Source organism: Thamnophis elegans, chromosome 16 (genome assembly GCF_009769535.1).
Source record: "Thamnophis elegans isolate rThaEle1 chromosome 16, rThaEle1.pri, whole genome shotgun sequence".
In the NCBI taxonomy this organism is placed as follows: Eukaryota; Metazoa; Chordata; class Lepidosauria; order Squamata; family Colubridae; genus Thamnophis; species Thamnophis elegans.
The window spans coordinates 33947293-34017474 of NC_045556.1; the positions used below are offsets into that span (position 1 = coordinate 33947293).

The 70182-nt window shown below is 46.2% G+C and overlaps 4 protein-coding genes across 8 annotated transcripts in view; 2 read left to right on the forward strand and 2 right to left on the reverse strand.

Annotated features, from left to right (window-relative positions):
• The window catches only part of AK8 (adenylate kinase 8), a 34741-nt gene extending 32050 nt beyond the window's left edge, over positions 1-2691 (reverse strand). The window contains 3 exon segments of the mRNA XM_032233226.1: positions 1348-1432; positions 2609-2664; positions 2667-2691. Of these exon segments, the coding sequence (XP_032089117.1) occupies positions 1348-1432; positions 2609-2664; positions 2667-2691 (166 nt within the window).
• Positions 2692-4909: 2218 nt separating this feature from the next.
• SPACA9 (sperm acrosome associated 9) lies at positions 4910-11262 on the forward strand. The gene is given in 8 exon segments (XM_032232427.1): positions 4910-5053; positions 9852-9975; positions 9978-10056; positions 10864-10906; positions 10908-10919; positions 10921-11140; positions 11143-11192; positions 11194-11262. Coding segments are annotated over 8 exon segments (741 nt in total).
• A 6098-nt stretch (positions 11263-17360) lies between these two features.
• On the reverse strand, positions 17361-58938 carry TSC1 (TSC complex subunit 1). Of its 5 annotated transcripts, none has more exons than XM_032232705.1 (23): positions 58803-58938; positions 52386-52453; positions 51690-51883; positions 50976-51079; positions 49752-49904; positions 47629-47773; positions 45537-45691; positions 44656-44729; positions 44331-44509; positions 41232-41347; positions 39774-39894; positions 37879-37934; positions 36565-36631; positions 35036-35140; positions 33103-33676; positions 31796-31839; positions 29688-29854; positions 27835-28017; positions 26446-26556; positions 25089-25211; positions 23455-23642; positions 22356-22514; positions 17361-21028 (listed from the first exon to the last, which is right to left on the reverse strand). In XM_032232705.1, exons 3-23 carry the CDS (start codon positions 51793-51795, stop codon positions 20485-20487), a joined length of 3474 nt encoding a protein of 1157 aa, XP_032088596.1. In that variant the 5' UTR covers positions 51796-51883; positions 52386-52453; positions 58803-58938; the 3' UTR covers positions 17361-20484. The 5 variants fall into 5 exon arrangements, with proteins under 5 accessions (XP_032088596.1, XP_032088593.1, XP_032088594.1 ...); XM_032232702.1 differs by lacking the exon at positions 58803-58938 and adding an exon at positions 58570-58668; XM_032232703.1 differs by lacking the exon at positions 58803-58938 and adding an exon at positions 58610-58667.
• Positions 58939-61513: 2575 nt separating this feature from the next.
• The window catches only part of GFI1B (growth factor independent 1B transcriptional repressor), a 39026-nt gene continuing 30357 nt past the window's right edge, over positions 61514-70182 (forward strand). The window contains exons 1-3 of the mRNA XM_032233227.1: positions 61514-61731; positions 67283-67442; positions 68846-68995. Of these exons, the coding sequence (XP_032089118.1) occupies positions 67325-67442; positions 68846-68995 (268 nt within the window). The 5' untranslated portion in view covers positions 61514-61731; positions 67283-67324. The remainder of the gene's footprint in view (positions 61732-67282; positions 67443-68845; positions 68996-70182) is intronic.

The following is a 70182-nucleotide window of genomic DNA, read 5'->3' on the forward strand; positions in this document are numbered from 1 at the left end:
CTTGAAATCTTCTCTGGGATGAAAACTTGACTTGCGAGCAGAAATCATGAAAATTCATAGCTTTGCTGACTTTAATAAGGGAAAGGGGAGGGGGGTTTACCCTCCTTCTTCCAAAACAACCAGCCTCTCCTTCAAGTTCAAGAAAAAGAAAATGCTATTAAATCAGACTTACAGAAAAATCCGCCTTCTGCTATTCTTCCTTGCTTATTGGCTCTTAATTTTTATTTGATGTGGACAGAGTTTGAACCTTTGCTTATTTAAGAATGGTGTTCTAAATCATTATCCTGGCTGGGGAATTCTGGGAGTTGAAGTCCAAGCATCTTGGAAGTGTGCTGGCTGGGGAATTCTGCGAGTTGTAGTCTACACATTTTAAAGTTGCCAAGTGTGAACTCTTCTAAACCTTATTTTATTTTATTTCGTTTGTCAAATGTACGATATAAAAGGTGTAAACATGGACATGAACACAGGAAATGGGTACAGATAAACGGGGACCATAGGACAGGGATGGGAGGCACGCTGGCGCGCTTATGCACGCCCACTTTACGGACCTCTTAGGAATGGGGTGAGGTCCACGGTGGACAATTTAAGGTTGAACCCGTGGGGGTTTGAGGCTGCAACAACGGAGTCAGGTAGACCATTCCAGGCGTTGCCCACTCTGTTGCCGAAGTCGTATTTTCTACAATCGAGTTTGGAGCGCTTTACCTTGAGTTTCTACCTATTGTTTGCCCGTGTATTATTGTGGTTGAAGCTGAAGTAGTCATTGACAGGTAGGATGTTGTAGCGAATAATTTTGTGTACTACGCTTAGGTCAGATCATAGGCAGCGTAGTTCCAGGTTGTCCAAGCCCCAAATTTTGAGGCTGGTGATGTAAGGGATTCTATTGTGAGCAGAGGAGTGGAGGACTCTTCTCGTGAAATATCTCTGGACTCGCTCAATTGTATTAATGTCCTATAATACAGTGTGGATTTCAGGCAGATGAGCTGTATTCGAGAATTGGTCTAGCAAAGGTTTTATATGCCCTAGTTTGCATGACAATGTTACTGGAGAAAAAGCTTCACAAAATTCGGTTAAAAACACTTTGGCAATGCTGTTACAGTGAGTTCTGGCACTTAGATCATTTGAGATGAGGTCCTTGACAGAGTGAGGTCTTCTTCAAGGTTTTCTTCGCAATTCCTTCGCAACCTGGAGACTTACAGATGTTTGGGAAAGAGACAACCTCCAGGATCCCCAGGTAACAAGATCAATTCTAAAAGATGTGATCATTCACTCCAGTTTGGGACAACTGCTCTGAATTTGTTCAACCAATTATTTCAGCCGTCACAGTCACAACCATCAATTCTTACTCACTGTCACAGTTGCTATATTTTAACTTCCTTATCAAGAAGTCCAAGGGGTTCTCCGGTTGGTGGATCAGCAAATTTCCAAGCAAATCCTAGAAAGGAATCAATGGGACTAAGTGATAAGGAAGCAATTTCTGGTCCCTATTCAAAACATTTTCCCAATGCCACTTGGGAAATGCTTGACTATTTAATAAATTAAATGTTTACACTACTCGGAAACTTGCTTTCTTGCAGCCAGTTCTGCTTGTGTTACTGGCTTAGGGGGGGGAAAAACTTCCTGGTTTATTTACAAAAAAAGCTAACAATGAAAAATAATTCAGAAGCTTAGGGCATTTAGTAGATCTGCAATCAGAAAAGGATTGTATCTAACAACAATTACCAAAAACGGTAACAAAAGAGAAGTTTGTGATGTTTTTAACTCACTCTTTAAATTTAATTTTCTCACACCAATGTTGCTTCCAGAGTTGTAAACATTTTGAAAAACTATCTTAAAATTTGGTTTTCTTATTGGATTTCTATCTAAAGTTACCGGGATGTAACTTGCGCATGATGCTGTTACTCAGTGTTGTGATTTTAGTTCTAACACCAATTTAGGCATGAAAGCTGGTTAGCGACATTGGGCCAATCCCCTGGAGATCCTGGGTTCCAATCCCGCCTTGGGCAAGAAAGCCGGTTGGGTGAATTTGAGCCTGTCGCTTTATCCCAGCTCAGCCCACCTCACAGGGTGGTTTTTGTGAGGAAAGTAAGAGCAGGAAGGAGCATCAGGCGGATTTGGTACTTGAATTATTAATTCATCCAAGGGTCAAGTCTACCTAATATACTTCCTGCTCTTTATAATTAAAAGTAATAACGGCAGGATAAAATAAAAAGAATAAATAAAACAGATCTAGGAACAAACTTCTTAGCCACGCCTAAAGCATTTTGCAATCATGCTTGTGCATCTTCTTACTCTTAGGATTATCTCTATATGGATAAAAGTGTGTGTGTGTGTGTGTGTGTGTGTGGTGTGTGTGTGTGTAAGACACCCCTAACACCTTTGGCGTGTGTATGTCTGTTGTGTCTTAAAGTGGCTTCTACTGTACTGCCGCCATTTTCTACCGTACAGCACAGTGGAATTGCCATGGTAACGGCTTCACAGTACTCCACAAGGGGGCTCCCCATGGTAAAGGGAAAAATCCAACGTTAGAAATTAGGTTTGGTCCGGACATTCCCGCCCCCCCCCCTTATAAATACATATCCGGACAAACCCGAGCCGGGCTTCCCCTCACCTGCATCATTTCGAAAAGACGGTGCTTCTCCGCGTAGAGCCCCATCTGCGGGGGATGTACAGAGGCCTTTTGGTCGCGTCCATGGCGCCCGTAGCAACCGCGCGTCGCTATGCTCACAGAAGGAGACGCGCTTGTCTCGCGTCATCACCTAGCGACAGAGCTTCCACCGCCGCTGGCTAGCTAGCCACAAAAGACCTGGGGTTTGAAGGCACGGGGTGCGGCCGCTAGAGGGCAGCCGAGAGGCCAAAAAAAAGCGCTTTTGGAAGCGTTGACTTGTAGGACTTTTTTTTTTGCGTGCACGGGGTTTCTCCCCCCCAGGTTGTGTGAACGCACTCGCGTGTCAGCCTGCACGAGGGGCTTCTATTGCAGCTCTTCTCCCTCCCACTCAGACCTTTTTGGGGGAAAAAGGGGGGAGCAGCAACCGATTGCTGCTCCCCCGTCCCACATTAAAACCTTTTGCCAAGGGGCAGAAGCAACCGACTACATACCTCGGGGGACCCCCCCCCACACACACACACATACACGTAAGCGAGGCAAAGGGAACGTCCGGAGATATCCGGCCAGCAAAAAGATACCCCATCTGCCAACTTTTTCCGGCTTTGAGCTCCAAAGCTGGTTGGCGGATAGACTGCTCTTGTCTTGGGAGGCTCTGCGGAGGGTTGTTTTTTTTTTTGCAAGAAACCCCATTCCCGGGATTTCCCCGGCTCGTCCCCACGTGTAAAGGGTGTGGGAAGGGAGGGGGGAAGGAATGTGGCGGCTGTGAGCAAGGCCCCCGCCCCTCGGTTGCCCGGGAGACGCGTGTAACAATTGCTGGGCTCGCCTCGGGCTTGCAAAGGTGCGGGCGGGGGAGAGAGAAGAAGCCGCTGGATCCATCATCCGGCAGCAGCACAGTCCCTGCCTTGGGACATGCAGAAGAATCGGGGAAAAGAATAAAGGTGAGCCGAGTCGCGCCTAGCAGGCAGGACTCTTAGGAATAGAATAGAACAGAACAGAATAACCTTTCTGGGCCAAGAGTGATTGGATGTCCAAAGGAAATTCACTTTGGTGCAGATTCTGTCAGTGTACATAAACCCTTTGCTTTATTCTGTGACAATCACTAAGTGTTGCATCTTACGGTTCTTGATGAATGTATTCTATTTTATTTTCCTTTATGTCCACTGAGAGCAAATTCCTTGTGTGTCCAATCACACTTGGCCAAGAAATAATTCTATTCCTATTCCTATTCCTATTCTAATCTTCTCTACTCTATTCTATTCTATTCTTACTCTACTCCAGTGTTTTTCAACCTTTTTTGTGCAAAGGTACACTTTTTCATGAAAAAAATCACGAGGCACACCACCATTAGAAAATGTTAAAAAAAATTAACTCTGTGCCTATATTGACTATATAAAGTAATTCTCCCACGGCACACCTTACACTATGTCACGGCACACTAGTGTGCCACGGCACAGTGGTTGAAAAACACTGCTCTACTCTACTCTGCTCTATTCTATTCCTTATTCTATTTTATTCTACTCTACTCTATTCTATTCTTTATTCTACTCTATTCTATTCCTTGTTCTAATTTATTCTACTCTATTCCTTATTCTACTCTACTCTATTCTACTCTACTCTATTCTATTCCTTATTCTACTTTATTCTATTTTATTCTACTCTATTCCTTATTCTACTCTACTCTATTCCTTATTCTTTTAATCTATTCCTTATTCTACTCTATATTCTATTCTACTCTATTCTATTCCTTATTCTACTCTATTCTATTCCTTATTCTATTTTATTCTATATTCCTTATTCTACTCTACTCTATTCCTTATTCTATTTTATTCTACTACTCTATTCCTTATTCTATTTATTTACTCTATTCCTTAACTCTATTCTACTCTACTCTATTCTATTCCTTATTCTACTCTATTCTATTCCTTATTCTATTTTATTCTACTCTATTCTTTAATCTACTCTATTCCTTATTCTATTCTACTCTACTCTACTCTATTCTATTCTAAATCGTTTAACAACTGGCAAAAAAAAAAAGGTTGAGGCAGTTAAAATAAGGCACTAAACTAAAAAACCGTTTCGCTTAGCAACAGAAATACTGTCCCCATTGTGGCCGTAAACCAAGGACTGGTACCCATAAGCTTACTTGCTTATTTATTTATTTTGCTTGTTTGTTTGTTCGCCACCTGTCTTGTATCCCAACGATTCTGGGTGGCTTACAACCTTAAAAACATTGAGAAATGGTTTTTTTAAAAAAAAAAACATAAAAAAACCTGCTTCTCTTCTCCTTCCAGGAGGGGGAGAAAAATGAATGAAATCAAGGAAAGCCTTCGGAGCATTGAACAGACGTATAAAATCTTCCAACAGCAGCAATTCACTTTCATCGCTGCCCTGGAACACGTCCGAGAGAACGCCCACGATAAAATTAAACCCGTGTCCAGCATCGGGCAGGTAAGGGGGTCCCCATGGGTGGAGCCCAAGGTGGTGGTGGCGGGGACTGTGGAAGGCGAGATGGGGAGAGGAGCAAGGTTTTGGACTCAACCCGTTGTGGCCCGCCGAGAGCCAGCAGAGTTGGCAGCAGAGCCGGACAGTGGGGAGGTTGGGAGGAACATGGGCCAGTCCTGGGGGCTGAGGAAAGCTCAGACGAGGCCTCTGCGTTGGAGGCGGAGAGGGAGCTAGACAGCAATGAGGCAGAAGAACAGCTGGAGCCTGTTCCCAGTGTGCGCATGGGCAGAGCTGCCAGAAGACAAGAACTATTAAGAAAGTACGGTCGACTGGGGAGTAAAGCCACACCTTGGAGGTGATTGGCCCCTCCCAGAAGAAACAAAAGAGGAATGAATGAGGGGGGCTTTTGCAGGAAACGATTTATTCCTTCGGTTGTTTCAAGAGTGGAACGTTCTGTTTGTGACTATAAGAGACTCTGTGCCAAGTTTTGCCTTGCCCTGCCGTTTGGAAACTAGTTATCTGGCAGCTCTCCAAGAGAGATAAGGTTCGCGTGGATAAATATTCCTCTGAAAGACTGTTTGCCGAGCCTTGCGGACTGTGAAGGAAAGGAATTCACAAGTCGTGTCAATATAAGAGGTTTTGCAAGACTCTGCTTCATGCTTTTTAAGGAAGCCTGGCTCAGAACAAAAGCATCCAGGGCAGGACAAGAAATAATGGGTGGAAACCGACCTAGAAATAAGGAGAAATTTCTTGATAGTGAGAAGAATTCATCCGTGGACTAACTTGCCTCCAGAAGTTGGGGTGCTCCATGAATGGAGGTTTTTAAGAAAAGGCTGGCTAGGCATTTGTCCAGAATGGTATAAGGTCTTCTCCTTGGGAAGGGGGTTGGACTAGAGGACCTCCAAGGTCCCTTCCAACTCTGTTATTCTGTTACCTTAAACTAGGAAGACATGAAGATATCTCCAGATCTGACCATTTTTCTTTGCCGTTTGATTGTTTTGGCCTAATTTTTTAAAAAAAACTCTTTTCCTTGACCTGCTGAAAACTTTCTGTCTGTGTCTCTCTGTGTCTCTCTCGTCCCTCTCTCTATCTCTGTCTGTCTCTCTCTCTCTGTCTCTCTGTCTCTGTGTGTGTGTGTTTTTCTCTCTCTCTGTCTCTCTCTGTCTCTCTGTCTCTGTGTGTGTCTCTGTCTCTGTCTCTGTGTGTGTGTGTCTCTGTCTCTCTCTGCCTGTGTGTCTCTCTCTCTGTCTCTGCCTCTCTGCCTGTGTGTCTCTCTCTCTGTCTCTGTGTCTCTCTCTGTCTCTGTCTCTCTCTCTCTCTCTCTCTCTCTGTGTCTCTCTGTCTCTCTCTGTTTCTCTCTGTCTCTCTGTGTGTGTCTCTCTCTCTGACTCTATCTCTCTCTCTGTCTCTGTGTCTCTCTCTGTGTCTCTCTCTCTGTCTCTGTCTCTCTCTCGTGTGTGTGTGGTGTGTTCTCTGTCTCTCTGTGGTGTCTCTTGTGTCTCTCTGTCTCTCTCTCTCTATCTCTCTGTCTCTGTGTCTCTCTCTGTCTCTCTCTGGGTCTTTCTCTGTTTCTCTCTCTCTGTCTCTCTCTCTCTGTGTCTCTGTGTGTCTGTCTCTCTCTTTCTCTGTCCGTCGCTGTCTCTGTGTCTCTCTGTGTCTCTGTGGTGTGTGTCTGTCTCTCTGTCTCTCTGTCTCTCTGTGTGTGTGTCTCTCTCCTCTGTCTCTCTTTGTCCCCCTCTCTCTGTTCTCTGTCTCTCTCTGTCTGTCTGTCTGTCTCTCTGTCTGTCTCTGTGTGTGTCCTCTCTGTCTCTCCTCTCTCTCCAAAACTGAAATGGAGAACATGCAGTGTCCCTCTTGCCCCGCAACGCATTCCCACGGTGTAGCGAAAGCATTTGAAAGTGCCTATTAAAGTAATGGCTCTGTCGCTGATGGGCCAGTGATGGATGGGAGAAATGTCTGTTAAGCAGACATGATGAATGGAGGCGGATGGAATTATGTTTATTTCCCAGACTGTGGGGACTCAAGACAACTTTTAAGTCATCAGAATTGGAGGGAGGGAGGAAATGGAAGAAGAAGGAAGGAAGGGGAAAAAAAGGAGGAAGAGCAAATGAAGATGATGGAGGAGAAAAGACACTTTACACGCGTTATCTTTGAAGTAATTAATTTAAAAAGAAGAAGAAATGAAGGGATGTCTCATTGAGTCAACCTCCTCTACCTACTGTGGGTATGGGCTAGGCTATCACTCAGTCATATCTCTGTTATCAATACGTTCACCCATCCACTTCCTATCTCTCTATCATCTCTATCTTTCTACCTATCTAATCTCTCTCTCTCCGTATCACTATCACGTATCTATCATCTCTCTGATCATCTGTTATAACTCTCCATTTCATCTATCCATGTCTTCTATCTCTCCATCCATCCATCCATCTCCTGTCTATTTATCATCTATCCATCTCCTCTGTCTATCTATCATTATTCCTCTCCTCTCATCAGTCTCTATCTTCATCCATCCATCCATCCCATAGTCCTGGATCCTTGGGAAAAAGTAGCCGAGTTGAAAAAGAGACACGAAATAATAATCACGGTGGCTGAATTCATCGTGACCAAGGCTTAACTACCAGGGCACCCGTGGATTGCTGTGGGGGGTGGGGGGGGGTAGGCCCATGTCACCTTCTCCCACCTGTCTTGCAAGGAAGCCCAAACCATGGAGGTGTGTCTACCAGCACAACCACAATCCAGAGAGAGAGACAGAGAGAGAGCAAGAGAGAAAGAGAGAGACAGAGAGACAGACAGACAGAGATAGACAGAGAAAGAGACAGACAAAGAGAGAGAGAGACAGAAAGAGAGAGAAAGAGAGAGAGAGACAGAGAGAGAGAGAGAGAGAGACAGAGAGAGACAGAGACAGAGAGAGAAAGACAGAGAGAGAGACAGAAACAGAGACAGAGAGAGAGACAGAGAGAGAAAGACAGAGAGAGAGAAACAGAGAGACAGAGAGAGAAGATAGAGAGAGAGAAACAGAGAAGACAGAGATTGAGACAGAGAGAGATAGACAGAGAGAGAGAAACAGAGAAAGACAGACAGAGAAAGACAGACAGAGAGAGAAGACACACGCAGAGAGAAAGAGAGAGACAGAGAAAGACAGAGAGAAAGAGAGAAAGAGAGACAGAGAAAGACAGAGAGACAGAGAGAAAAAACATACAAAGCAGAGAGTAGAGAGAGAGAACAGAGAAATACACACAGAGAGAGAACAGAGAAAGACACAGAAAGACAGAGAGAACACAGAGAAAGACCCAGAGAACGACAGACAGAGAGAGAAACGAGAGAGAAAGACACAGAGAAAGACAGACAGAGAAACAGAGAGAGAGCGAGACAGAGAGAGAAATACACAGAGGAGAGATTTTATTTTGATCTGCTGCATTCCCCTATCAGGGCTGTGAGGCAGGAGGAAGAATTTGAAATCTGGTGGGGCCACTTAAAAGGAAGTTGTCTTCCCTCGCTCTCTCTCTCTCTTTCCTGCTGAGTTGGTCACCCCGGGATCCAATTAAGCTCGACAACGACCAGGAGCAGCTCAGGGCCAGGAGCCATCCTGCCTGCTAACAGCTGACCTGAGACCCATCCAGCAGCCAACTGAGGATTGCGCTATTCAACACAATAGCCGGACGGCCTCGGATTGGAGTTGGCAACCTCTGCACCCCATTATCTTCCCCTCAAAACTTTCTCTCCTCCTAACTTTTCAGGGAAGGAGGGAGGAAACAATGGGATAGCAGGGACCGAAAACGCTGGATAATGACTTGGGCGCCGGACGGTTTGGTGGTGTTGTTGTTTTGCACAAAAGTTGTGGGGTTTTTCCCCGCAGCTCCTCTCTCTCCGCTCCGAAGGGGTAAAGCGCGAACAGCACACTTAGTGAAGCCCCCCCCCTTAATAGAAGCGAGGTTAAGTGTGCTTTGAGTTGTATACCAGATTGTGACACTTGTGTAAACAGGGTCCGGAAATGCAAGGGGTCCTCACCTACGACCAAAATCGAGCCCGGAATTTCGGTCGCTAAGTGAAACATTTGAGCGATCTTACGACCTTTTCTGGCTGCAGACCATGAAGTGAATTAAGTGCAGTGGTTCAGTTAGTAACACGGTCGTTAAGTGAATCTGGCTAACACTCCCCCACAACACCCCCATTGGCTGACGAGTGGTGGCCAAAAAGATTTGCTTATTCCCCCCCCCACCCCTTCGTTTGGTTTTTTTTTCCGTCGCTAAACAAATGGTCGTACGTTGAGGACTTGCCTCTATCATGTAGCTTTGAACCAGGATGGTATAAGGTCTCCTGCCTTGAGCAGGGGGGCGGGGTTGGACTAGAAGACCTCTGAGGTCCCTTCCAGCCTTAGGATTCTTTGTTCTAAGAGCCGTCTTCCATGAATCGCGGTGTAGTCTCTCCTGCTCGAGCGAGGGGGTGATGGTCTAAGTGATCTCCGAGGCCCTGTCCAGCTCTGTTATTCCATCTTTCCGTCTTTCCTTTCGAGTGGGCCACCTACAGGTAGGTCCTTGACTTACGACCACAAACTGAGCCAGGAATTTATGTGCGGAGTGAGAAATGTGCTAAGGGGGGTTTTGACCCGTTCTGTGACTTTTTCTCGCCGGCGTTTGTTAAGCAAATCGTTGCAGGTTGGGAAGTTGGTCACCGGCGGTTGTTAAGCGAAACCAGGCTCTCCCCACCACCACCAATTGACTTTGCTGGTGGTGGCCCCGCGTGAGACTGTCGAGGACTGGCCTGCATTCTCCCCCGTCCTCCGCTCTGCTCATCCCAACAGGTGCAAACGTACATGGACCACTATTGCAACAACACGACTGACAAGCGTATCCTGCTGATGTTTCTGAACATCTGCTGTGAGCTGCACCAGCTTTGCCAACGGCTGGAGTGCCTGCATCCTGGAAACGCACCACCAACGCCATCTTGGAGAAATGCAAGACCTACGTCAGCCACAGCAATGATCTCAGTGGCCTCCGGGCTAGTAAGTTTCTAGTCCAGTGTGAGTCAAAGCTTTTCGTCACCGTGTGCCGGGACGGGAGGGGCGTGTGCGTGCCGGAAAACGGAAGAGCAGGTGGCCGGCATGCATGCACTTGCCGGAAACCATTTTTTTTTCTTCTCTATAATTTTCTCTTCCTCCCAAGTTCCTCCTCCTTCTCTTCCTCCTTTCCTTCTCCCTGTAATTCCTTCTCTATTTCTCATCCTCCCAATTCCTTCTCTTCCTCCTTTCCCTCTTCTCCCTATAATGCCTCCTCCGTATTTTTCCTTCTCTATAATTTCTCGTCTGCCTAATAACTTCTCCTTCTCTTCCTCCTTTTCTTCTCCCTATAATCCCTTCTCCATATTTTTTTCCTTCTCTATTTTCATCCTCCCAATTCCTTCTCCTCCTCTTCCCTCCTCCTCTTCTCCTTCTCCCTATATTTTCCCCCTTCTTCTCCGTATTGTTCCTTCTCTATAATTTCTCGCCTCACCAATTTCTTCTCTTCCTCTTCCCACTTTCCCCCTTCTCCCTATCGTCCCCTTCTCCTCATATTTTTTCCTTCTCTATTTTTCACCCTCCCAATTCCTTCTCCTCCTCTTCCCCTCCATGTAATTCCCCCTTCTTCTCCATATTTGTTCCTTCTCTATAATTTCTCGTCCTTCCAATTCTTCTCCCTCCTCTTCCTCCTTTCCCCCTTCTCTCTATCATCCCTTCTCCTCTGTATAATTCTTTTTCCTTCTCCTTTCTATATAATTTCCTCCTCCTCCTCCTCTTCCTCCTCCTCCTCCCTCCACCTCCTCCTCCTCCTCTTCAGATATCCTCACGACGTGGTGAACCATCTCAGCTGCGACGAAGCCCCGGAACCATTACGGGGGGCGTGGTCAGCCTCATCCCCATCGTCCTGGACTGCATGAAGGAGTGGGTGGCTCACACGGAGAAGCTTCCCCGGAACATGCTGCAGAGCGTGAGTGCCCGCAAAGCTGCCATCCTCCAGCAGATAAACTTGCCAACTCGGACCAAGAAGGGCTTTGACCTCTCAGGGCGGCCTACATTTGTCACCGAAGCTTGCCAGACTAAGCTTAGCTTGCTGGATAGGCTCAGAAGCGGGAGAATAGGCGGGCGGCTAAAATAAAACAGATGGGCGGGCCTAGGGCGAGCCATTCGAAAATTCCTCGACGGTCCCTGGAAACCGCCTGGTAAAAATGCTTTTTGAAACCCCCCCACCAAACCCAGCCAGATATAGGAGGGGGCAGGAGAACGGCACGACCCATACACTCACACGGTGTCTAGAAATTAAAATTAGTCTCCCTGGAACTGCTTCAGCGATGGCCTTTTCTGAGAACGGTGCAGAAAAGGGAGACCATGCTCGGTTGTTCTCAATCTAGCCATGGGCCTTCACAGGGAAGATCATTTTCCGCTCGTTGCCCCTGTGCCCCGGTTGTAGATCCAGGTAGATTCAGATCCCAAGATGACCTACCAAAACCCTACTCCGATTTGCAATATTTTTTTTTCCTGGTGTAAAACCTCCCCAAGTCAGGAGTCCAAGCACGGAATCGCCACTTCAGCTTTGAATGTTGAGATTGCGTTGGCCAACGGTTGGGGTCAACGGAGGCTTCTGACTTAGGTTGGGCAGTTAGGAAGACCCGTTCCCATGGATGGCTCTGTTTCGGGGTGGGATCATCAACCAGGTTTTCACCCGCCTGTGAAAAAAACCTGTTGGTTTTTTTATGTGGCCCGATTCGGTTCAGATTCTCGGTTGACTTGATGGAATCCCACCGAGTCAACCACAGTTCCTCGAGGGCCACATCAAGTCAACTTTGTTGACTGCTGAAGCCTGTCCATACCTGGCCAAAATTGATCAGGCCGCCTTCGATCATGCAATCCGGTTGGATCATTTGGTTCCAAGGGGAGCTAGATCAAATTCTATATTCTGGTTAAATCTCCCACCTTATTCCTGGTTAAAACCATGAGCAGCCCTAGAGATCCAGAGGCCAACCTCCGTTGGCTTTCCAAACCTAATACCAGAGCAGTAGTACTTTAAATCAAGACTTTTGGCTATCAGGGGGGGAAAAAAAAACACCTGCAGATTGCAAGATCCAACCTGAGTCGGTCACCGGGATATTTGATCTCCCAATTCTGCTTTTTTGGGTCTGATTGTGGTTTTTTTTTTTTTTTTTTTCTTTGTTTTCTCTTCTCCCACCTTCTTACAGGCTACCTAAACTACCTCTGCCCATTTTTTTTGCTTCCAACCCGAAGACGCTTCTGAATAAAGCCATTTCCCATGCATTTAATGCTCTTTGCTAAAATGTTCACCAACGTGGCTTCGGGGCCAGTAGATAAATCACTGTAGGGATACACACACACACAGCCCCCAATTTTGCCTTGGTTGTGAGAGGCTAAAACCACGAACTAACCACATGTGGGTGGGCTTATTGGAGTGACGGTGTGGTTTGGTCAGCCGAAAGCTTGGAGCAGTTTGGAAAAAAAAACTGCTTTTCCTTATAAAGGTAATCCTTGACTTACAACCGGAATGAAAATCCTTCTTGTTCAGCCAGTAAGGATGGGTGCATTTTCTAATCTTTCTCCCCAAAATGTTAGCATTGCTCCCTCCGAGCATTCGGGATGGCTTTTATTAATTTCCGGCATCTTCTAAATCAGAAAACGCCGGTAGTCCTTTGACTTTTAACGACCACAATCAAGCCTGTAATTTCTGCTGCTAAAGCAGACGGTTGTGACATTGTGCCCCATTTTACGACCCCTCTGGCCATGGGAGGTTGCAAAAGGGGGGAGGGAGGGGAGAACGGGTAACCCGAGGACAACACAACCGTCATAAGTCTGAATTTTCATGTTTGATGCTGCAAACATGTGGCGAAGACCAGTTGTTAGTGTTTTTGTTTTTCAGTGTCCTCGCAACGGCCATTAAAAATGGTTTGTAACTCGAGAACTACCTGTATGGTAAAGGTTTTTAAAATACTCTTTTTAAAAAAAAATATGTTTCCCTTTTCTACTGAGACCTTAAAAAGCCGAACCGCGCCGATGATGGTCGAGGTTTTTTTCTCTCTCTCTTAAGTCTGGAAAATAAAATGAATAATTGAGCTCTTTCAACCCCACCTCCTCCAGGCTCCTGCAGCGTAAAATGTTTATTATTTATGGTGGTGTTTATAGAACTACCCCGGCTATCCGGCACAGCACAAGAAAGCAAGGATGGCAATTATTTTTCTCTTTTTGTATCTTGCTGGCTTTCTCTTCTCCTCCGTAATGCATATTTAATCAGTTTGATCCAGGTGAGAAAGCCGCTTTGAATATTAAACTAGTGTGGAGACTTTTTCCCCCCTTTTTCCCCCCCAAAAAAAGAAGGTATGCCAAGATTTCTTCAGCTGCCTGTAAACAATTCCTACACTTTTTAGGCGAGAAAGCCCAGGTATTAAATGGGATTTTTTTTTAAACCGTCCCCGTTTTTTGCAAACCAAGAGATGATTGGCATCAAGTTTTAATCTTTCAAAAGGTTTTTTGAGAGACGTGGTGACTCAGCGGCAAAGGCGCTGAGCTTGTCGATCAGAAAGGCGGGCTGTTTGGCAGTTCGAATCCCTAGTGCCACATAATGGAGGGAGCTCCCGGGACTTGTCCCAGCTCCTGCCAACCGAAAAGTTCAAAAGCATGTTAAAAAATGCAAGTAGAAAAATAGGTACCACCTTTGGTGGGAAGGGAACAGCTTTCTGTGCGCCTTCGCTGTTGAGTCATGCCGGCCACATGACCACGGAGACGTCTTCGGACAGCGCTGGCTCTCTGGCTTTGAAATGGGGATGAGCACCGCCCACTAGAGTCAGGAACGACTAGCACACATGTGCGAGGGGAACCTTTAGCTTTACCTAAAGGCCAGTTTTAAGGGGGCAAGTTTCACCTTCTTAACAAAGTGAAATTAGAGGCTTGTAGAAACAGTTTCAAATTATTATTTTCCGCCAGAAAAAACAAACACAGACCGAATCTGTTAAAAAGTTGTTTTTTTTTAAGGAAAAAGGAGTTCCGGGAGTGTTTGATCAAGAGGCAAAGTTTGAGGGATGGAAAACTGGGTCAAAGTGAATCCCCCACGCATACACTTTTAATCATAAAAATGTTTCTGTGTGTGTGTGTGTTTCAGCATAACTCTGGAACGCCTGGAGAAATTTCAACCAAACTTGGTACACAGATGACTTACTCTCTGGAGAAAAATGCTGTGGGGGTAAAACATCCCTAACTCCCCTAGGGGAGGGGTGTTCTGTTAAAATACAGCCTGTTGTGCCTGTAAATGGCTTCTACTGTACTGCCTGTAAATGGCTTCTACTGTGCAGCGCAGTGGAGTTGCTGTGGTAATGGTTTCACAGTACTCCACAAGGGGGGAAATCCAACATTAGAAATTACGTTTGGTCCGGACATTTCCCCCCTATAAATAAATAAATCAATACCAGGGGAACGCTGGGTTATCAACTAGTCTTTCGTAAAAGCCCAGCTCAAGTTTGAAAATTCTGATTTAGCATCCCATTCCTGTGTTGTGAGTCAGGCCCGAAAAATGGGTTTTTTCAGCCCTTGGAATCTCTAGATCCTACCGGAGGCACATGTTACGGAGAAAGAATGGATCCAGGATTATTTGTTGATCTTTCTTTCAGAATCACACTTCTTCCTGCTTCTGGTCAGCCAAAAAAAAACCATTGCTGGGCTACTTTTCCTTTTAGCAGTGGTCTTTGACTTACAACCCCACTGGGGGTCAGAGCTTCCATTGCTGAGCAAAACTCGTGACCAATTTCATGAGGTATTTTTTTTGGGGGGGGAGGGGCGGGAGGAGGATTGCCACGGATGTTAAGTGAATCTCCTGGTTGTTTTAATTAATCCACCTTGCCCCATTCCCTTTGCTTGTTCGAAGCTGGGAAGGTCACAAAACGAAGACCCCGGCCCACCGCAAATGGTCACAAATACACGAAGCTTGCCACGTATCCAAATTGGGATCACGGGGTTGTGGGAATGGGATGCAAACAGTTGTGTGAATAACGTCACGTTTCCCAGCGCTACAGTAATTGAAGATGGACAGCCATAAATGGAGGATGGCCTCTAATGCAGAAGTGTCATTCTGAACTGGATTAAGCAGAAGCACAACAGACCGAAGGGGCCTTGGAGGTCTTCTAGTCCAACCCCCTGATCAGGCAGGAAACCCTACACCACTTCAGACAAATGGCTATCCGGCATCTTCTTAAAAACTTCCAGTGTTGGAACATTCACAACTTCTGGAGGCAAGTTGTTCCACTGATTTGTTCTGTCAGTTTCTCCTCAGTTCTAGGTTGAATCTCTCCTTGATTAGTTTCCACCCATTGCTTCTTGTCCTGCCCTCAGGTGCCTTGGAGGATAGCTTGACTCCCTCTTCTTTGGGGCAGCCCCTCAAACACTGGAACGCTTTCATTACATCACCCATAGTCCTCCTTTTCATCAAACTGGACATAAGCCAGTTCCTGCAACTGTTCTTTATAAGTTTTAGTCTTTCAGACACCAATTGCGAAATTACATTTCTCTGGAGCCGCATGTGGCTCTTTCGGCCTTCTGCTGCGGCTCCCTGTCACTGGTCGGCTCCACAATTGATAGAGCTTTCCTTTAGGACAGGTAGAGGAAAAAGGACGCCGTGCTAGGTGGAGACTCTATGCTGGGGGGGAACCGGACTTCTGGTTGTCTCCAGAATTGAATGGGGGGAGGGGCTTCCGGTTAGGACCTTTGTGGCTCTTTGAGTGTTTAAGGCTCCAACCCCTGCTCGAGATACCCACCCGGAACAAGTTTCTCCCAGGGAAATTTGAAGCCGCGGAAAAAATATTTCTTTTCCCTCTCTCCATTCGGTGTATAACCCCAGGCCTGCTGAAGTTTTGGGTTTTGTGACTGTTTTGTGATGGATCTTGTGAACCAGAACACAGAACGAAGAATCCTAAGGCTGTGGAAGGGACCTCAGAGGTCTTCTAGTCCAGGCCCCCCCTCAAGGCAGCAGACCTTATACCATTCTGCTCCAAAGGGTTTGATTCTCTTATTATTATTTTTGGAAGTCCTTTTCCTAAGAGTCTTTTCCCACTGACAGTCTGGAACGACTAGCCCAGTGATGGCGAACCTTTTCGGCACCGAGTGCCCAAACCAAAACATCCGTGCATGCGCGTGCCAGAATGCCGAAAACCCAAAGACCAGCTTGCCACTGCACACATGCCTGTTTTTGGGGCCTTTTTCAGGCCAGTTTTCAGCTGTTTTCAGAGCCAAAAACAGCCTGAAAAACGGCCCCAAAAACGGTAGGAAAATGCCCCAAAAGACAACCTGAAAATGGCCCCAAATCTGGCCTGAAAATGGCGCCAAAATGGTTGGGAAACTGCCCCAAAAACAGTAGGAAAACCGCCCCCAAAACAGCCTGAAACAGCCCCAAAACGGTTGGAAAATGGCCCAAAAAATGGTAGGAATACAGCCCCAAAACTGGCCTGAAAATGTCCCAAAAACGGTTGGAAAAACAGTTGGAAAACAGCCCCAAAACTGGCCTGAAAACGTCCCAAAAACGGTTGGAAAACAGCCAAAAAATGGTAGGAAAATGTCCCAAAAACGGTTGGAAAACAGCCCCAAACTGGCCTGAAAACGTCCCAAAAACAATCGGAAAACAGCCAAAAAATGGTAGGGAAATGTCCCAAAATGGTTGGAAAAACTGTTGGAAAACAGCCCCAAAACTGGCCTGAAAACATCCCAAAAACAGTTGGAAAACGGTAGGAAAACAGCCCAAAAAATGGTAGGAAAACAGCCCCAAAACTGGCCTGAAAAGTCCCAAAAACAGTTGGAAAACGGCCCCCCCAAAAACGGTAGGAAGACAACACAAAAAATGGCCTGAAAATGCCCCAAAAATGGTTGGAAAATCCCCCCCCCCCCCAAAAAAAAAAACAGTCAGAAAACTGCCCAGAAAACAGCCTGCTTTTTTGGCAGGTTTTTGCACCGTTTTCACCCGATGGCTTCCAAGTAGTAGATTTATTCTGAAGGGGAGGAGGGGGGAGGAAAAGAAAGACCTCTCGACCCCCAAGGTGAATGAAAAACAATATATATATTTTTAATTTGTTCACAGTTAAACACAAGCAACTGCCTTGATGTATTAGAACATTCTAGTCAGCCAAACACCCTCGGTTCAGTTTTGCTTGTGAAATGTCTTTTCGTTTCGTTCTTTCTTTTTCTTTTTTTTCGATTGTACCATTTCGTAGCATCACTTCATCATCGCTGTGGCATTGTTTTTTTAACCCTCTCCTCCCTTTTTAAGAAGAACAAAAAAGTCATTTTTTTTTTAAAAAAAATCATGCTTACAAAGAGAGGGAAGGCAGGAAAATGTTTGCTTTTTATACACAGCTTGGTTTTTTTTTTCTTTTTTCTTCTCTCTCTTTTTTTAAAGATTTAAGTAAAAGCGATCAGAGATTTTTTTTTCTTGAAGAAAAGGAGAGGGGGGGGGGAAAGGCAAGGATTATTTTCAGCTTCGCTAACGGGAACCTTTCTTCCCCCTCCCTTCCCAAAATGGCAAGAAAGAGAGAGGGAAAAAAATACCTCTCCCACCCCCCAAAAAACCCAAATACTTCCATTATGTACGCTACATCCATGATTCAAAGGAGGAGGAGGAGGAGAAGGATTTGTGCCATCTTTGTTGTAGCCTGGCTGGGAACAATCCCACCCAAATTCATCGCGGATTTGCCATTTGCGCAAAACCAACCAAACCAAGGAATTGGTCCTACCCACGAAGGGGGGGGGGGAGAAAAGATGGGATTATTTTGATCCCTTTCCAATCGAGATTGGGACGGTCGGCATGGGGGAAGAAAAAAAAAAAACAGAGCAAGCTTCCTTCCTGAAGATATTTCCAAATCCGGATAGCTAAACAGAGAAATAAGGTTGGGTGCCCTTGAGGGGGTGGTGGGGTGGTGGAAAGAGCCCTCTCCCCCAAAGGGATAAGGAAGTTAAAAAGTCAGCCTCTATCAGTGACTTGGATGGGATCTGAAAATCCATCGATGCCCCAGAGTGAGAGGGTGTAAATCAGGGGTCTCCAACTTCCAGAATTCCTCAGCATGGCTGGCTGGGGAATTTGGGGAGTTGAAATCTACAAGCCTTCAGGTGGGAAAGGACCCTGCCAAAATGTTCACAAAAGAGGGGGGCTATTCCAGTTCGAACACCCGCAGAATAAAGAGGTTGGGGGAAGCGATTTGGTTGGGCTGGGAAAAGGTTGGGGATCAGCTCTGCAGAACCCAAAGGACTGCAGTTGATATGCCAAGGACCGGCTTTAAATCCATTTGAAGGGAGTAGAAGAGGGGGAATAAACTCATTCTCTTCCTTCGGGGCAGGGGTCTCCAAACCTGGCCGTTTTTTAAAAGCTTGTGGACCTCTTCAACTTCCAGAATGGCTGGCTGGGGAGTTGGAAAGTCCAGAAGTCTTAATAGTGGCCAAATTTGAAGGAGCCCTGCTGTAGGGAATGGGGAGGGCTTCAACCACAGACATCAGCATTCCCCCCCCCCAAACAGCAACCGCTTATAACCCTCCGAGCTCATACTTGGGACAAGACTACAGCCCCCATCAGCCACATGCCTTCAGCCCATCCATACATCAGATAGAAACAAGGCAAGTTCACCATTTTCCCCTGACACTCAGCCAAACATCGCCCTCATTCCACCCCATTGCACGCTTGCCGTGATTTTCCCCCCCCCCTCCGTTCAAAAAAGCAGCGATTTAAACTCGCCGTCTGCTTAGGGTCCAGAGAGAGAAAAGAAAAGGTTTGGTTTAAGAAATGTACGAAGGACCACTGGAGGAAAAGCGAGGTGTGGCGATTTTGGGGGAGCGGGGAGTGGGGGAACCTTAGCAGCTTTCTCGGACGAAACAGAGCTCCCCCAGGGCTGGTTTTGTGCCCGAAAAGGGGTAGAAAATATTCAGAAGCGGAAGGGGCGGAGAAGATGCCCTTGTGTGGTTTTTAAGAATCAAGGTGTTCCCTCCCGCCAAAGTGAAGGACGTCCTCGTGAAAGAGACACAACGCAAACGGGGAAAGGGGGGGACGACATTTAAGCCTTCGAAGCGCCATCTGTCTCCAAGAACCACAAGGCTGGCTTGCCAAGGATCTCCTTCTGAAGGTTTTGAGGATGGGGGCGGTGGGGGAAATGGTCACAGGTCTCATCCATGCGCACACCCAGTCCCCAACGGAAGGTTCAAATCCGGAGAAAACCAGAAGGGCTTCAGACCGACGGGTTTTGGCGTTCCAGCCTTGGCTGGTGGCCAGCCAGAGATGGTAAGCCTCTTGTAAGAAACTGGGTTATATATAAAAAAGGAAGGAGAAACCTCATTTTGGGTGCAGGTGGAACACAAAACCAGCGAAGGAGATGCTTCTCGCTTTGAGGGGACGCGGGGAAAGGGGAGCACAGGACAGGCGGTGGGGAGAGAGCTGATTCCCCCCCCCTTGTGGTTTCCGCCATAAATTTCCACCTGCTGCTGTTATAAAACACTCAACCATCATGGGAAGGATGCCTCCTCCTTCCTTTTTCACTTAACAAAACTCAAGTCGGGGGGTCATTACCAGCTTATCCGACTAGAGAGAAACACGCACACAGCTAAAGAGAATAAAAGTATCGAAAGAAATAATGCTTTGAGATTTGTGTGGGGACTCTGGCGGGGCGGCTTCCCCCCACCCCCAAAAAATTCCTATCCACGGGGGGAGATAAGCCGATTTTTGGGGAGGGAGGGGGAGGTGGTTGTTTTAAAAGGGAAGGCGATTGGAATCCTAAAGGTAGGATTTGAAATATCGGAGCAAAGTCCAGCGTGCTCACGAGGATATCGGAGGGTTCTTTTATTTTATTTAAAAAAAAGAAAATTACTTTGGGAGGAGAACTGTCACCTGCGAAAGGGGGTGGGGGGGGGCAAGATGGCTACCAACCCTGATTGAGGACTGGGGGGGGTGGGGAGTGGGGGGGGCACAGTCCTTCAGAGCAAGCACGCAAACATTCCCCTACCCCCTTTCCCGATCCGCCAGCTAACCTATTGCACAAAAATTCGTTCGGTGGGAGGCAAAAGGGAGTCGAACACCTTCAGCCATCACCACCCCAAGTGAAGGAAGAAGTAGGGGGGGGGGGGGGAAGAAGGGAGAAAACGCATCAAAAGAGGGCAGAGAGCTCCTTTCCAGATCTGGCATCCGCCCGGATATTCGCTCAGCCAAGTTCCAACCCGCCCCGAACGAAACAAAACCAGGTCCCGTTCCCGTGATGGGAATTCCACGGGCCTAGAACGAAAACGGGAAAGCTTTGGAGTTAAAACCACATGTGCCCCTGCGTGCCTCTCCCTCTCCCGGAGGCTGAGATTATGAGAAAAGTTAACACTGATTTTCCTTTTTCTTTTTCCCGTCCCCCGCCGCTCTCTCTCTCTCTCTCTCTCTCTCTCTCTCTCTCCCGGTTTAGCTGTGACCGTGATGGGATTCGTTGTAGTCCATTATATGCAGCGATTCGATGCTGCTTTCTTGATTTCGGGGAGAGGGCGTGGTTTCTGCGGGACCCGGAGAAGGGGGTAGGGAGCCCCCTCCGGTTTCTAGGCCGGGGGGCCCTTTGCACAATTCAGTCTTCAGCGTGCCGCACAGGCTCTGAATGGCCGCCTGGTCATTGTCGCACTGGCTCTCGCTCTTGTTGCGGAAGAGTTCGCGCGCTTTCATGCCCAGGAAGCTCTCCGAACTCGGGAAGGAACCCACAGTCAGTCGGCTGCGGCTGGAAGGCGGCTCCTGGCGTGCAGAGGCCTCCCAGCAGCTGTTGAATTGTCCGCCTCGTTCGCCGACGGTCTTTTCCGGACTGGATCCACTGCTGTTGCCTTTACTGCTGCTGCTGCTGCTGCTGCTGCTGGTGCTATTGTGAGCCTGGGAGCCGGCAAAACTGGTCTCTCCGTTTCTGTCCAGCATTTCATCGCCACATCCAGCAACCGGGTGACACAGACCTTCATTGACCGAGGGCCTGTGGGGAAGGAGAAGCAGTGGGGTGAGGAGGGCGCAGTGGTTAGAATGCAGTATTGCAGGATAAACTCTGCCCTCTGCAAGAGTTCGATCCTGACCGGCTCCAGGTTGACTCAGCCTCCCATCCTTCCGAGGTGGGTAAAACGAGGACCCAGATTGTTTGGGGGGGGGGGGGGGGGCAAGAGGCTGACTCTGTAAACCGCTTAGAGAGGGCTGTAAAAGTACTGTGAAGCGGCCTATAAGTGCTATTGCCCTCCCTCCCTCCCTTTTCTCTCTCCATTCCTTCTTTCCTTCCGCCCTCCCTCCCTCAGCCTTCCAATCCTTCCGAGGTGGGTAAAATGAGGACCCAGATTGTTTGGGGGGCAAGAAGCTGACTCTGTAAACTGCTTAGAGAGGTGAAGTGGTATATAAGTGCTATTACTTTTCCTTCCTTCTTTCCTCCCTCCCTGCCTTCTTTTTCTCCCTCCCTCCCTTCTTTCCTTCCTCCCTCCCTCAGCCTTCCATCCTTCCGAGGTGGGTAAAATAAGGACCCAGATTGTTGGGGGCAAGAGGCTGACTGTGTAAGCCGCTTAGAGAGGGCTGTAAAAGCACTGTGAAGCTGTATATAAGTGCTATTGCTCTTCCTTCCTTCCTCCTTCCTTTTTTCCCTCCCTCCCTCAGCCTTCCGTCCTTCCGAGGTGGGTAAAATAAGGACCCAGATTGTTGGGGGCAAGAGGCTGACTGTGTAAGCTGCTTAGAGAGGGCTGTAAAAGCACTGTGAAGCTGTATATAAGTGCTATTGCTCTTCCTTCCTTCCTCCTTTTCTCCCACCCTCCCTTATTTCCTTCCTCCCATCTTTCTTTCTTCCCTTCCTTCATCCCTTCCTCAGCCTTCCATCCTTCCGAACTGTGGTGGTGCAGTGGTTAGAGTGTAGTATTCCAGGCAAACTGCCCACAGAGCCAGCAACAGCAATAAACACTTATATACCGCTTCACAGTCCTTTTACAGCCTCCTCTAAGCGATTTTCAGCCTTTCACCCCCATCAATCGGGCTCCTCATTTGACCCACCTCGGAAGGGCGGAAGGCTGAGTCAACCATGAGCCTGGTGAGATTCGATCTGCCAAACTGGAGGCAGCCGGCAGGCAGCTGAAGTAGCCTGCAGTACTGCACTCTGACCATTGCGCCCCCGTGGCAGTTCGATCCTGACCAGGCTCAATATTGACTCAGCCTTCCATCCTTCCACGGTCGGTCAAACGAGGACCTAGATTGTCGAGGGGAAGAGGCTGACGTCTATAAATTGCCTGTAAATTTGGTCTAGCGAATTTTGTCCCGTTTTAACAAAAGCTTACCTTTCTTCGGCCATTTCTGCCGTTTCCATTTTGTCCTCCTGTTTCTTCTGCAACCGGTCGCTATCCAGGCAACTGTACAGGCGTAATATCTCCAGTTCAAAAGTCCGCGTGATTTGTTTCTGCACTCTGTGCTGGTGCTCGACCGCCTGCAACTGGTCCCTGCAACGGACAAGACGACGCCGTGAACCGAACCGAAGGGGGTGGAACACTTTACCTGAATAGACGCACAAGGAATTCGACACTGGTATGGAAGATCTCACACTATAGCAGGGGTGTCAAATACAAGGCACGAGGGCCACATGTGGTCGGATCTGGCCCGCAGGCCATCCTGGAAAATGTAGGGGACCGGGCCACATCACTTCTGCCGAGTCTATGTTATGGCCCACCAGTGGAACTGACAGTGAATTCGGCCAGTGAGGAGGTTGGGGAGGAAGATGGGCCAGTCCTGGAGTCTGGGGAAGGCTCTGATGAGGGCTCTCTGTCGGAGGCAGAGAGGGGGCCAGGGCCATCTGACAGTTATCAGCTGTCTTCCGAGTCAGACATCAGTGAGGCAGAAGAACAGCTGGAGCCTGTTCCCAGTGTGCGCATGCACAGAGCTGCCAGAGGAAGGGAACAGCTAAAGAACAGGGGTCGACTTGGGAGTAAGGCCACAGGGGGACGATGAATGGATCCCAAAGTCCTCCTTCTTTCTCTTCCTCCTTGCAATCCCCACTCCTTTCTAACACTGATGATGTTACCTAGTTGGGCCACAAAACGCCTGCAACCAAAACCACTAAGCACCAAGCACCCCACACTCCCTTCCTCTCCACTATCCCCATTCACCTTCTAGCACTGATGGTGTTACCTAGTTGGGTAATGAAATGGCTGCAGGAAAACCACCAAGCTCAGAGAGCACCAAGGACCCCACACTCCTCTTCCTTCCTCTCCACTATCCCCATTCACCTTCTAGCACTGATGTTACCTAGTTGGGTAATGAGACACCTTCAGGAAGAACCACCAAGCTCAGAGAGCACCAAGCGCCCCAGGCGCCTAACACTTTCTAAGCTTAGCTTAGGGCTCCCTGCAGAGCGAAGCAAAAGAGGACAACCATCAAGGCAACCTGGCTTGGGCTTTGACGTCCTCCAAGTACTTCTTCTGCTCCAGGAACAGGTGATCCTTCTTGGTCAGCTGGGATTCCAGTTCCGCAATCCGGTTCTGAGAGGCTTCCACTTGCTGACTCTGGAGGAGGAGGCAGGATTTGGCTCTCTCCAGCTCCTTCCGGAAGGCCGTCTGCATGTTCTCCACTTCCTGGAGAGGAAGAGGAGGAAAAGGAGAGAGAAACTCAGCATCGGGAGGGACCTCCCAAGGGAAGGAGAACAGTAGCTGGGTCCAAAATATAGAACAGGTTGGAAGGGACCTGGGAGGTCGTAGTCGAACTCTTTTTAAGCAGGAGGTCTTTGGGTTTCTGGCGCGCTGGAGCACACAAAGACCAACTGGCCAGTGCACATGCGTGTGTTAGAAACCCAAAGACCAGGTAGCCGGCGCATGCATGTTTCCAGTGCTCCAGCGTATGCACTCGTACGCTGGAGCACTTCGGGCACTCGGTGCCAAAAGTGTTTGCCATCACTATCCTATAGCGTTCTGGATAATTGGCTGTCCAGAAGAGGGAGGAGAAGGAGGAGGAGGAGGAGGAGGAGGAGGAGGAGGAGGAGGAGGAGGAGGAGGTGGTGGTGGTGGTGAAGAAGATGACGACAGATATGAGAAAGAGGAAGGAGGAGGAGGAGGAGGAGTAGAAGAAGGAGGAGTAGAAGAAGGAGGAGAAGAAGAAGGAGGTGAAGAAGAAGACGACAGATATGAGAAAGAGGAATGAGGAAGTGAAGGAGGAGGAGGAGGAGGAGGAGATGAAGATGAAGAAGACGAAGAAGACGAAGAAGAAGAAGAAGAAGAAGAAGAAGAAGAAGAAGAAGAAGAAGAAGCAGCAGCAGCAGCAGCAGCTCAAATGCTCAGGGAGTTTAGAATTCCAACAGGCACATAACACCACAGATTTAACAATTGCCGATAAGACAAGACCAAAAAAAAGTAGGAATAGTGGATGTGGCCTGGAGACAGCACAATGGCAGAAAAAAGAACTGGAGAAAATAGAATAGAATAACAGAGTTGGAAGGGCCTTGGGGGTCTTCTAGTCCAACCCCCTGCACAGGCAGGAAACCCTACACCACTTCAGACAAATGGTTGTCCAACATCTTTGTAAAGACTTCCAGTGTTGGAGCATTCACAACTTCTGGAGGCAAGTCATTCCACTGATTAATTGTTCCAACTGTCAGGAAATGCATCCTTAGCTCTTAGCTTCTCTCCTTGATTAGTTTCCACCCATTGCTTCTTGTCCTGCTCTCAGATGCTTTGGAGAATAGCTTGACCCCCTCTTCTCTAGGATAGCCCTTCAAATATTGGAAGACGGCTAACATGCCCCCCCCCAAGTCCTTCTTTTGCTCAGACCAGACAAACCCAATTCCTGCCACTGTTCTTCGTACATTCCAGCCTCCAGCCCTCCCTTATCCTCTTTCCCTCTCTTCTCTGCACTCTTTCTTAGAGTCTCTGCGTCTTTTTTGTGTTTTTGCCTAAGAGATGGTGAACTTCAGCTTGGCCCAAGGCACGAGAGGATGGCTGGATTTGACACCGGAGGGGAGGGGGGGGAGCAAAAGGAAAGGAAGAAAGACGTGTGGCAGCTCGGTAACCAAAGTCAAAGAAAGTAACCTTCGTGGTGTCGGCATGCTTGTTCTGAAGCTGCTCCAGGTAGAGCTCGTTCACTTCTCCGAGCACCAGCAGTTGCCTGTTCAAGAATTCCATCTGCTGTTGGACGGACTCGCTGTTGGAAAGCTGGATGGAGGAGAAAATATTGAGAGGCATCTTTCTGAAGCCGTTCCACTGATTGGTCAGGAAATTCCTCCTTAGCTCTAGGCTGCTTCTCTCTCTGATAAGCTTCCATCCGTCTCTTCTTGCCCTGCCTTCAGGTGCTTTGGAGAATAACCTGACCCCCTGTTCTGACCCAGGCTTCCCCAAAAAGCAGGAGGCAGAGCCCTGGTCCCGACAAAACCCCTTTTATTAAACGAATGTGAATTCCTCTCATTCGCATTCAGCAAAGGCCTGACAAACAGTCTTTCAAAGGAGTATTTATGACCACAGACCTCATCTAACTTGGAAAGCTGCCATGTAAATATTTTTCAAATGGGCTGGGCACAGAGTCTCCGAGATTCACGGACAGATCTTCACACTCCTGAAACGAATCTAACGAATGAATGAACGAATTTTTTCCTGTAAAAGCCCCATCCCTCTTTGCTCCTCTTTTATTTCCTATAGGAGGGGCCAATCACCTTCCACCTGTGACTTTACTCCCAAGTTGACCCTGATTTCTTAGCTGTTCTTTTAGTCTGGCAGCTCTGCGCATGCGCACACTGGGAACAGGCTCCAGCTGTTCCTCTGCCTCACTGCTGTCTAGTTCCGTAGGCACCTGATCACTGCCAGAAGGCCTCGGCCCCCTCTCTGCCTCCGACACAGATCCCTTGTCCGAGCCTTCCCCAGACTCCAGGACTGTCCCATGCTCCTCCCCAACCTCCTCACTATCCGACTCTGCTGCCACTGGCGGGCCACAACCACCTCCTGCTCTCTGGGGCAGCCACTGACACCCCTATCATGTTTCGGCGTCGCCCCACAGTCCTTCTCTTTGCATGGGTCAGGTGCAAAGAGAAAGAATGACCTTGACTTTCCAGAAAGAATGTTGTTATGGCTACCTATTGACTTAGCCAATTCCAGCAACCGTTCTTTATAGGTTTCAGCCTCCAGCCTGCCTGCTAATCATCTTTGTGGCTCTTCTTTGAGCTCTTTATAAAGTCTCGGCATCTTTTTTTATATCGTGGCAACCAAACCTGGATGTAATATTCCAAGGGTGGCCTTACCGAGGCATACAACCTGGTGCATGGATTACTATTTGTTTGCGTGTTTTCAAGGGTGTGCAGAGAATAATTAGCCACCCTCTCCCCCCCCCCCCCCCATGGGAATTACGCTGCCTTGAGCTCCTGAGCGTAAAAGCAGAAACCAGCCCGGGCTCTTTTACCTTTTGTGAAACTTGGCTCAGCAGCAGTGCTGTGTGGCACACCTTGTTGTTGGATTTTTTCAGCTCGGACCGCAAATCCCGGATGACGTTGGAGCAGTCTTCCAGTTTGGTCTAGTCAAGCCATAAAAACATCCATTCGTCCAGTTTACGCAAGGATACCAATCATAATTGAATCGTCTATAAAGCTAAAGGTTCCCCTCACACATCTGTGCTAGTCATTCCCGACTCTAGGGGGCAGTGCTCATCTCCGTTTCAAAGCTGAAGAGCCAGCGCTGTCCAAAGACGTCTCCGTGGTCATGCGGCTGGCAGGACTCAACGCCGAAGGCGCACGGAAGGCTGTTTCCTTCCCACCAAAGATGGTCCCTATTTTTCTACTTGCATTTTTTACCTGCTTTTGAACTGCTAGGTTGGCAGAGGCTGGGACAAGTCACGGGAGCTCACTCCGTTATGCGGCGCTAGGGATTCGAACCGCCGACCTTTCTGATCGACAAGCTCAGCGTCTTAGCCACTGAGCCACCATGTCTATATCCAGCCTTTATTATTTTTAGAATAAAGTTCAAGAAGGCAAATGCACACTCTACTCTTTCGTCCTATTTCCCCCCCATTAAAAAAAACAACCCTGTGAGGTGACTTGGGTTGAGAGCGAAGTCCCGAAGTCAACCAGGCAGCTTTCATGCCTAAGGTGGGACTAGAATTCTCAGTCTCCTGGAGATTGCCTCAGTCGGCTTTCAGGCCTAAGGCAGAACTAGAACTCACCTTTTCCTGGCAATTGGCCCAAAGACACCCACAGCTGTTTTTCCTAAGGAGGGACTTGAACTCGCGATTTCTTGCTTTCTGGCTTGGGGGCCTAAGCACTAGACCAAACTGGGATGAATCTAATGGGGTGAATCTGTTTCAGATTTGGGTTAATGTCAGGGTTCCAAATAGCATCCAAAATTAAATCAGAGTCCAAGGCAAAGTAATCCTCAAAGTTCCAATTTATGAAGAGAGCCATGTTGGCACATCTGGGAAAACCCGAATCTGAAAGCTTCCTGGTTTCTCCCACCCAGTTCAAGATCTTGACAAGCCCATCACATGGTCCAATCTCCCACTGCCATGCTGGCAGTTCCTCCCATCCAATTCCAGTCAGATGCAGAGGTGCAAAGAGAAAGGATGACCTTGGCTTTCCAGAAAGAATGTTGTTATGGCTACCTATCATCTAACTCCGTACAATTCCCTCCTCCCATTTTCCCACCATAGAAATGGCATAGCCGAATAATAGAAAGTGTGGCAGGCCAAAGATCCAAAAGAAAAGATGGCTGCAGGATTTGGGTTTTTTTGGCAGGGGATAAGGGTGGAAGGAATCCTCTGAGAAACCCACCCTGTGAAGGTCCCAGCTAGGATTCTTACCTTCAGCTCTTGGCTCTGGTTATAATACTCCTCCCGCTCGTGCTGGAGCTGTCGGATCTGACTGTGGAGCTGAGCCACCATGCCATCGCATTCTTCCTGGAAGAGGCGGTGTTTGTCCTGCTCCTTCTGGAGGCTGAGCTTCAAGGTCTGGATGTCCTTCTCCTGGAGGCGCAGTTGGTCTTTCTGTTTCAGAGGGAGAAGTTGGAAGTCAAAGGTCGTGCCCTGCCTTGGCCCACTCTTGGTCTTATTCGAAAGGAAACAATTTATTTGTCTATTTGGAGCAGAACTCTGCAAGACCCTGGTTTGTTTATCCATCAAATTTATCTATTGCCACCTCAAGATACGATGGATGGATGGATAGGATGCATGAAAAATAGTGATAGATGGATGGATGGATAGATAGGATAGATGAAAGATAGATGAAAAACAGAGATAGATAGATAGATAGATAGATAGATAGATAGATAGATAAAAAGAAAGAAAGAAAGAAAGAAAGAAAGAAAGGAAGGAAGGAAGGAAGGAAGGAAGGAAGAAAAGAAAAGAAAAGAAAGAAGATATTTTTTGGAGTATAAGATGCACCCCCCCCCCCCACAAAAGAGGGTGAAAATTTGGGTGCGTCTCATACACAGAATGTATCCCCGCCCACCCACCGGCCGCTACCCTTTGGCTTCTGCCTCCCCTGCTGCAAGGAGGCAAATTGCTGGAGGCAGAGGCAGATTTTTTTCCTCTTGTTTTCCTCCCCAAAAGCTCGGTGCTTCTTATATTTCGGAGCGTCTTATACTCCGAAAGATACAGTAGATAGATGAAAAATAGATAAAGATGGATGATAGAGAGACAGAGATGATAGATAGATAGATAGATAGATAGATAGATAGATAGATAGATAGATAGATAGATAGATACAGAGATAGATAGATACAGAGATAGATAGATAGATAGATAGATAGATAGATTCAGAGATAGATAGATAGATACAGAGATAGATAGATAGATAGATAGATAGATAGATACAGAGATAGATAGATAGATAGATAGATAGATAGATAGATAGATAGATAGATAGATTCAGAGATAGATAGATAGATACAGAGATAGATAGATATAGATAGATAGATAGATAGATAGATAGATTCAGAGATAGATAGATAGATAGATACAGAGATAGATAGATAGATAGATAGATAGATAGATAGATTCAGAGATAGATAGATAGATACAGAGATAGATAGATAGATAGATAGATACAGAGATAGATACAGAGATAGATAGATACAGAGATAGATAGATAGATAGATAGATTCAGAGATAGATAGATAGATACAGAGATAGATAGATAGATAGATAGATACAGAGATAGATAGATACAGAGATAGATAGATAGATAGATAGATAGATAGATAGATAGATAGATAGATAGATAGATAGATAGATAGAGACAGATAAAGAGATGATAGTAGTCAGACAGATTGACAGATAGACAGACAGACGGATGGATGAAAGAGATGAAAGAGACAGGATGAATGGATAAAAGACATGGATTGTTGGTGAAATGGATGGATAATTGAACAGGTAGATGAGAGGGGGGAGGAAGGGAGGGATGAATGGATAAACGACATGATGGACGGATAAAGAGAGAAAGCGGTAGAAGAAATGGATGGATGTAAGATAGAAGAGATGGATAGATGAAAGACATGGCGGATGGATAGATTACATCTAAACCTTTTCACTGCCAGGAATTGCGCAAGGGAACGGCTCAACCCCTGGGGGGGGGGGCAGCCAAGGGAGGAAAGTGCATCCAAGGCCCAGAGGTTGCACATCTGCTGGTCAGGAGGCCAGACGCCCCGCCGGCTCACCATGGCTGCGTTGTGTTCCTCCAGGGCAGCAGCTTTGATGACTTTCCTCAGCAGGCGTCTGTTCCGGAGAGCGTGCTGCTGCCTTTTGAAGCGCTCATACAACAGCTGGTTATGCAGCAGGCGCAGCTGATTCTGCAGGGTGCGAATCTCGTCGGAAGGGGGAGAACCTGCAGGGAGAAAAGATAGTGCTGAAAACACAGAGTCTCCGGGGGGGGGGGTGTACCATGCTCACTGGACACTTGTCCTTCCGGGTCAATTCTAAAATCAAGTTCTTGAACTAACGACGGACCAATTCAGGCCACATCATCTGTAGGCATCTCTTCCACACGAGGTATTTATTAATCTACGGTTCATGAATCTATGGCAGGTCGGCAACCTTCAACACTCAAAGAGCCACAAAGGTCCCAACCGGAAGCCCCCCTGTACAATTCTGAAGCCAAAAGGAAGTCCAGTCCCCCACCACCACCATAGAGTCTCCTCCTAGCATGGCGTCCTTTTTCTTCTACTTGTTCAAACCGAAAGCCCTAATCCTAATCCTATCAATTGTGTAGCTAACCGGAGACAGGGAGCCACAGCAGAGGCAGGAAAGAGCCACATGCGGCTCCAGAGCCGCAGGTGGCTGATCCCTGATCTATGGGTTCATGCCAGTGGTGAAATTCAATTTTTTATGCTACCAGTTCTGTGGGCGTGGCTTGGTGGGCATGGCAGGGGAAGGATACTGCAAAATCTCATTCCACCCTACTCCAGGGAAAGGATACTGCAAAATCTCCATTCCCTCCCCACTCCTGGGGGAAGGATACTGCAAAATCTCATTCCACCCTACTCCAGGGAAAGGATACGGCAAAATCTCCATTCCCACCCCACTCCTGGGAAAGGATACTGCAAAATCTCATTCCCACCCTACTCCAGGGGAAAGGATACTGCAAAATCTCCATTCCCACCCCATTCTGGGGCCAACCAGAGGTGATATTTGCCAGTTTTCCGAACTACTCAAAATTTCCGCTACCAGTTCTCCAGAACCTACTGAATTTCACCCCTGGTTTATGCCTAAGGTAGGACTAGAACTCCTTGTCACCCAGTTTGTTGCTAAACTGACTCAAGACCCTTCAACAGACCGATACAGCCACGTCCCCAGGGTGCAATCCCAGAATGTGCTGAGGATTTCCCAGAAAACCAAGCCCCTGGGACCAGCCAACGAAAATACAGCTTTTTTTCCCTTATATGCATAAACAGAGGGATAGAATGAAGATCACGTGAAGGGTTAATACCACTTTATAAGGCCTTGGAAAGGCCACACTTGGAATATGGCATTCAGTTTTGGTCGCCTCGATGTAGAAAAGATGGAGACTCTAGAAAGAGTGCAGAGAAGAGCAACCAAGATGATTAGGGGACTGGAGACTAAAACATATGAAGAACGGTTGCAGGAACTGGGTATATCTAGTTTAATGAAAAGAAGGACTAGGGGAGACAGCGGTGTTCCAATATCTCAGGGGGTTCCCCAAAGAAGAGGGTGTCAAGCTATTCTCCAAAGCACCTGAGGGCAGAACAAGAAGCAATGGGTGGAAACTAATCCAGGAGAGAAGCAACTTAGAAATGAAGAGGAATTTCCTGACAGTGAGAACAATTAATCAGTGGAACAGAAGTTGCCTCCAGAAGTGGTGAATGCTCCAACACTGGAAGTCTTTAAGAAGATGTTGGATAGCCATTTGTCTGAAACGGTATAGGGTTTCCTGCCTAGGCAGCGGGTTGGACTAGAAGACCTCCAAGGTCCCTTCCAACTCTGCTATTGTATTGTATTGTAAATATTGTATTGGAAGTGTATCTCAACCTTGGCCATTTTAAGAAGTGGAGGGGCTTTGACTCCCAGAATCCCCCAGCCTCTTGGTAAAGCAGGGTTTCTCAACCTTGGCCCCTTTAAGGTGTGTGGGCTTCAAACGCCCAGAATAACCCCAGCGTGTTTATCGCCTGGCCTGCCAGTAGGGTTCAAATTACAAAATTAGACATTAGGAGTTTAAGTTAGGAGGAAGCAAAGCAACCTGAAGGCACCAAAAAGGATGGGAAAAAAAACCCCAAAATTGTGGAGATCCCGAGTGGGAAAATTCACTCACCTCCAAAGTGGGTCCAATCGGCGGATCTGCTGGGCAACGATAACCTGGAAATGGAGATATATATATATATAAATATTTCAGCTGCTCTTTGAAGTCTCGCACGATTGGTGGAAGTTCACTCGAGATTTTATCTCAGGTGGGAGAGGGTAAATGGGTAATTAATAAAAGGGGTTTTTTAAGAGAAAACTTTTATAAGATATTTTATAGATGGCATTTAGATCCTAAAAAACTGGCTTCTATGTATCCAAATTTACAACCTAAATGCTGGAAATGTGATTGTGCTGATGCTACTTACTTTCATATATGGTGGACTTGCAAAAAGGTTAAAGCATTTTGGATAAAAATATGGTGGATTATGCAAAATGTTCTTATATAAAGGATAAAGTTTACCCCTCAGTTATTTTTGTTAGGTATAATAACTGATTGTACAGTTGTAGAGATTAACTTGATCTTGTATTTAATAACCGCAGCTAGATTGTTGGTGGCACAATACTGGAAGAAGGAAGATTTGCCTACTATTCAAGAATGGACATTGAAAGTAACAAACCTAGCCGAGATGGCCAAAATATCTGCATAGCTTAAGGACCACTCAAACGAGAGATATAAACTGGACTGGAAAAGATGGATTGATTATACTCAAAATAAATACAGGACTAAGAAATTTCAGATAGCTTATGTCTAAAGAAACCAGGAATGATATAAATTGTTTAGAGTTAGTCTAGCAAGGAGGAACTAAAGCTCAAATGAAAGATGAGAAGAGCCGAGGTGGCGCAGTGGTTAGGGTGCAGTACTGCAGGCCACTTCAGCTGTTATCTGCAGTTCGGCGGTTCAAATCTCACCGGCTCAAGGTTGACTCAGCCTTCCATCTTTCCGAGGTGGGTGAAATGTGGACCCAGACTGTGGGGGCGATATGCTGAAAGGGCTGAAAGCCCTATGAAGCGGTATATAAGTCTAACTGCTATTGCTATTGCTATAAGATGTTGTTAACTTTTTTTCTTTTTAAGCTTATTTTAGAATGTTTTTGTTAAAGATTTATACCTTGTATTGGTTTTGGGAAGTCCAGGGGGCGAGGTTGCGGGGGGGGGGGTTTGGGGGGGAGGGAAGTAAATATTTGTAAAAGTTTGTTTTTAAAAAATTTTCATTAAAAAAATAAAATAAAAGGGTTTTTTGTCAGGACCAGGAGTTTGCTTCGTGCTCTCGGGAAGCCTCGGTCAGAACAAGGACGCTGTAAACGGCCGTCAACGCAGATCAGCTCCTAACCCGCCTTATTATCCGGAGCGAGTCCAACGAAGACACAAGCCACTTACTTGTTGAGTTCTCTGCTGTGAACATCGGCCCCGTGTTGGAGCAGCCTGTCTAGAACCCTCAAAGGTGAAGCAGAGAGAAAGCCTTCGTCCTCCAGTCCTCCCTTGAATTTTTTCAGCAGCTCTTCCGTCTTCCGGCCGACAAACAGGTAAGCAGTTTTGGGTAACGCCACCTCAAACAGGTGCTCGTATTCGGGAAGCGGTTGGCTCCCGAGGCCAGGTCTCTGGCGAGCGGGGATTTTACAAGGGCTGGGAGTCAATATGCCCGGATCGGGGGAAGCCCACAGTTCCTGGATTCTCCCAGGAATCTCTTCGGCATCCCGACAAGGCCGCTCGATGGGCGTGAAGGCTTGCTTCGGAGTATCCCGCGGGCCTTCCAGCCAGGATTGGTCCAGGAAAGATGTCAAAGGATCGGCGTTCGAAAACTGCCCTGCAGCGGTTGAAACGAGCGACTGAGATTTCCGAGAGCTGGAGAGATTCTCACTGGATTGGTAGAACGGAGAATCAAAGCCTCCCCGGGGCACGACGGGCTCGGCATCTGCGGCGGTGATCTCGGAGAGTTCGTTGGAGATGGCTTCTGCAGGGAAAAAAAAGGAGGTGGGGAGGAAATGTTCCGTTTATTGAGGAGGCTTGATCCTGTCTCCTTTGGAAGGGCAGGCACAGGGCAGCTGACGTTCAAAGCAACCATGTATATTTTTATTATTATTATTTTTAATACATTTTATTTTCAACACCAATCGATGTAAACAAAACAGAAACATAAGATTAAAACAACAAAGGAACCAAAGGTTACATCATATAGCAGTTCCATATCGGTATGTATATACAATTGATCGTTCGCCTCCTATACATTCCTGTTCTGACCCCCCTTCTCCGTCCAGGAATGAAAGCCAAAAGCCATGTAACTAAAAAGGATTCTTTTAATCAGTCCAAGCTCTTGTTGGCTGCAAGCCCAAATAAACAAAGATAATAGCTCTGGCAAAAGTCCTATAACTCACAAAACACTGCAAGCCACTTATCCAAGTTAGCTTCTCTCGATGTGTGAACGCAAACAAGAACAATCACTAGAACAGGAACGTTGACTTCTGCAACCAGGGCGTGGCACCAGCAGTCTCTTTATACTCAGGAGAGGATCCCAATGAGCAACAGCTGCTCGCAATCATCTCCTGTAAGTACTCAGTTGTTCCTTCCCGCAAGTAACCCTTCGATGGAGTGCATCCTGCAACAACTCCCAAGTGTTTCCCTGAACACTGATCCAATGCTCTGCTGCCACCTGGTGGCCAATGGCTCCTGCCGGGCCACAACACATTCCTATCTTACATTTGTGGTGTCCTTATTCTATACTTATTTATTTGTACTATTCCATATTTATTTATGTATAATTGTTTATATCGGACCATCATGTTACCTATATTGTACTTTGTGTTCTAACTAACTCTTAACTACTTTTCCTTAATTTATCTTAACTGTATCTTATCTTATCTCTCTTTCCTGATACTTCTATTACATCACAGTTTTAGGTTTCCTTATTTCTTATTTAAGAGCCGAGGTGGCGCAGTGGTTAAATGCAGCACTGCAGGCTACTTCAGCTGACTGCAGTTCTGCAGTTCGGCTGTTCAAATCTCACCGGCTCAGGGTTGACTCAGCCTTCCATCCTTCCGAGGTGGGTAAAATGAGGACCTGGATTGTTGTTGGGGGCAATATGCTGACTCTGTAAACCGCTTAGAGAGGGCTGAAAGCCCTATGAAGTGGTATATAAGTCTAACTGCTATTGCTATTGCTATTTCTGTCCTCTAACTATTTGTTCCAGGTTAAATAATATTTTGATTCCTCCTTTCCTTGTATTTCTTTCGTCAGTTTGTCCGTCTCCGCACATTCTAAAAAATTTCTTATCACCTCCTCTTCCTTTGGTACTGAAGCAACCCCATATATTCACCTTCCTCTCGGTCTTTCTCTCCGCTGTCTTCACAAGAGGCCTCGAGGTCACCCAGGATGTTGGGCAGGTCGCTTAAAGTTACAGAATTTTTACTGCCTTGGGAGTCTGAATAATCGAGGTCAAAAAAGAAAGAAAGAAAGAAAGAAAGAAAGAAAGAAAGAAAGAAAGAGGAAAGAAAGAAAGAAAATGAGAAAACATAAGAAGAAATTCAACATTCCCTTACTAATACAAATACCTTCCATCAGCCCTTTTCCCCTGGCCAAAATTTTGCTGACTTTCTCCAACTGCTATCAAAAGTAGGTAAATTGCACTACAGGCAGTTCTCGACTTTATGACCATAATGAAGCCTCCCCCTCATAAGTCGAGGAGTATCTGTATGAAAGACCCTGACAAGCTCGAACAAGGAAGCTAAAGAGTTCTGCATATCAAAACACAACAATGGAAGGAGGGAAAGGAGAGAGGAGAGGAGAGGAAAGGAGAGGAAAAGAAGAAAGGGTAAAGGACAGGAAGGGAGGGACGGAGAAGTAAGAGAGAGGGAAGGAAGAGGGGAGTAGGGGGGAGGAAGGGAAAGAAAAAAAGAGAAAGGAGAGGAGGAAAGAAGAAAGTAGAAAAGAGAGGGAAGGAGAGGGAATAAGAAAGGGAAAAGGAGAGGAAGGAAGGAAGGAAGGAAGGAAGGAAGGAAGAAAGGAGAAGTAAGAATAGGAGAGAGGGTAGGAAGGGAAGGAAGAGGAATAGGGGAGAGGAAGGGGAAGAAGAAAAGAGAAGAGGAAAGAAGTAGAGAAGAAGGGAGGGTAGGAGAAAGAGAGAGGGAAGTAGGGTTGTTGTAATACATAATAGATGTATGGGATAGCAGGAAAGCAATCTCAAATGTATTATTGTATCTTTAGGGGAAAGAATGGAATTATAAATGTTAAAGGACAATGTATAGCACTAATAATATCTATGAGAAATGTATATTTGTGAAATGCTATTTATGAGTAAGAAACATAAAAAAAACTTTTCAAAAAGAAAAAGAAAGAGAAAACTCAAGAGTTCTGTTTTGTTTCCTTCCTCGGGGAACCCAACACTGAAAGGCAAGAAGTAAGTAGTGCTCAACTTACGACCGCAATCGAGGTCAAAAACCCCATTGCTAAATGAAGCATTGGTTAAGTAAGTCCCCCCCCCCCAATTTTACAACCTTTCTTGCCACGCTTGTAAAGCGAATCACTGCAGTTCTCGTTAGGAACATGGCTGTTAAGTGAATCCGACTCCCCCCACCCTTGCCAGAAAGTCGCAAAAGGGGATCGCGTGATCCCTCCCCCCGGGACGCTACAACCGTCATGAATATGAGTTGGCTACCAAGCATTCTGAATTTGGCTCATGTCACCCTGCGGAAGCTGGAAAGGTCGTAAGTGTGAAAAACAGTTGTAAGTCACATTTTACCAATGCCTTTGTAACTTTGGAGAGTCACTAAAGACGTTTACTGTGTAAATTGGGTCAATAATAATGAAAATATGAGGAAAGGGCCATAATTTAGCACAGAAACTCACCCAAAGTTCTGTTGATGATATTTTGCTGTCGGGACAGAAAAGGCCTTGAAGGATCTGTTTTTTCCTCCTGGGTGTTGGGAGAAAAAAAAAGAGGATTTAAATTCAATTGCAGAGGCAGGTACTTTAAACTGCAGCTTTCCAAGAGGTGGATTTCAACTCCCAGAAGCCTCCAGCCTGCATGGCTACTGCAAAGAATTCTGGGATTGAAATCTGCCCCACCTGGAGGATAGGTCCTTGCAGGAAAAGGCTGCAGGTGGGAAGAATGAAAATGTTTATTTTCCTCTACAGGTAAGCCTCGACTTTACGACCACAACCGAGCCCAGGATTTCCGTTGCTAAGTGAAACATCCGTTAGGTGAATTTCGGCCCAATTCCAGGACCTTGCTTGCCACAGTTGTTAAGTGAATCGCTGCAGCCGTTAAGCGGCACGGTTGTTAAGTGAATCTGGCTGGCCCACTGACTTGGCTTGCCAGAAGGTTGCTAAAGGAGACCCTGGGGACTGCAAACCATTGTAAATATGAAGCAGTTGCCAAGTGTCTGAATTTAGTGCTGCGGTGGTTGTAAGTGTGAAAAAGGGTCAGGTCACTCTGTTCGGTGCCGTTGTAACTTTGAACAGTCACGAAATGAATGGTTATTAAGTTGAGGAGATCCTCTCCTCTCCCCTTCTCTCCCTCAGGCTGGCCCCACAGAGGCCTCTCCTATCTTATCCCCTTCTCTCCCTCAATCTAACTCCTTAGCATCAGAGCATTTTTCAGGTGGAGAGAGGGAGTAGAATGTCTGAACTCCCAGTCCGCAGGCTGGATGAGTCACGCGCTGGCCACGCCCACACCCAAGTGGCAGTTGGAACAGAGTTCTTTTCAGGTGGGGAGGGGGAGTAGAACGTCTAGCTCCTTAGCATCAGAGCGTGTTAATAATACTATAAAAAATACTAATGATCTGATGGTCATTTCAAAAAATCCTTTTTTAGCGAGCACCTTTAAGCCAAGAGGAACATATGTGCCAAATTTCAAGTTTGTGGGCTTTACGGTTCTGGAGATTTCGTGATGATGCATGAGTGGTATTTCACTTATATATATATATATATATATATATAGATATTTGGGGGGGTGTGTGTGTCAAATACACCCCACAGAATGGCACAAATCAACCTGGGTTTCTTATCCTAAAAGCAAAGCGGGAAGCAAAATTGGCAACAGCCCATTTCGTATCACCAAGAATTGTCCAGTTAACCCAAACCAACCCCGCTCACTCCACACATTCGTCTACCCGCAGGTCAAAGACAGAGTGAGCCCCTGTTAGAAACGGTAACCTTTACCTTCTTCGAAGGTGCAGCAGCGGTCGTCGCAGGAACTGAACCCGGAGCCAAATCGTCTGAAATTCAGAACAGAAGAACGATTGGCTGCCATGGCTGGGACCTTCCTTTCCCAGCTGCTCAACGGTAAATTTCCAACAAAGTTTAGCAAACTTTTAACAAAGGAAGAAGCAACACGCCACACTTTGGCTTCGCGGGTCTCTGATTACTACTATTTTTTCTTAAAAACGACGGAGCCGACGGTCAGCAAAGCGATGTGCCACATTCTGAGAAAAGCATTTTATTTTGCAAAGGAGATCTTGACACCAAAAAGTCTCTCCGGGGAATAAGAGAATGTGTGGGAAGCCTCTACACTCGCCGGTTAAACCCGCAGGCGTCAACAGGGGGTCTTTTGTGAATGCACCCATCACACCACACGTTGTGACGTTTTGAACGGCATCCATCCCCATCTCCCCCCCGTTCTTTAAAACGGTCCTCAACTTATGACCATTGAGACCAACATTTCTGTTGCTGAGACATCTGTTCAGCCAGCTTTGCCCCATTTTATGACCTGGCTGACCATAGTGGTTTAAGTGAATCACTTTTAAGTTAGCAACAGAGTCGTTAAGTGAATTCTTGACTTTGCTTGTCGGAAGGTCGCGAAAGGGGTGAGCCCTGGGGGGGGGGGGTCACGCTGCAACCGTCATAAATGTTAGCCGGGTTGCCAAATGTCTGATTTCATGACCCTGGGGAATGCTGCAATGATTGTTAAATATGAAAAACGATTGCAAGTCACTTTTTTCACTGCAGTGGTAACTTCGAATGGCCACTAAATGAAATGTTGTAAGTTGGGCACTGTACTCAGCTTCAGCTTCTTAAGCCCCCTTCCCTGCCTCACACACACACACACACAGAATAAATATCCCGGTATCGAGGTGGCGCAGTGGTTAGAGTGCAGTATTGCAGGCTACTTCAGCTGACTGCTAGCTGCAGTTCAGCAGTTCGAGTCTCCCCAGGCTCAAGGTTGACTCAGCCATCCATCCTTCCGAGGTGGGTCAAATGAGGACCCAGATTGTTGTGGGGCAAGAGGCTGGCTCTGTAAACCGCTTAGAGAGAGCTGTAAAAGCACTGTGAAGCGGTATATAAGTCTAAGGGCTACTGCTATTGTTATTGTTCTTCCTTCCCCACCTTAATTCCTTCTTTCTTACTTTCTTTCTTTCTTTCTCTCTCTCTCTGTCTCTCCCTCCCTCCCTCCCTTACTTACTTTCCTTCCTTCCATCCCATCCATGGTATGTGATTAGAATGTGCCGAAGTGGCCCAGTGGCTAGAGTGCAGTACTGCAGGCTACTTCAGCTGACTGCTAGCTGCAGTTCACCAGTTCAAATCTCACCAGGCCTTCCGTCCTTCCGAGGTGGGTAAAATGAGGACCCACATTGTTGGGGGCAAGAGGCTGACTCTGTAAACCATTTAGACAGGGCTGCAAAGCACTGTGAAGCGGTATAGAATTCTAAGTGCTATTGCTTCCTTCCTTCTCTCCCTCCCTTTTCTCCTCCCTCCCTCTTTCCTTCCTTCCTTTCTTCCCACGGTAGGGCAGTGATTAGAATGTAGCACTGCAGGCTACTTCAGCTGACTGCTAGCTGCAGTTTGGCAGATCAAATCTCCCTGGCTCAAGGTGGTCTCAGCCTTTCGCCCTTCCGAGATGGGTAAAATGAGGACCCGGATTGTTTGGGGGAGGGGCAAGAGGCTGACTCTGTAAACCACTTAGAGAGGGCTGGAAAGCACTGTGAAGCGGCATATAAGTCTTAAGTGCTATTGCATACCAGAAAGGTAACAGGGTGGCTGAACAGAGGCCCTCGCAAACCCCAAGATTTCACGCCTGGGGGGAAAGGGCAGAAATTGGGGGAAGCAATACGTCATACCGGCTATGCTGAAGAACTTGTTGGGAGGCTGGGAAGAAGTCTGCAAAGACTCCAGAGCAAGGCCAGGAGAGGTTGGAGGGGTGGTCATGCCACAAACAGCAGAGGGGCTCCAGAAAGGCGCCTGAAAAATAAATTGAGTGTTACGCCAGAGGATGAGGGGGGGGTGGGGTGAAATGGCTTTGAGTAGCAATCTGAGCTTCCCCCCTCCCCACATGCTCCTTCGCCCAAGGTCCACCATGGGGGGAGAGAGAATAATCCAGCTGTGGAAATCCATCCATGTTACTAATCCGCCTACAAGTTCTGTAATCCGGTGGAAATCCCAACGCTGGAGGACCACCCATGTTATTATGATGGCCATAATAACAGTTGTGTCCGACTCTCTATGATTCTATTAATTCACTTACAAAAACTGCGACAACATGGAAATTCAACCATGGGCATCCACACTGGTTATTTAACAGAATAACGAGGTTGGAAAGGGACCTTGGAGATCTTCTAGTCCAACCCTAGACCCCTTCAGACAAAGGGCTGGCCAGGCTCTTCTTAGAATAGAAGAGAAAAGAAGAGAAGAGTTGGAAGGGACCTTGGAGGTCTTCTAGTCCAACCCTAGACCACTTCACACAAAGAGCTGGCCAGGCTCTTCTTAGAATAGAAGAGTTGGAAGGGACCTTGGAGGTCTTCTAGTCCAACCCCCTACCTAGGCAGGAAACCTTATACCACTTCAGACCAATGGAGATCCAGCATCTTCTTAAAGACTTCCAGTGTTGGGGCATTCACAACTTCTGGAGGCAAGTTGTTCCACTGATTCATTGTTCTCACTGTCAGGAAATTCCTCCTTAGTTCTAAGTTGCTTCTCTCCTTGATTAGTTTCCACCCATTGCTTCTTGTTCTGCCCTCGGGTGCTTTGGAGAATAGTTTTGACTCCCTCTTCTTTGTGGCAACCCCTGAGATATTGGAAGACTGTTATCATGTCTCCCCTAGTCCTTTTTTCCTTAAACTAGACATACCCAGTTCCGGCAACCGTTCTTCATATGTTTTAGCCTCCAGTCCCCTAATCCTCTCTGTTGCTCTTCTCTGCACTCTTTCTAGAGTCTCAGCATCCTTTTTACATCATGGCGACCAAAACTGAATGCAAGTATTCCAAGAGTGGCCTTCCCAAGGCCTTATAAAGTGGCATTAACCCTTCATGTGATCTTAATTCTATCCCTCTGTTGATGCAGCCTAGAACTGTGTTGGCTTTTTTGGCAGCTGCCACAGACCAAAAAAGCCAACCCAGTTCTAGGCTGCCTAAACAGAGGGGTGAATTCTTGAAACTGGCACGCAAGGAAGGCAGAGGAGGTTAAAGTTGTCCGAAGAACCCACTTTGCAAACTGGGTCCCGCAAATAACCTGCGAGGGACCCGCCCCAACGGAAAGATTTCAACTTTGACCTCCGAGACTACAAATCCCACCCCGTTACCTGCTGAGGCTCAGTGGACAAGCTCGAGGACTGGGGGTTCAGGAGGTGAGGTAGGTGCCCTGGAATCTGAGCAAGGACTAGCTGAGAGGAAGAGTAAGGGGTGGACGTCACGGCTCCTGCAGTGGAAAAGACAGAAAAGCAAAGGCAGGATATGTTAGGTTCATCCAGTTTCCCCCCCATCCACTTTGCTGGTCAGAAGCCCCCAAGGAGGATTGTAAATTAGGGTCTGGTTGCAAATCATTTCTCCCAGCATCCTTGAGGGAGTAGTTGGCCTAATGCAAGAAATATTCAACAGAAGAGAATTGTGGGAGCTCAGGATTGAAAGAAGGGGTCCTTGGTGCTCTCTGAGCTTGGTGGTTTTCTTGCAAACGTTTCGTGACCCAACTAGTAATATCATCTGTGTTAAAAGGGAGTCAGGGGGTTGTGGAGAGGAGGAGGAGGAAGAGGAAGAGGAAGAGGAGGAGGAGGAAGAGGAGAAAAAGGAGGAGGAGGTGGAGGACTGTGGGCTCCTTGGTGCTCTCTGAGCTTGGTGGTTTCCTTGCAAACATTTCATGACCCAACTAGGTAACATCATCAGTGTTAAAAGGGAGTTGGGGGTTTGTGGAAAGGAGGAGGAGGAGGAAGAGGAGGAAGAGGAGAAAAAGGAGGAGGAGGGGGAGGACTGTGGGCTCCTTGGTGCTCTCTGGGCTTGGCTGTTTCCTTGCAAACGTTTCATGACCCAACTAGGTAACATCATCAGTGTTAAAAGGGAGTCGGGGGTTTGTGGAAAGGAGGAGGAGGAGGAAGAGGAGGAAGAGGAGAAAAAGGAGGAGGAGGGGGAGGACTGTGGGCTCCTTGGTGCTCTCTGAGCTTGGTGGTTTCCTTGCAAACATTTCATGACCCAACTAGGTAACATCATCAGTGTTAAAAGGGAGTTGGGGGTTTGTGGAAAGGAGGAGGAGGAGGAAGAGGAGAAAAAGGAGGAGGAGGGGGAGGCTCCTTGGTGCTCTCTGGGCTTGGCTGTTTCCTTGCAAACGTTTCATGACCCAACTAGGTAACATCATCAGTGTTAAAAGGGAGTCGGGGGTTTGTGGAAAGGAGGAGGAGGAAGAGGAGAAAAAGGAGGAGCAGGGGGAGGACTGTGGGCTCCTTGGTGCTCTCTGAGCTTGGTGATTTTCTTGCAAACGTTTCATGACCCAACTAGGTAACATCATCAGTGTTAAAAGGGAGTCGGGGGTTTGTGGAAAGGAGGAGGAGGAGGAAGAGGAGGAGAAAAAGGAGGAGGAGGAGGGGGAGGACTGTGGGCTCCTTGGTGCTCTCTGAGCTTGGTGGTTTTCTTGCAAACGTTTTGTGACCCAACTAGGTAACATCATCAGTGTTAAAAGGGAGTCGGGGGTTTGTGGAAAGGAGGAGGAGGAGGAAGAGGAGGAGGAAGAGGAGAAAAAGGAGTGGGGGAAGGACTGTGGGCTCCTTGGTGCTCTCTGAGCTTGGTAGTTTCCTTGCAGACATTTCGTGACCCAGCTAGGGAACATTGTCAGTGTTGACGAGCATGGGGTTTGTTCCCTTCGGTGGTACAGATAAGTGGAGATTTGCACCAGAGAAGACATCAAGCAGAAAACAACCCCCCAAGCGAGGAACTACAAAGAAGAAAATCACACACCCTCATCTAACAGGAAGCAAACCTCACACTCGCTGGCACTGATGATGTTATCTAGTTGGGTTAATGAAACATCGGCCAGAAAACAACCAAGCTCAGAGAGCACCAAGGACCCCAAGTCTTCCTCTTTTCTTCCCTTCCACTCTCTCCACCCCACTCCCTTCTAGCACTGATGATGTTACCTAGTTGGATCATGAAATGTCTGAAAGAAAACCACCAAGCTCAGAGAGCACCAAGGACCCCACAGTCGTCCTCCTCCTCCTCCTCTTCTCTTCCTCCTCCCCCCCATCTTCTCCTCCCTTCTCCTTCTCCATTCCACAAATCCCACTCCCTTCTAGAATTGATGTTACCTAGTTGTGTAATGAAACACCTGTAAGAAACCACTAGCACCCACCATCCTACTACCACCATGTTTCCTCGAAAATAAGACAGGGTCTTATTTTCTTTCGAATCCCAAAATAAGCGCTTGGACTTATTTTCAGGGAAGTCTTATTATTTTTGAGGTGCAGGAGGCAACGATTGTGGTCACCTCATGGCTGCTGCTGCTGTGTTGCAATATTTTTGGAGTAGGGCTTATTTTAGCCCACGCGCTCAAAATCCTGATTGGGCTTATTATCCAGGGAGGGTCTTATTTTCGGGAAACATGGTATCACTTGGTTGTTTTGCTGTCTTCACTGGCGGGAGAGATCCTGGGCTGGTGCACCATGGCATTTCTTTCTTTTTCCCATGCTTATTTAATTCTCGGCAGCAACCAAAGTTTTTGTTTGTACTATGTTCTACACTGTTATCTCCACCAAAAAAATGTTAATTAAATAAATACAAAAACGAAATCCAGTATTTAATACTACACATACTTACAGTGGCAAGGATTGCCTTTGCCCAGAAATGGAAAAACAACTTAATCCCAAATGAAGATGAAATAATAAGAAAGATTATGGACTGTGCCGAAATGGATAAACTAACTAAAGAAATCCAGGGAAAGGAAGAATCAGAATTCTACCAGATATGGGATAAATGGTATAGGTGGATGGAGGAAAGAAACAAAAATCAATGAAAGAATATAACAACACTCAAAAATAATAGTTATGAGTAAAATAAGAGGGTTAGGAATGGTGAAATCCAGATGAAATACAATAGAAGGGGAAATAATATAAGGTGAGCGGTATCGATTGATGATTGCTATAATAAAGAACAGGAAGTTCCTGTTCGCACTGTATTGTATAAATGTGGTGTACGTCTAATTTTTGTGTGTGTGTGTATTTTACATGTTTGTTAATAAAAATCTTTATAAAAAATAAATAAAATAAAAAAGGATCCAATGGGAGTACTAAAAATTGATAAAATAAAATAAAACCGGGAGGCACTACTGCAAACACGCTCCAGCTGCACCAGCTGCAGCTCCAGGGTATTACTACAGCAAAATTGTAGCAGTTCATACACTTGGGAGGATGAAAGGATCTTACCCAGACTAGTGTGGGGGATCAGGTAAGGACTGGCATCAGGGTCGGTGGGGCGCAGCGATACGTGCGTGGAGGCTTGGAGGGCGGCTGGGCAGTAGCCGTCTTCACAGGAAGCTTCCGCTGGATCCAGGGAGATTTTGGCACATTCAATCACCACGTCGTGCGTTTCTAGCCTCTTCCACCTATTGGGAGGCACAAGCACTTTTTGGTTTTTCCCCTGCTCTTGCAACTTCCCCGATTTTGAAGGGAAAACGTTCCCGTCATCCCGACGATAAGGACGTCGATTCTCCCAACCTTCCATCCCGAGGGAGAGGGGGAGCGTACGTACCTCCGAGGGTCCAGCTCGTGATCCTTGGAACCGGTCACCAGCTCCGGATGGATACGGACATGGCCCATCATTGGCTGAAAGGACAGCAAAGAGGCCTCGTAATAGGGACAAAGGCAAGTGCACAGCTAAGCACCACCAGGCAAGGAGATGTCAGGCCTGCAGCCATCTTTTCTTTTGGATCTTTGGCCTGCCATACTTTCTATTATTCTGCTATGCATTTTCTATGGTGGGAAAATGGGATTGTACGGAGTTAGATGGTATGTAGCCATAACAACATTCCTTTCTAGAAAGCCAAGGTCATCCTTTGTCTCTGCACCTGACCAGAATTGGATGGCTGGAACTGCCAGCACGGCAGTGGGAGATTGGACCATGTGGTGGGCTTGTCAAAATCTTGAACTTTCTACTGGGTGAGGGAAACCGGGAAGCTTTCAGATTCGGGTTTTCCCAGATGTGCCAACGTGGCTCTCTTCATAAATTTGAACTTTGAGCAATACTTTGCCTTGGACTCTGATTTAATTTTGGATGCTATTTGGAACCCTGACATTAACCCGAATCTGAAACAGATTCACCCCATTAGATTCATCCCAGTTTGGTCTAGTGCTTAGGCCCCCCAAGCCAGAAAGCTAGAAATCGCGAGTTCAAGTCCCTCCTTAGCTAGGAAAGGGTTACTTTGCCTCGGACTCTGATTTACTTTTGCATGCTATTTGGAACTCTGGCAGGAGAAGTATTTCAAATCCACAATATATTTTAACACACTGTTAGTATTAATAATACAGATAGAGTACCTAATCTTAAATTACCATCTACTGACCTGAATTTATTGGGGTTAGGGTATTTTTCCCATTTTCATTAATATATTTTTCTCATTATCTTTTGGCTACCTTGATGACCTCTTCAAAGGTCTCCAGGTTTTCCTTCATACTGTAGTGGGAGCGCAGAAAGGAGACAAAATTGCACGGGTACATTCCATAAAGGCGGTGGAAGAGGGCATACACGCTAGCGTGGAGGTGGACCAGGTAGATCTCAGCCACGTGGCCTGGGGACGAAGCCAGCATAAAAATGTATCAGCCTCTTGCACCACTCTACACATCCAATTCTCTTTTGCCATCACACTTCCCGAATGCCTAATTCTGAAAACCTCCCCTTGCTCAAACTGAAACTTTCTTTTAAAAAAGGAGGAGGAAGATATATGTTAAAATTAAAAATGTATATTGAAATGGAATTATAAATACCATCAACATAAAATGGAGCTCGCTCAGAGGCTGAAATACACCAAGTAAATGAGATGAAGAGTGAGAAGTAGAGGAGAGAGGTAAGGGAAGAAGAGAGGGATAGGAGGGAGGACGGGGGGGGGGAAGTGGAGGAGAGAAAGAAGGAGTGCAAAGGGGGGAGAGGAAGGGGAAGTAGAGAAGGGCGACAGAGGGAAGAAAGGAAGTAGGGAGGAGGAGAGAGGTAGAAGAAAGTGATGAATAAGGTACAAATACGGTGTATGGAGAGCAGAAGAGCCAATAATCATTTGATGGTAAGGCGAATTGATGTAAACATTTAACAATATAATGTGATGTTGGTTATGCAATAGTACGCATGTGGTTATTTGTTATGAAAATGAAAGAATAAAAAACTTTACAACAAAAATTGAAACCTCCATAAAGGTTCTTGATGGATTCTCCTTGAACTTCCTCCTCGTAGAGATTATGACCACAGAGAAGAGCCGAAAAGGCTAGCAACAAGGGGCATGTCTTAGCTATCTTTAATCAGACTCAGTCCAATCAGAAGACGGACTATGTCAACCCATGTATGGGTGCTGTCTCCACCTCTGCTGAGAAGATGCTACTTCAGCTTTCTCCCAGGGAGCAGAACCTCAACCAATTTGGGGCTTAAGAGAAGCTTAAGAGAGCCATATCTCAACGGATGGCTCAATATGTACATGGGGATTGTAGGAGAAAGTCTGGTGATGGGACTCAACAAGAACCCCTCGGTTAATGCAGATCAAGTTTTAAGGCAAACTGGACAGGCCAAAGAGCCTAAAAAGGAGTCCTCGACTTACGACCACAAGTGAGTCCAAAATTTCCGGTGCAAAGTGAGACAGTTGAGTTTTGCCCCGTTTTAGGATCAATTGTTAACGTGAACCTGTGCAAAAGTTACAACAGCACTGGGGGGGGGGGGGGATGACTTAGGATTGTTTTTCATACCGACCGTTGCACCCCAGGATCAAAATTCATACCTTTGACAACTGACTCATATATATGACGGTTGCAGTGTCCCCGGGGGGGGGGAGGGGTGTTCCTTGGGATCCCCTTTTGCAACCTTCTTGACAAAGTCAACTGGGAACCCGGATTTACTTAACCGTGTTACTAACAGCAGTGGCAAGAAAAGATCGCAGTGGGGCAAGGTTCACTTAACAATTGTCTCACTAAGCAACAGTAACATGGAGCTCAATGGTGTTTGTTTGTTAAGTCAAGGGTTACCTCTACTTATAATTCAGGGGTGGGCTTCAAAAATTTTAGCAACGGGTTCTCTGCCCGTTTGCTGGGTGAGTGTGGCCATGGTGGGCGTGGCCTAGTTGGCCTCCTAAAACACAGCGGAGGCTTTCCTCAAGCCTCAGGGAGGGCGAAAACGGCCTCCCCAGGCTCCAAACAAACTTCCAGTACGCCCGTTTTTCGCCCTCCCTGAGCTTCCGCCCTGCACTTACCTGCCTCCAAATCGGGTTGTGTAGGGACTCCGCAGAGGGATGGGCGGGGCCAGCCAAGACTGGGATTGAGGGGGATCTCTGAACTGCACAGAATCTTAGCTAGAGGCTCTCCCGAACCCCTACGACACACACCCCCAGCAGCCCACCCCTGCTGTGCATGCCTTACCTATGACAAGGCCCCAAGGAAGCCATTTAATAATATTCAGCCGGAGGTGGATGGTTGATGGGCCAGCATTCTATCTAAAACCAGAGGGACCACGAGAAACATCTGAACGTCTCACCTGGGTTCTTCAAGTACCAAGATGAAAGGCGGCCGAAGATGCCAAAAAAGTCGTGCAGGTGCTGCTTCCCAGACTGAGGGATCATGGGTAGCAACGTGATTAACACTAGTACCCCGGTGGTGAGGACCACGACGTCGGTGTCAGTCTGCCATAAAAGCGGGGAAAACCATATATATATATTTTAGAGTTGGGCTGTCTCTAGAGAAAACGACAGTAGCTGAATTTCCCATTTCAACCTTCTTTCAACAGCCCATTTTTGGAAAGCTTCCCCTGCACACAAAAAATGCTTCGAGGTCTGGGATTAAATAGGCAGCTGATACGTCAAGGACGAGCTGGGAAGGATGAGTTTGAAATAAGCTACTTTAAAAACGTTAACGGCGCGCATTTTGAATAGACATAGTCTCCAAGCGGAGTCTGCAACCTTGGGAAAAGTGGAGGGGGGAAAAGGGAGGACATCCAGTCACCGAGTGGAGGAATTCAACTGCAAGAGCATTGTTGGAAGAAGTGAAGATGGAGGACAGATCCTCAAAAAGGAGCAGTACCCCTTAAGATTTATATACCGCTTCACAGTGCTTTACAGCCCCCTGCAAGAGGTTTGCAGAGTCAGCCTTTCACAATCACCCCCACCCCACTCAAACAATCTGAGTCCTCAGTTTACTGACCTCAGAAGGATGAGAGGCTGTTGTGGCCCAGTAGGAGCCGTTGGAGCTGCCACCAGACTCCGACAGCGAGGGACCCTATGAGTCGGCCCTGGAGGATGTGGAGGACCCTGGACAGGGTTCCGACTCCGAGCAGGGCACAGAGAGACTGGTTGGCCACCAGGCGGTGCCTGAGCCTTGGATCAGTGGGGAGGAGACAAGGGAGAGTGATCCAGAAACCAACAGTGAATTGTTCCGGGATGCACACCGTCGAAGAGCTACTCAGCATCAAGAACAACTACGTAATTACAGGAGGTAATTATGCTCAGCTGATGGTCATTAGGCTCCTCTCCAGACTATAAAAGAGACTGCTTGTGCCACACCCTTCTTGCAGAAGTCAACGCTTGGACTAAAGAAAAACTAACTTGGCAGGCTGGATTGCTGCCAGAGTTAGTCTGAATTGTTGCCAAGGTTTGTCGGACTTGCTGCCAAGGTCCTTATCTGTTTGTTTATTTGGCTTTCAGCCACCGAGAGTCTGGTCTTGTTATTAAAGGACATTCCATTTTACGCTTGTCTCAGTTTTCATTACTGGACGGAGGAGGGGGTCAGAATAGGAGGCTAAATCAACTTTGAGCCGGTTAGGATCAAACTCCTGGCAGTCAGCAGAATTAGCATATAGTTATGATTGTAACCACAGTGCCACCATGACTATCCGTCTATCTATCTCTATTTTATCCATCCATCCTTTCCCTTTTTTCCCCCTCTCAATCATCCATCTATCCATCCATCCAAATAGCACTTAGATTTATATACTGCTTCACAGTATTTTACTGCCCCCTCTAAGCTGTTTATAGAGTGAGCCTTTTGCCCCCAACCTCATTTTATCCACCTTGGAAGAATCGAAGGCTGAATCAACCTTGAGCCAGTCAGGATTGACCTCCTGACCGGGGGTGGGGATGGGGGGCAGAATTAGCCTGCAATGCTGCATTCTAACCACTACACCAGCAGGGCTGTCTAGGAAAGCTAGCTACACAAAGAGTCAACCTGGTAATCTCTGGAGCCGCGTGTGGCTCTTTCATCCCTCTGTTGTGCCTCCCTGTCGCTGGTCGGCTCCACAATTGGTAGGATTTTCAGTTAGGACAGGTACAGGAAAAAGGATGCTGCGCTAGGAGGAGACTCTATGGTGGGGGGAACCGGACTTCCGATCGGCAGAGAAAAAAGGATGGCACACTAGGAGGAGACTCTATGGTGGGAGGAATCAGACTTCCGGTCGGCTACAGAATTGAAGGGGGGGGGGGGGGGGCGACTTCCGGTTAGGACCTTTGTGGCTCTTTTGAGTGTTTAAGGTTTCCGACCCCTGCCCGAGTTACAATTGCACACGTGGGATTCCTTTGGCATTGGAAAACAACAGAATGTTAGAACTTCCCTCTATCCCCGTTGGCCAAACATGACACATGAGATTTATTAATGGCATTAAGCCCTTACCTTGAGACACTTGAGGAGGGAAAGGAGCACAGGGGCGTGAGGGAGCTTATGTTTCCAGGAGGGCTGACATCTAATCACATGGCCAAGTAGCGAAAGAGTGGCGAGGCGGGTAGCGGGCTTGCTCATGTATTCGTTGATTTTATCGAGAAGGTGCTGGGGAAAAAGATTTTTTAAAAAAAAAAAAAGGGAAGGAATTAAAAGCATTGACCACAGAAACGGGGCGCTAGAAGATATGATCATCAGATAGAGTTGGAAGGGACCTTCTAGGTCATCTAGTCCAACTCCCCCACTCAAGCAGAAGACCCTACACAATTTCTGACAGATGGCAGCCCAGTCTCTTCTTGAAAGTCTCAAGGGATGAAGCTCCCACAACTTCCGTTCCATGGGTTGATTGTTCTCACTGTCAGAAAGTTCCTCCTTATTTCTAGGTGGAATCTCTCCTTGGTCAGTTTCCAGCCATTATTCCTTGTCTGGCCCTGAGGTGCTTTGGAAAATAGGTTGACCCTTCCTCTCTCTGGCAGCCCCTCAAACACTAGAAGACTGCTATCCTGTCTCCCCTGGTCCTTCTCTTCACTAGACTAGCCATGCCCAGTTCCTGCAACCGTTCATCGTACGTTTTAGCCTCCAGTCCCCTAATCATCCTGGTTGCTCTTCTCTGCACTCTTTCTACAGTCTCCACATCTTTTTTATAGTGTGATGACCAAAACTAGATGTAGTATTCTAGGTGGGGTCTTACTAGGGCTTTACAGAGTGATATTAGTACCTCCCTTGATATTGATTGGATCCCTCTGTTAATGCAATTTAGGATTGCGTTGGCTTTTTTGGCTGCCGCTGCACACTTCTGGCTCATATTTAGCTTGTTGTCCACTAAGACTCCAAGATCCCTCTCACAGTCCCTGCTGTGACTACGATATGATATCTCACAGTCACTCCGTTCATCCTGAATGGGGAAATGACGAATCCAGTAATAAGGTAATTTGTCTATTAGTCCTAGAGAAAATTGTTTTACGTCTCTTTAGGCTGGACTGAGTTAAAAAAAACTGAACCATCCAGTCAGAGGAGGCGTGGTCAACAATTACGTAACTCAGTCTCTAGGCTAATGGACAAAGTTAACCCATGCTTGGATTCCCCAAGCAGCGCACAGGAGAACGGCCTATTACTTGACAACTATGGTGGAAACTAGCACTCCCGCCGCCTGGAGGCAAATCATTCTTCTCCTTTTACCTTGTCGTGTGGCTCTTGAACAGCGATCAGGATGTGCAAAGCTTGTTGGGAGCTGGTCTCCAAGTAGTAGTCCACCAAGGAATTCACCAGCATGGGCCCACGATCTGTGTCGATCCGCCATCCGGACAGAACGACGACGAAACAAAACACCAATCAACTTGCACAAAATGATTTGGTTCTTTCAGCAACCGAGCAGATGTCTTGCAATACTTTTTATTTGTTAAAAAAAATAATAAGGCAGAGGACACACCCAACACAACGCCCTCTGCTGATTTTTCCCAACAACCACCCTGTGAGGTTGGTTGTGCTGAAAAGAGAATGACTGGCCCAAAGACACCCAGCCAACTTTCGCGCTTAAGGTGGGACTAGAACGCACCGTCTCCCGGTGATTGGCCAAAATCACCCCGCTGGCTTTCATAGCTAAGGCAGGACTAGACTTCACATTTTCTGTTTTGTGCTTTAGGCCAGTATTTTTCAACCTTTTTTGTGCAAAGGCACACTTTTTTCATGAAAAAAATCACGAGGCACACCACCATTAGAAAATGTTAAAAAAAATTAACTCTGTGCCTATATTGACTATATATAAAGTAATTCTCCCACGGCACACCTTACACTATGTCACGGCACACTAGTGTGCCACGGCACAGTGGTTGAAAAACACTGCTTTAGGCGACCCAGAACAAAAGGCAAGAGCGCTCCGGCTTCGAAACCCACCTGAGGCAAGGTTGTCTCTAAACACCGCCATGATGTCTTCTAGGACAGCCAGGACTGGGGAATCCAACATGGGGAGAAGTTCCCCGATATTGGTTTGCTGAGACATCCTGCTTCACGCTAGGCGCCAACGTGCATGACAGGGTGTACACGCAAGGCACAGTTGCTTCCAGTTCTACATGGGGGCTCTTGTCAAACTGGGTGAAGAGAAAAATATAGATGTCAACTTGTACGTTTATAGCCTGCCACGGCACCTTGTTGGTGAAGGTGATTTATGACACAGAGGGGAGAGGATACAGGGGTAAAATTCAAACGCAATTAAGCGGCATTCAGTTTTGGCTCCACAGAAGAACATGCCAAAATGTTGATCCTAATAAATAAATGGATTTCTTTTGAACTTTGTCTCGAGGCTTGTAAATTAATTAGGTCATCCTTTGGAAACTTCACAATAGATTTTGGAAAATGTCCCTTTGGCTCTCCCCAGTCACCCACTGAATCCTGAGTTCCAGGCAACCCATCCGATACAAGTCAGAATTGAGGCCAAAATTTCTGTTGTGTAACGTTTTTGCCCCATTTTACGATTTTTCTTGCCCTAGGTTTTTAAATGAATCACTGCGGTTGTTAAGTGAGTCTAGCTTCCCCATTGACTTTACTTGTCAATCTCAGTTGATGCATAAGGTACAGAGGTTAGAAACGTACCTGCTTGGCTGCGAAGTAGTTCCTTCCTTTCCACCTCTATACAATCTGGTTTTTTCATGATCACAGAACTGGAAAAAAAAAAAGAAAAAGGAGAAAAATAAACCCAGTGAATATGTATCTCTCAAAAGAGGAAAGGCACAAGAAACCTGTAATAAATGTCCAATGGCATGTTTTGATTTTAAAATATTGTTCAGAAGTCATTAGGAATAGAATAGAATAACAGAGTTGGAAGGGACCTTGGAGGTCTTCTAGTCCAACCCCCTGCCTAGGCAGGAAACCCTACACCACTTCAGACAAAGGGCTATCCAACATTCTCTTAAAAACATCCAGTGTTGGAACATTCACAACTTCTGGAGGCAAGTTGCTTCACTGGATAATTGTTCTCACTGTCAGGAAATTTCTCCTCAGTTCTAAGTTGTTTCTCTCCTTGATTAATTTCCACCCATTGCTTCTTGTCCTGCCCTCAGGTGCTTTGGAGAATAGCTTGACTCACTCTTCTTTGGGGCAGCCCCTCAAATACTGGAATACTGCTATCGTGTCTCCCCTAGTGCTTCCTTTCATTAAACTAGACCTATCCAGTTCCTGCAACCGTTCTTCACACGTTTTAGCCTCCAGTCCCCTAATCATCTTGGTTGCTCTTCTCTGCATTCTTTCTAGAGTCTCAAAGGCTTTTTTACATTGTGGCGACCAAAACTGAATGCCGTATTCCAAGTGTGGCCTTACCAAGGCCTTATAAAGTGGTGTCAACTCTTCACATGATCTTGATTCCATCCCTCTGTGGAAGCAGCCCAGAACTGTGTTGACTTTTCTGGCAGCTGCTGCACACGGCTGGCTCCTATTTAAATGGTTGTGCACTAGGACTCCAAGATCCCTCTCACAGTCACAACTATTGAGCAAGGTACCACACATACTGTACCTGTATTCAAGTCTTTGCTAGGACAATTCACCCACTTTGAATTCACCCACCGGTGAGAAACGCACAAAACGTGAGGTGCTACCACTATTATTGCACCTCTGAATTATACAACAACAATAGAATAGAATAATAGAGTTGGAAGGGACCTTGGAGGTCTTCTACTCCAACCCCCTGCTTAGGCAGGAAACCCTCATGACATACAAATTATGCCTGTAGGTCAAGTGTTTGTATAACAGAGACCAAGTACAGGTAGTCCTTGACTTATAACAGTTCAATAAGTGACCGCTCGAAGTGATCTATGACAGTTTCCCCCCCCCACTTACGATTGTTGCACTATCCCCAGTCAGAATTTGGCAACTGGCTCATGTTTTATGATGGTTGCAGTGTCCCCGGGGTCATGGGATCCCTTTTGCAGCCTTCTGAAAAGCCCACGGGAAGCCAGATTCACTTAACGACCATATGATTAACTGAACAGATCCACTTAACAACTGTGGCAAGGAAGGGGCAAAAACTCCAAGGACAACTATCTTGCTTAACAGTCGAAATTTGGGGCACAATTGTGGTCATAAGTCAAGGATTATCTATCATCGGAAAGGCTCAGTTAAAAAGCTTAGTATAATAGAACGCTTTCTTTATAAATAATTTTGTCATGGCCCAGTCTTATCCCAATCAGCCAATCTATATAACTAAACAGACAACTGAAAAAGAGTCATGCTGGTGTGTGTGTGTGTGTGTGTGTGTGTGTGTGTGTGTGCACATATATATATATATATATATATATATATATATATATATATATATATATATATATATCAATCACACTGCAATATTTTCAATTACAGAAAAGATCAAGCAAAGAATATAGGAAGATCAAAATTAGCCATATTCATATGCTTGAATTTCTTCTTTAGAACAAGAAAGGGAGCGCAAACAATATCTTGCAAAGTTCCAAGAACCAGCACTTTCTGTTCTAGTCTTGGGAGTCACCAACACGGCTCCCAAATCTGCCAATATGCCTACAACCATCTTCCTTGGCACGCTCTGGATTTTCTGCCCCGCCTGATTCTTGGCTTTTAACAAGCCCAGAGGCTGGCATTGCCCTAAAGCAGAGTTTCCAACTTGGCAATTTCAAATTTCAACTCCCAGAATCCTCACTCAGCTGGGACAAGTCATGGGAGCCCACTATGTTACGTGGTGCTAGGGATTTGAACCGCCGAACTGCCGACCTTTCTGATTGACAAGCTCAGCATCTTAGCTACTGAGCCACCGTGTCCCAACTAATAAATACAATTTGATTTATTTTGAATGAACATGTGAAAGGGGTTCCTAGCCTGCTTGCTTCCTTCCTTCCCTCTGTGCAATCTTCAGCTTTTAGAAGTCAGTAAAGGTTCTGAAATTGTTTGTTTGGAGAAAAGGTGGTGGTTTGCCATTTCTTTAAAAAAAAAAAAAAGCACACAACTTCTCAACAGACTGGCAGTGGGGAGAGGAATGTGTTTTCAACTCCAAATAAAAACTTCCTTTGGCTGATTACACAATTTGAGAGTATCTATTTCCAGGTCTGTTTCTTTTTTTCCTTCTCCCAATTTACAAACAGAGTTCAGAAGCAGTCACTTGCTATTCTGTTGCTAACGCAAAGTGCATTTATAAAGGTAGCTTTAAAAAACAAAAAAAAACTGCAAAAGTATCTTTCTTTGTAAAGTTTATGCACAAGGGGAAAATATTGTTCAACAAACCACATAAGGATCCAGCAGCTGAACTCACATACACAGAAAGGCTGAAAGTGGATGCCAATCTTGGTTAGGTGTGGGGGGGGGGGGGAGAGAAAGAGAACAGACCCAATTATTGCCAACTTGATCACATGGCAAACATTCTAAAAACAGATCAAGACTTTTAAAATTAGTAATATCATTGTCTATCACTTAAAAGGAGATTTTTTTCTAGGGCTGACTGGTGTTAGGATTGGGTTGGTTCAGACATAACTAAGAACTAAGGAGAAATTTCCTGATAGTTAGAACAATTAATCAGTGGAACAACTTGCCTCCAGAGGCTGTGAATGCTCCAACACTGGAAGTTTTAAAGATGTTGGATAACCATTTGTCTGAAGTGGTCTAGGCCTTCCTGCCTAGGCAGGGGGTTGGATTAGAAGACCTCCAAGGTCCCTTTCAACTCTGTTAATTCTATATTCTATAATGCAGTGGTGGGTTTCAAAAATTTTTTGAACCTACTCTGTGGGTGTGGCCTCCTTTGTGGGAGTGGCTTGCCAGCCATGTGACCTGGTGGGAGTGGCTTGCTGGGCATGTGTTTTCTTTCTTTCTTTCTCTCTCTCTTTCCTTTTGTCTCTCTGTCCCTTTTTCCTTTTTTTCTTTCATCTTTCTCTCTTTTTCTTTCTTTTTTTCTTTATTTCTTTCTTCCTTTCTTTCTCTTTCTCTCTCTGTGTGAGTCTGTCTCTCTCTCTCTGTGTGGGGGGCAGTGGTGGGTTTCAAAAAATTTTGGAACCTCTTCTGTAGGTGTGGCCTGCTTTCCGGGTCCACTGGTGGAACCTCTTCTAACCGGTTTGGTAGATTTGACAAACCGGTTCTACCAAACTGGTGCAAACTGGTAGGAGCCCACCTCTGCTATAATGTAAGACAAATGAATAACATAAAATGGAAATTGTTCCATTTCAAAAAAACAATTTTGACGGAATTAGATTTTTTTTTAAAAAAGAGTCAGTACTCTTCAGGAGCTTAGGAATTTAGAGAGCCTGGCCTTAGCCTAGAAGGGTTCTCCTCTCACATCTAAATCAGACATGCATTCAAACTGTAGATAACCAGACCATTTCATCTAGAAGCAGTAGTAGGCGCTAAAGAAAGAATTTAAATGAAAATGGTCTTTTTTTAAAAAAAAAAAAAAAAAAGAAAGCCTCCGGGATTCCTGGATCCACCAACATGATTATTTTCCAAAACAGGGTGGTTTTTTTAAAGGAAGGAAGGAAGGAAGGAAGGGGTTGATTGATATGAATCAACTGAAATTCTATCTAGGCAAAATCTTCCTTTTCAATAAGTACTAGACAAACAACATAGGGGGAGCCGGGAGAAGTCGAGTTGGAAAGGACAAGCTAGGCCACCAAATTAAAGTAATCCTGATAAGATATCCATCCATATGGCAAGGAAGGAAGGTGGAAAAACCATATCATTGGACTTTCAGTGACTTAAATATGGCTACTAATGCCTCTCCGGGTTTAGATCAAGAAAACATTTGAAGAGCCAGTTTCCAGGAGGAAAAATAGCATATAAAGGGTGGAATCAATTTATGAAGCATAGCTGGCCCTGTCTTGTTTTAGGTTTAAAGAGTTCCTCTTTAAGTCTTCACACACATCTCCCACTGCTAGTTACTGCAACAAAGATGACTGAAGCAAGGAATTAGTAGGGCCATTTGTATTTAGCTGTGGCTATCTCTTTAGATCTCTTTAGCTCACCTACTGCATTCGGCAAAACAAAACCATTTTACCCACTTATTCTGCAAAAACTGGAGGACACCCCCAGCGTGGGGACCCAGACAAGCCTGAAGCTCAGAGCTTCACAAAGACAAACCCGCAAAGCTTCGCAAAGGCAAACCCACAATACATTTTGAATGTATTGCATTTAAAAAAATATTTTATATGCAATAATACCCAGTAAACACCTGTTTTCCTCTCCTTCCTGCCCAAATTTGATTGCATACCTCCCCTCCCTCCCTTTCGAGTTAAAAGCAAAGATGTCCTAGAAATACCCTTTGGTACCCTTCAAAGGGGAATTGTTCTGTCGTTCACTGGGGGCAGGGGGGGGGAGCTGTCCTTTCCTTCCCCAGGTCCTGCATTCCTCCCAGCCTCCTCCTCCTTTGCCCCTCCTCCCCAAACCTGAGCCTTGCCCCGTCCCCATTTTCCCCTAGCTCATCCCGTCATCTATTCAGGATTTTGTCTCTTTTGCTCTTTTAAAAGATTATCTGGTACCCCCACCCCTTGCACCCGTTCAGATGCCTAAAAAAGCAGGCTTCAAGAGAAACCCCTCTCCCGACTTGGGATTTCAACACCCCATCCCGCATGATTGCTGGTTTATGAAAAGGGGTCCAATCCAGGGGTGAAATTCAGCAGGTTCTGACAAGTTCTGGAGAACCGGCAGCAGAAATTCTGAGTGGCTCCAGAGTGGGGAGGGAATGGGGATTTTGCAGTATCCTTCCCCTGCCACGCCCACCAAGCCATGCCACGCCCACCAAACTGGTAGTAAATAAAAATTGAATTTCAACACTGGTCCAATCCTTCCCCCCTAACCTCACCCACCCTGCCTCCTTGGATTACATACATTATTCAGTTCCTTTCATTAATTCTGCACATAATTAATTCTGTAACTAGTGGTCCCATATATCCATAAGGTATATAATATAAATATATATGTGTTTGTGTGTGTATGTATATCCCATCCAGCCCTGCTGTATATAACTCTATATAATGAATTCATAGTCGCTAATGAGCGAACCTATATATATATCCTAATGTATATATTATAAATGCATGTATATACCTTATACCTTGTATCTTATATATCTATCTCGCCCACCAATCCTTTTGATTAACTCTAAATATAATTCTATTAAGGTTAAAGATTCTGTACATTATAATGTATACAATATAAATGCATGCACATACCATATATATATATTTGATATATGCATACATGCATGCATACATATAGATTATATACAAACACACACAAATATATACATACATACACACACGTATTTATATTGTATACATATGTAGATGCATATACAAATACATACCCCCCACCCAGCATTTCTGCATAAAATTATATATATATATATATAAGCTGTATTGTCTAGGATCACTTTTTGTTACCTAAATAGAATTATATGCAGAATTAATGAGGGGGTCCGAATTGGGGGGGATGGAGCGGCCCAATGAAGCCATAAAACAGATATTAATTAAAAAGGACGCCCCCCCTCAAAAAAAGACCCTTTCCTTCAAGGGAGCCCCTTCCTCCACCACCACCCTGTGGAGAAGGCCCGGCCGAGCAGCATCCCCCCTCAGCCACCCCCCGCCTCAAAGCAGCGTCCCTGCCCAGGGCGGGGGTCCCTCAGCCCCATAGGGAGCAGCTCCCTCGAGCCCCCCCATATCGCAGCCGCCCCGCCCCACAGCTCCCTAGCCGAGCCGCCTTGCCTCCCCCGCCCCAGGCACTTCTTCTCGCTTTCCTCGCCGCGCGGGGGCCCTTTACCCGGCGACCGGGGCCTCACCCCTTCCTCTCCCTTCTCCTCCGCCCCTCAGGCTGTTTACCGCTGAAGCCTCTTCTCACCCACAGGGCGCCGCCATCTTGGCCCTGCCACCCTCCGGGCGCCGCTCGCGGATCCCTACGCGCCCGTCCCCCTTGCCGAGGAAAAAAAATAGTCCCGAGTCAAATGACTACCCTTTCACCCCCAACCCGCCGCGACTCTCCCTTCACACACGCCCAGGGGGTGGGTCTCCTCACCCTCCCGCGTCCGCTTCTCCCGGCGCCCCAGGAAGCGGCTTCGGAGGGCTCCCTCCGGGATGAAGGCGCGGAAGGATCAGGCCGAGGGAGAGATAGGAGGAAAAGTCTCTCGTGATGCTGAGGAGGAGGCCGAGAAGAAGTCCCGGCAGAGAGGAGGAGGAGGGGAGGAGAGGAGGAGGAGGAGGAGGAGGGTCACGTGATGCGGCGGAGAGGCTGGCGGGGTGGTAAACAAGGGGCGGGGCGGGGCCAAAGGATCCCGAGCCACGCCCCCCTGGTTGCTCGTGGCAACCGGGCCCGAGCCTTGCTGGAATGGTTTTCAAAGCGTCGGCGGGGGTTCTTTGGGGGAACTACACGCCCCATCAGCCACAGCCCCTGGCCCATGGGGAAGAATGCAAGGAAAAAGGACCCGTGCAACCGTTCTCCTTTCTCTTCCTTTGAATAAAGGACTCTTCCATGTCCCTCTTTCCACACACACAAACACACACAGGTAAAAACATTATCCCTGATTCTGAGTTCAAATTCAGCAAATAATAATAACAACAAAAATAATAATTTATTGTCAGTGCACAAAATATGTACAATGAGATTGGTTGAGCTCCCTCTGTGCACACACACACACACACACACACACCCAACACAATATAATTCAGTAAAGACAAAAAGTCCAGAACCCAATAAATCATATTAACAAACACCCAGTCCTAGGGCAAATCAGAATTATCCTCCTCCTCCCTTTAAATAAACAGATCTAAGATTGCAAATCTCTGATGGCCACAAGAGGGCAGCAGTACATCATATATATTTTTCTGCCTTTGCTGCCCCCTAGAGGTCATTTGAAGCAGTGCTGGGCTGTTTTGAATTCCCTGAATTCCCCAGACAGCGTGCACCCAAATCTCCAAAGTTGCTAGGATGTACAAGCACTGATTTACGGGGTTTGCAACCCTCATATGATCGTCCAGTACTAAACTCCAATCCTGTCTTAACCAGTTTCACACAACTTGTCATGCCCTGTCTAAAGAAAAATGCATATATTCCTTGACTTACAATCGATTTTTATTTTATTTATTTTAATTGAAAAACATTACATTTTCTTCCATTACAATTACAAATCAAGCAAAGCCAAAGAAAAGTTAATAATAAATCTTAACACACAAGCTAATAACGATAACAATTATATATTAACAGTAATTACAGTAGTATGACCAAAAAAAGAAAATAAAAGAAAAAGCGTTAACTAAATTTCCACTTACATTAGCCTTTTTACAATTTTTCCCATACTATAGTCATAGTTTTATACATCTTTATTTTCCATACTAACAATTATTGACAGTCGTAAAGTTATTTTCCCTCTCATTTCTACCTCTTGTCTCTATCCATTCATAAAATTTATTCCATCAGTGATAATATTTCCGTTGACTTACAATCGATTAATAACCGACTGAAGTTACAATGGCCCTCCCCAAACTTGTTTATGACCCATGTTTGAACTCATAACGGCTGCACATAGGCCTGTGGTAATTGCACAATTTTGCCGCTTATCAGTTAGCTTATGGTCGTAAAGGCGAGGACTTGTCTTAAGTCGCTTTCTAAATTCCCATTGTTCACTGCATGACAGTGGTCAAGTGTCTTGAATTTTCACCACCATCTGGTCCACAAGGATGCAGTGGTGGGTTGCTGGCGGTATGCCCCGGTACAGGCGTACCGGAGGCTGCCCGGATACCGTTTCGGTACGGTGCTCCGGAGGGCCCACCCGCCCGCCCGAGCTCCTTACCGGTTTTTTAAGTCTACAGCGCTTCTGCGCATGCACACGGCGCGTTCAGCGCCTTCGCGACGCTCCGCTGAGCAGCTGGAGCGTCGCAAAGGCTCACAGAGGTGGTAAGACACATGCGCGCGCTGCGCCCGTCCATGTGGACGCCGCTGGGCCCGTTCCAACGTTACCGGTTGGAACGGGATCCAGAACTCACCACTGCAAGGAAGCCAGATTTCACTTAACGACTGTGTGACTAACTTAATAAGTGCAGCGATTCGCTTAACAACTGTAGCAAGAAAGATCGTAAAAAGAGACAAAATCCGTTTAACCAATGCCTCACTTAACAACAGACAATTTGGGGGGGTCATTTGTGGTCATAAGTTGAGGTTTACCTATATGGGCCTTTAACAAGAGCCCCTCCTTAAGAGAAACGGGCAGTTTAGAGACACAGAAAATATAAATGAACCCTCTGAAATGTTATAGGATATTTCAGGTAGGTGTACTTGAAACAACACAGGTATTTCAGAATTATCTGTAATTGGTATAGGATCTCCTCCTTGAGCAGGGGGTTGGACTAGAAGACCTCCAAGGTCCCTTCCAGCTCTTTTATTCTATGATTTCTACATATAAATAAACGCAGTAGTTTTATTCCTTGATGCATCTAGATCAACAAGGAAGCATCGCTTTGCAAGCGACCTGCAACGTTGGCTTTTCCCAACATTTGCAGTTTGTGGGTATGATTATTTTCCCCTCTTTTGTTTTTTTTCCCCAGGAAAAAAAAAAAATCGGTAATCTCAAAAGAACACGCCACCAAAACAGCCGAGCACTCAAATAATCTGTGGAAAGCGAGAAGACAACTTCTGGGCTTCTGCAATTGAGCAATGCAAAAATGTTCGAAGCCTGGCTTGTTTTGATAAGCAAATGCTCTCCCGGGTTTGGCTCTCTTATTGGCTGGGGCCAGATTTTGACACGAATAATCTGATTGAAAAATCAAGGAGGGGAATGCAGGGCCCGGTGGGGAGAGGGAGAACAGCCAAGGGTGAAGTAGACAGACAGAGGGATCAGCCCTTGGTAGATAACAGGAGACACACAAGCCAGCTTAAGGGAGCCCTGAACCATCACACTCCTCCCTGGGAGACAACTTTCAAGGCTAAACTTCTACAACCGCCCTTCAAACAGGTGATTTCCCTTCGCCGGAAAAAATATATATTGAATTTTCCTGCATTTTCCTCTTCTTGCAAATGATGATCGATTAGGAGCTAAGAATGCAGGGGCAATTAGTGCAATTAGGCATTGGGGTTTTTATTTTTCCTTATTTAATATATCTCCCTCCCTCTCTTTTCTCCCTCCCTCTCCTCTCTCACTTTTTTTCATTGTCTGTCCCTCTCTCTCTCTCACTCTCACACACTTTCTCTCTCTCACTTTCTCTCACATGCTCACACACACATTCTCTCTTTCTCTCTCTCTCACAATCTCAAAATCTCTCCCTTCCTTTTTTTTTTCTTTCTCTCCCTCCAATTAAACTTTTAAAAAGTTCCGTGAGCATCCCTTGCCAGAAGATTGTGTTAAGTTAAACGTCACCCCTCTTGAGAATTAGGAAGGTAACTTGTGTCCTAAGTAGGATATCTTTGGGTCCTTCCGTAAATTCATGTCCTTGGTTTGGGTGGAGATGGGAAGCAAATTAATTTTCATTAATTTGTAAATTGCTTTGGGAACCTTTGGGAGGAAGGAACAGAAGATGGGAAAATGCTTTCAAGCAACAAATGAAGGAAGGAATATTCTACCGTTGATAGCTTGGCTAATATTGGCTGATCGCTGAAAAGATGGAAGCATATGAAGCGTATGTAGCAAAGAAACCTGGCTTTAAAAAATAAATTTGGATTTTTTTTTTAAAAAGCCTTAAATCTGGTATCTTAGGCCAGGAACTGAGAAAAATTGCAATTATTAAGAGATTGCTAAAGAGTCAGGTTTTCCATAGCATACCCGGATTTCTGCAGCTCAAAATCTGATAGCTTCACCTTAGATTATTATTATTATTATTATTATTTCTGGTTTAAATTTTTCTCAGAGAGGGAGAGAGAAATCTTTTAGGAGTTTATTTATTATGATTTACATCTATAGTTTATTTACATTTATAGTGTGTTTGTTTTTAAAAGCATGTACTAATGCCAAGAGGCTTACAGTTACATTTGCTACGCCTAACCATTGCAGTTAATTTTGCTATGCCCAACTGTTACACTAATCCTAGAACCTAGGTTTAAGTTTAATTAATTTTATTCTTGATTCTTTGTTTGCTTTAATGATTTAGCCTAAAGTATGGAATCCTGGGCATGTTTGGCTCATTAATGAGTACGAACCCAAAGAAGTGAATTTAATAAGAAAATGCATAAATCTACCCGGATTTCTCCTAAATATATATAACAGAAAGGTTCGTGAAAGCTGCTTTTAATGCGTGTTTGTGCAAGGCAGTTGAAATCTGATAAATGTTGCCACTTTGGGTGGGGTTAAGTTTAGGTTTTTTGCATCTCTTTATTATGGGTTTCTGTACTCTTTGCATGTCACACCACCAAGGTGGATGAAAAATTCTTGAAGCACTCATTTAGGAATAAACTGGGTAGTGCAAAATAAAATTTGTTTTTTTAATCTTAGGGCATTGTTACCGCAAGAAACCCGAAATGCAGCAGTGAAAGTCAAAACGATTGCAAACACCAAGTCAGGCTAATAAAATATAACAAATGAATGAATGAAGAAAGAGGGAGAGTTTTTAACAAGTATCAGCTTTAAGAGATTTTTAATAACATTTGGTATAAGAGTTAAGGAGTTAAGACCACACGCTAAATAAATAAACAGGAGTTAAGGAGAAGAGCAATCCACATTCAGCGTTAGGGAAACAAACTTCTTTACACACCATTGAGTTAAAATGAAATTAGCTTATTTGCACCAAACTGCACTCACATCTTGTACTAAACTGTACCAATGCTGGGTTTATATGCAATAATTTGGTAATATCTTGGTGTTGCGTGAAGGCAGTTTTGCAGAAATTCAAGTTTTAATTGCACAGAATTTATATCTTTACAAACTTGCCTTCCATTTCTGCAGCTTTGCAATGCAACATCTTCAATTTTCCTAAATTTCAGCTGCAGGTCCAGAATATTTCTTGCCATCCTATCTTATAGTAGTACTGTCTCCTTAAACCAAGAATGAGGTTGTTTGATTTTAAGGCTGCCATGTTTGTGCTGATGTTCCCATTGCTTAACTGTTTAATTAAATTAAACATGGTTTAAACTTGGGTAGCTTCATTGCATGCACGCACAAAACAAGGAGAATAACCAACCGAAAACTTTTATGTCTTTCAATATAAAATTGCATTTAGACCAAATGGTTCTTACTCCCAATCTTAATCTTAATAAGAATACTGTTTCAAGCAGCTGAGCTTTCATTACCAAACTAGGTAACATTATCAGTGCTAGAAGGGAGTGTGGTATGTGGAATGGAGGTGGAGGAGGATTGTGGGGTCCTTGGTGCTCTCTGAGCTTGGTGGTATTCTTGCAAACGATTCATTAAAAAAAAAAGCATGCAAGAACTGACTGTGAATTTTAAAGTTTGTTGGGGAAGGGGAGGAAAAGCAGAGATAAGCATATGGAAAAGGAGAGATAAAACATTTGTGTCTTGAGGACGTGAGGTTGGAGTTTACATCCAACACTCCGGAATGAGACTTGGGTTGAAAGAGTTACTTAAGTATTTTTGAGTATTGAAGGCTGGAATTGGTTGTTGTTAGTTGCAAAGTTGTGTCCTAGCCATCGCGACCCCCTGGACAACGTTCCTCCAGGCCTTCCTGTCCTCTACCATCCCCTGGAGTCCATTTAAGCGCAGGCCGACTGCTTTGGTGACTCCATCCAGTCACCTCATTCTCTGCCATCCCCTTCTTCTTTTGCCCTCCATCCTTCCCAGCATGAGGCTCTTCTCCAGGGAGTCCTTCTTCCTTCTCATTAGGTGGCCAAAGTCTTTGAGTTCCATCTTCAAGTTCTAAAGAGCAGTCAGGGTTGATCTCCTCTAGGACTGACTGGTTGGATGGCCTTGCAGTCCAAGGGACTCGCAGGAGTCTTCTCCAACACCAGAGTTCAAAGGCCTCCATTCTTTGGCGCTCAGCCTTCCTTATGGTCCAACCTTCACAGCCGTCCGTTGCAACTGGGAAAACCACAGCCTTGACTAGACGCACTTGTGTTGGAAGGGTGATGTCTCTGCTTTTTAGGATGCTGCCTAGATTTGCCATCGCCCAGGAGCAAGCGTCTTCTAATTTCTTGGCTAAGTCCCCATCTGCGGTGATCTTGGGAGCCCAGGAAAATAAAATCCGTCACCCCCTCTATTTCTTCCCCCAATCTATTTGCCAGGAATTGTTCTTCCAAAGAAGGGTGGGAATTCAATTCAATTAATTTCACTGCTTATCAGACAGAGGGTGACCGCTTGTCAATGATAATTTTCTACTTATCAAAATTTGGTGACAGCATATTCTTCTTCCCACGCTGCTCCTCACTTTCAGATCTGGCTGAGGTTGCATCTTTAAATCATGGTTTCCTCCACCAGGGTTTGTTCAAAGAAGGGCTTTGTTCAGCCATTCACTCTCCGTGGCCTCGTGGGCTGTAACTAGCCACGGAGTTTTCAAGCTTACCCAGTGGTGGCTTCCTTCCCCAGCATGATTTAATAAGGCATACAAGCTAGGTTTTGTTTTCTCTCGTAGCCGTCATCCTTTAACCAAATCTGGGAAGAAAAACATATATATATATCCCCAAAAGCCAAGATTGAGGCTGTGTTTCCTTTGACAACAGGCACTAGAATTGTATTTGTGTCATTTCTGCACGGAGTCACTAGAACAGAAAACACAAAACATTCATGCAAATAAGCGAACGGTTTATGACTTTCCAGTTTATTATAGTTTTGCATAGATTATGCCAAACGTTCAGAGGAAATATAGATAGTCCTCAATCAACCAACGGCCACAACTGAGCCAACATTTCCACTGCTAAGCAAGACAGTTATTAAGAGAGTTTTGTCCCTTTCTGGCCACCGTTGTTAAGCGAATCCCTGCAGTTGTTAAGTTAGGGACACAAACTTAAGGTTGTGAAATGAGTCTGGTTTCCCCTTGCTTATCTAACAAAATGAAATTCAGTGGTGAAAAGAGTAAGGTTCTACATTTAGGCAAGGAAAACAAAATGCACAGGGGCAGTGTAGGTGGCACTTGGCTCAATAGTGGTGACTGTGAGAGGGATCTTGGAGTCCTAGTGGACAACCATTTAAATAGGAGCCAGCCGTGTGCAGCAGCTGCCAAAGAAGCCAACACAGTTCTAGGCTGCTTCAACAGAGGGAGAGAATCAAGATCACGTGAAGGGTTAATACTACTTTATAAGGCCTTGGTAAGGCCACACTTGGAATACGGCATTCAGTTTTGGTCGCCATGATGTAGAAAAGATGTGGAGACTCTAGAAAGAGTGCAGAGAAGAGCAACAAAGAGGATTAGGGGACTAGAGGCCAAAACATATGAAGAACGGTTGCAGGAACTGGGTAGGTCTAGTTTGAGGAAAAGAAGGACTAGATAGCAGTGTTCCAATAACTCAGGGGTTGCCTCAAAGAAGAGGGAGTCAAACTATTCTCCAAAGCACCTGAGGACAGAATAAGAAGCAATGGGTGGAAACTAATTTAAGGACAGAAGCAACTTAGAACTGAGGAGAAATTTCCTGACAGAACAATTAATCAGTGGAGCAACTTGCCTCCAGAAGTTGTGGATTCTCCAACACTGGAAGTTTTTAAGAAGATGTTGGATAGCCATTTATCTGAAGTGGTGTAGGGGTTTCCTGCCTAAGCAGGGGGTTGGACTAGAAGACCTCCAAGGTCCCTTCCAACTCTGTTATTCTATTCTATTCCTAATGACTTCTGAACAATATTTTAAAATCAAAACATGAGAGGGAGAGAGAGAGAGAAGGAGAGAGAGAGAAGGAGCGGGAGAGAGAAAGAGATAGAGGGAAGGAGAGAGAGAGTGGCAGAGAAAGAAGGAGAGGGAGAGAGAGAGAAGTAGAGAGAGGGAGAGGAGAGGGAGAGAGAGAAGGAGAGAGAGAGAAGGGGAGAGAAGGAGCAGGAGAGAGGGAGAGGGAACGAGAGAGAGAGGAGAAGGAGCGGGAGAGAGAAAGAGAGAGGGAGAGAGAGAGAGAAGGAGAGAGAGAAGAAGAGGGAGAGAGGAGGGGGAGAGAAGGAGAAAGAGAGGGAGAGAAGGAGAGAGAAGGAGTGGGAGAGAGAAAGAGAGAGAAGGAGAGAGAGAAGGAGAGAGAGAGAAGGAGAAAAAAGGAGCGGGAGAGAGAAAGAGAGAGAGGGAAGGAGAGAGAAAGGGAGAGAAAGAAGGAGAGGGAGAGAGAAGTAGAGAGAGGGAGAGGAGAGGGAGAGAGAGAAGGAGAGAGAGAGAAGGGGAGAGAAGGAGCGGGAGAGAGGGAGAGGGAACGAGAGAGAGAGAAGGAGAAGGAGCGGGAGAGAGAAAGAGAGAGGGAGAGAGAGAGAAGGAGAGAGAGAAGAAGAGGGAGAGAGGAGGGGGAGAGAAGGAGAGAGAGAAGGAAAAAAGGAGAGAGAAGGAGAGAGAAGGAGTGGGAGAGAGAAAGAGAGAGAAGGAGAGAGAGAGAAGGAGAGAGAGGGGGGGGAGAGAAGACCAGTTGATAATTCTCATCCATTCCCGCTCTCTCTTTTACAGACCCTCCTTTTTTTGGATCTCTGATCCGGGGGTGAACGGAAGATGCCGCGCTCATTCTTAGTGAAAAATAGGAAGGTGCACTCCTACCATCACCGTGCAGTGGAGGACAGCATCCTGGTGCCAAGGTTGGATACAGGGACCTCAGCGTCCTTCTCCGACGGTAGGTTGCAAGATTTCACCACCCAGGAATCTGGAAAGGGTGCTGGACGTACCCAGAAGGAGCCTCTTCTTTCCCAACTCTACTGGTTTTCGTGCAAATTTCTCTCTTTTGGCTGGTCCTTCAACAAATGCAAAGGAAGCCCAGTCCCAAAATATTTCGTTGGGTTCGTCGCTTTTCTTAAGCCACAACTAACCCACGGAACTCGGCTTTTGTGAGAAATGCACTTATCTCTACAATTGTTCCTTAGGGATATTTTAGCACAATTTAATAAAATTGTCTTCTATTTCTACTTCTACTTCTCCTTTTCTTTTCTTTTCTTTTCCTTTCTTTTCCTTCTTCTATCTTCCTTTCCTCTACCCTCTCCTCTTTCCCCTCTTCTCTTCCTTTCCTTTCCCTTCTTTTACCTTCCTTTCCTCCCCTCTCCTCTCCTCTTTCCCCTTTCCCCCTTTCTCTTCCTTTCCCTTCTTCTGTCTTCCTTCCTTTCCTTTCCTTCTTCTATCTTCCTTTCCTCTCCTCTTTCCCCTATTCTCTTCTCTCTTCCCATCCCTTCCCTTTTTCTATTTTCCTTTCCTCCTCTCCCCCCTTTCCCCTCTTCCCTTCCCTTCTTCTATCTTCTTTTCCTCTCCTCTGTCCTTCATCCTTTCCTTCTCTTTCCTCCTCCTCCTCCTCCTCCTCCTCCTCCTCCTCCTCCTCCTCCTCCTCCTCTCCTCCTTCTCCTCTGCCCCGGGCACCCAGTTGGATTGGAAACAGAATATTTGCAACCAGATTTTTAAGTCGGATAAGACCATCTGGCAAAAAAAGGGTTCAAAAACACTTTTTTAAGTCCAGAACACCTTACTTGAAAATGGCTGAAAAAGACACCACCTCCCTAATCCACAAGGGTTTATATAATATTATATTATATAAGATAATATAATTATATAATATTATTATATAAGAAGGGGAGGATGTCCAGCACAATCAGATTTGGGAGATGCTGTAATGGGAGCCAATCTCAATCCGAGCAGTTTTGGTCTTCCTATAGACTTGATATCTTAGACTAGTCTAGCAGGTTTGGCTGTCTAGTTTTAATAGCAGTTAGACTTATATACCGCTTCATAGGGCTTTCAGCCCTCTCTAAGCGGTTTACAGAGTCAGCATATTGCCCCCAACAATCCGGGTCCTCATTTCACCCACCTCAGAGGGATGGAAGGCTGAGTCAACCCTGAGCCAGTGAGATTTGAACCGCCGAACTGCAGATAGCAGTCAGCTGAAGTGGCCTGCAGTACTGCACTCTACCCACTGTGCCACCTTGGCTCTTTAATCAACGGGGATGTTTGTCCTGCCCCCATCACTCCCTGGTGATTACCTGGACCTGTTCTTGATCTGAAGGCTTCATGCATGGACCATTTTTGATATTACAGCTATTTCTGATGACAGCATCCCGGAAAGCAGCAAGGCCTTCCGGGCAGATAGTCCACCATCCTGTTCTCCAGAAGAAGAACTGCATCTCCAGAAGGACGAGGAAGAACATTTCCCTGTTCAGAGAATAACACTGGGAGCACCAAATCCAGGTGAGCAATTCTTTGCTGGGTTTTCACGCAGCCCCTCACACCCCAAAAAGGAATGTTTGGGGTTGACAGCCTTCACTGCAACGCACACCAACATTATTCCTTGTAACGCACACCAACGAAGCCAAAGGAAAAACGCAATAGATAGAATAGAGTATTTGTAGCTCAGGGCTGAGCTACAGGCTCTGTTTCATGACCCTACTAGGAAACATCCTCAGTACGACCGTAGAAGGGAGGGGAGAGTATGGAGAGGTGGAGGTGGTGGTGGTGGTGGTGGAGGAGGAGGAGGAGGAGGAGGAGGAGGAGGAGGAGGAGGGGGAGCGGGATTGTGGGGTCCTTGGTGCTCTCTGAGCTTGATTGATTTCTTGCAGATGTTTCGTTACCAAGCTAGGTAACATCATCAGTGCTAGAAGGGAGTGGGGTTTGACAGGGGAAAGAGAAATAGGAGGAGGAGGAGAAGGAGGAGAAGGAGGAGAAGGAAGAGAAGGAGGAAGAGGAGGGGGACTGCGGGAGCCTTGGGGATCTCTGAGCTTGGAAGTTTTCTTGCAGACATTTCATTACCAAACTAGGTAACATCATCAGTGCTAGAAGGGAGTGTGGTTTGACAGGGGAAAGAGAAATAGGAGGAGGAGGAGGAGGAGGAGGGGGACTGCGGGAGCCTTGGGGATCTCTGAGCTTGGAAGTTTTCTTGCAAACATTTCATTACCAAACATCACCAGGGCCCTTTCTCACTATGTCCCACACGTATTAGGAGTTGGTAGGAAGAGTGGGTAGAACAAAGAATCCTAAGGCTGGAAGGGACCTCAGAGATCTTCTAGTCCAAACCCCTCCCCCCCTGCTCCAAGCAGATGATCATCCTGGGTCAAATGGTTGCTTGATTCTCTTATTTTTTGGGGGAAGCCCTTTTCATAAAAGTCTTTCCCACTGACCAACCCCACTCCCTTCTGGCACTGGTGATATCACCTAGTTTCAGTGGTGAAATTCAAATTTTTACTACCGGTTCTGTGGGCGTGGCTTGGTGAGTGTGGCAGGGGAAGGATTCTGCAAAATCTCCATTCTCTGCCCACTCCAGGGGAAGGATATTGCAAACTCTCCATTCCCTCCACACTCCTGGGGAAAGATACTGCAAAGTCTCCATTCCCTCCCCACTCCAGGGGAAGGATACTGCAAAATCCCCATTCCCTCCACAC

What these genes read in the sequence shown, in the direction of transcription:
- TSC1 (XM_032232705.1), bottom strand. Translation starts at nt 51,795, where the DNA reads ATGTCTCAGCAAACCAATATCGGGGAACTTCTCCCCATGTTGGATTCC. An exon ending in CGATTGGACCCACTTTGGAG is followed by an intron (nt 29,855 to 31,795) that starts GTGAGTGAATTT and finishes TTCTCCCTGCAG; the next exon opens with GTTCTCCCCCTTCCGACGAG. An exon ending in GCAGAAATGGCCGAAGAAAG is followed by an intron (nt 21,029 to 22,355) that starts GTAAGCTTTTGT and finishes CCTTCCCCACAG; the next exon opens with GCCCTCGGTCAATGAAGGTC.